Source organism: Alnus glutinosa, chromosome 8 (genome assembly GCF_958979055.1).
Source record: "Alnus glutinosa chromosome 8, dhAlnGlut1.1, whole genome shotgun sequence".
In the NCBI taxonomy this organism is placed as follows: domain Eukaryota; kingdom Viridiplantae; phylum Streptophyta; class Magnoliopsida; order Fagales; family Betulaceae; genus Alnus; species Alnus glutinosa.
This window is the reverse complement of record NC_084893.1, coordinates 3235991-3306266: the sequence shown is the minus strand read 5'-3', so window position 1 is coordinate 3306266 and position 70276 is coordinate 3235991. Positions and strand designations below refer to the sequence as shown.

Genomic DNA, 70276 nt, shown 5'->3' with positions numbered 1-70276 from the left:
CTGAAGGTCACTAGACGTTTTTGGCCGTTGTTGGAGGTCGTTGGCCGTTACCCGTCGTCCCTAATTTTTCGTATGATTCAAACGATGAAAAAAGTATTCGGATGAAATTGAAGATATTTTCCAAGAAAAAAAAAAAAAAGCATTTTATGTCAAAACAAACAAAACCAGTAAAATATGAGTAATGCTATTTGTACATGTGTTTTATGCATTCTTCCTTATGGTACTATCACATTAGCTAATAATAATAAAAAAAATTACAAAATCACAAAATCTATTAGTCAGTGCCACTTTCAACCACTGTGCAGAGGTGACACCGACCACCAAATTTGGCCCATGAGGGGTGATTGGCCACCCATATATAGGAGTGGCTAGGGTGACTGGCTAGCCGGCCACCCCTCAATAACTCATTTGTGCAATTTTTTTTGTTGGGTTGATCTAGCACGTTGGTGTGTAAGCTAGCCATTCATATATATATATATATATAGACACTGCAATTAATATGCCTAACAAGGATACGTACAAAATACTATATGAAGAAGGTAAATCATATGAAGGAAAGAGATAATAACTTAGGATGTAAAGATCGATCACTACATTACTGATTCGAGACTAGTAGTTAATTAATTAACGTTTTATGAGTTGGTAGATATATATTGACCTTTATAACTAATTAATTAGTAATTAATATATAACTCTCTCAGTTTGTTGGGAGGCTTGGAATTTGATCAAGATATGACTAGGATCTTGTGAGATTAAAATTAATGCTTTTGATCTATTGAAAACGTAAAGATCAGAGCAAAGTATATATAAGATCGATCGAGTCAAATCGATCTAGATTAATGAGAAAACTGTCAATATATATGGAGTTATGAAAGTAAGTAAGAATTAAGAGATACGAGTCAAAATAAATATTTCTGCTGGCAAATATCTGTTACATTTTTGGGTATGTAATTTGTATAAATTAATTAATTAAGTAGGAAGGGAGAGAGGGAAGAATACGAGAAGGGAAGATTATAATGGGATCCTATAAATAATAATATAGAAAAATACAAATAAAAAAAACCAGAAACAGATTTTTGGAGATGATCGAGAAAAAGAGAAAACAAAAAATTTGAGGTGGTTCGACGACCTTTAAAGGCCGGCCTACGTTTAACGTTTAATACCCATTAATTAATGCTACATCTTGATCTTATTAATTAACTTGAATAATATTTTAAAAGACGTCCTATTTATAGAGATTATATGGTAGGTGAAGTAATTAGAAGTAATTCTAATAATACATTAAGTGTCCATAAAAAAATGAAGTAGCTTTTAAAATCACCATTTGATCAAAAACATTATTTGATCAATTACATGCTCAATGACGATTTTAAAAGTCACCTAATTTTCTTTTATGAATACTTGATAAATACTTAATATACATGTAGAATTACTCAGTAATTAGTCATACAAGATAAATATTGTAAATATGGTGATCAGATCGAGAAGCCTTATGAATCCAACTAGCTAATTAAATACATTAGTATTATAATTCTAGGCAAATATACAATGAAATTCATAGGATTCTAATAATTAAAAACTAATTTATATTGTTTCTCTTTCCTTATCCCTCCATTCTTGAGGGGCCCCAAGGGAAGACAATCCCTCCCCTCCCTTAACATCCAACCAAACAGGGCAGAACCATGTTATTGATTTAGGGCAGTAGCCTCAAAATGTTCAAAACTCTTTTAAATTTTATGTTTTTTTTTTTAAATGAAATAAACTCTTTAAAATTAATCTTTTACCACCAAAAAGATTTTTTTTCCCTCCCAAACATGAAATTTTAATTCCGCCTTTGCAACCAAACAATATAATTTCTTCATAAAATATCATGAAAATTGTCTTCATAAAATATCATGATGAGTCTTCTCTTAATAATTTCTATGTTTAGGTTTCCCCCAACCCCAAAGAATTGTATTCATTAGATGAATTTCTAATATCCAATTTAGTTTGGAAAAACAAAATAAAATAGAAAATCTAGAATATTTTGTAAGCTCTCACATCTCGTAAATAGCTGGACATTGAGGAATATCCAAAAAGGCATTTAGAGAATCAGTCTGATTCTATCTCTGTTCGTAATTTGCATGTTTTGGACAATTCTTCCTTGTAATAGGAATAACTTCTTTCTACATCTCCACAAGACAATCTCTAGGTTTTTTGATGCGTTTGGAATTGCGATTTTGTAGACAATAAGTGCAATTTTAAACCAAATTACAAAACATAAATCGTTTAGAAATTACATTTTTAAAAATTATGATTTCAAAACGCAGAAAATATGATTTTTCAAATCGCAGATAAGAATGTGCTTTTTTGAAAATGCAAAATTTTAAAAGTTAATTTGCGATTTTTTAAGCTAAATTACAATTTGGCCAAACGCTTAACTGTATTTTTAAAAATCACTTTTTTTTTTTTTTTTTTTTTTTCTAAATCATATATTTTAAAATGCACTTTTTAAAATCGAAAATCGAAACCAATTTTAACCCTAATTACGGTACGATTTTTGTTGATGAAGTAAGTTCGTGAGTCAAAATGACATAAGCTCTGACTTGTTCAAAGTAGTGGCAAAAACCCACTTTGAGAGGATGACAATAATGTTGCTAACGACAAACTATGAGCTGGTGGAGCCCAAACTTAACATAAATTTGCTTCTCTCTTTTCACATTAACGAGGGTAAATTAGAATGGGACTAGCGATGTAAATAAACAAAGCTGCTTGTGAATAGGTTTGGGTTCAGTTAATTTATTAAATAAACAGAATTTAAACAAAAATTTAAGCTTGTTTATTAATATAAGTTCTTATATAATTTTATTTTTATTATTTTTATAATATTACTTTTAACTGTGTAATGAGAATATGTTAAGTTTTTGGAAATTGATAAAAATGAATTCTTTTCGTAATATAATAGATATACCTTGAATTATTATAATTGTTAGTCTTGATATAAATATATGTCTATTTGTGTTTATATGAGTAATGAGACATAAGATTATATATATATATATATATATATATATATGTCAACTCGAGATTAAATTGTTTACCATTGAAGTTAATTTATCTAGCTAATTACTCAAACTATAAACCCTAATAATAATTAGTATGAATTTCAAAAAAAAAAAAAAAAAAAAATCAGGACATTTACTTTATATATGGAATAAATAAATTAATTGAGTAACTCGTGAACAAATTGGTACTCGTTCAAAGAATAAATGAATTGAGCTTAAACAAATTATATATACATATATAGCTCGGTGATAAGTTCGAGTTCGAAAAAAAATTAAACGATTCGAACTTGAACATTTAATATTTGGTTCGATTCAGCTCAATTTAGATAAGACCGGTGTACGTGATTAAGTGTATTGTTTGCTAATATTAGTTAAATTAGTTGATTATATCATAAGTTTTGCTGCATGTTGAAGTTTGGACACATTCGGTGAGAGGAAATGCATGTGATCAGTTTAATCGTCCAATAAGAAAAAGAAGAAATACAAGGTAGGTAGGAGCAAAGAAAATGAAGTTTCATGGATATGATGCCCTACATTCATATATAGATTTACTGTAGGTTACCGTTGAGGACCACTTGGTAAAAGATGAGCAAAGATCAGAGGCTGGCTTGAAGCATCTCCAAATTTTACTTGTCAATCATAAAATATACAATCATGACATTACGTACAGATAGTAGGGAATTGGTGATTGTGCAAACCCTGCAGTCTCAATCATGGTGATTAATCAGTTAATTAGGTCTCCTTTAAGGTTTATTTGCTTAATTATGACATTATTAATTCTTTACTTAAATTATTCTTCATTTGAAGATCCAAGTAGTAAAACATGTACGTAAGTGAATAGGTAATTAGTTAATTGGTGTTGCAGTGTGTGAGTGTCTGTGTGTCCTGTAGACGACGCCATTGGACGTATGTGGAGCTGCTGTTGCCGATAAACTTGGACCACAAAATTAGCCCAAATGCTGCCTTTTATGAGACCACAAACGCCTTGCCACTTATGTAAGCCATTGACATTGACACCTTACCATATATATTATTAATTTAGCCACACCACCTACCTTTGCTGCTCGTGCTGGGATCTCTCATCTCTCTACCAAGTTAAACTCCTGTCAGGACAGTGTTTAAATATAGCTCTAATTTTTGGGATTAAGATCTGATATTATAATTAACAATTAAGCCAACCAGCTATATATATATATATATATATATGTGTGTGTGTGTGTGTGTGTGTGTGTTAGAAATAAAGGTATGTGGTAAGGTGGTTGTGCTGGATATATATTATATAGCAAGAACAAGTACTGCAGGGAGTCTCTTTCCAAAATGAATGTTATCCAAGTTTTGTTGGCCGTTAGGAAATAAATCATATTTCCCGGATCTAGGGAGAAGAGAAAAATAAAAAAGGGAAAACAGACAATCATAAATACATAGATTTACGTGGTGTGCGCACCACAAAAATCTACGTCTAACAAGTAAAAAAAGATGTTTCACTATTTATTGAGAAACAATATAATGAGATGCTTACACAACACAACCTTAAAAAAAAAAAAACAGAAATGCGTATAAATACAACCCTTAAGTGGGTCAAAAACATTTCCCAATAGGGAAGAAGACGACCGAGGAATGATCGAAGGACAATACGAGAGCTTGATTTCTGCGCATAATTAAGATGATCAAGGCTAATTTGATTTAGCTTTTTTAGCAAGGTGGATATATTGTCATAGTGGTTGAAATTCAGTGGTAGTAGTGCACCAAGCATTTTGTAAAGTAGAATAGGAATTCACATTTTCATGGGTTGGTTTGAGTTTGGGTGGAGAGCTGCCCTAAACCCAACAATCTAGTCAATATTGTTCATTCACCTTAATTATGCCGGCCGGTCTTTCTCTTGTCGAGGGAATATATATATATATATATAGCCGCAATAAATAGGCAGGCATATATAAGCTTTATTCAGATTCTAGGCATAAGTTGAACTTACTTTAGATACCATATGTTATATGTTTTGGCTGTTTTTGGCATAAGTTAAACTTACTTTAGATACCATATGTAATATGTTTTGGCTGTTTTTGTAACCCAAGCATTGTTTACATTGCTTCGGTTAAATGCCACGTAAGCCAAATAGTTGGAATCACACGGGGTCCATATCATCACTTCTCTTCCCATCTTCTTCGATCTTCATCCTCAAAAACAACGATCCAGAGTCCCAACAATTAGTTGCCAACAATTCTGGCAGCTAATTGTGAAAATACATTTTATGTGGCCTACCTGTTTGAGCATTGGTCTGTTTGCATAGGTAGCCCTATAGGGATCTCCTCACATTTGTTTGCCCGAATTGCTTACAATCTAGATGGACAAATGCACCGAATCTTAATCCCAGAAACAAAGCCCACTAGATCTCTACAGTGACACAACTATTAAATAATGTGGAAAATTCGTTCTCCATTGTTTGGACTTAGATGTGGTACGCTTGTTAGAATATTAATCTCTCTTTGGAAGTTGCGAGTTTGTATTGAATATAATTAATGACATTTTAAGATATTATATATAGCTTGACTCATATATATTGTTCCTTTTCACTTTTCGTTATAATTTATTCTGATATTTAGTGTTTGTGTAGTGAACCTTGATGATTACTAGTTAATGTGGGAGCACTACGAGTAACACTTCAAATTAATTATTTTAATTAATTAATTTTAGAGACGTAAAGGCATTCGGAAATGAGGGGACGACCTCTTACTTGAAGGTGGTAGACTCTAACACATAGGGTGGAAGGGGGAGCTTCTCTTTCTAAATGTTAAAAAGAGGTCGAGAATGTAGTCTCTCTGCCTTCTATATATATATATATATATATATATATATATATATATGGATATTTATGGGTCATCCAATACATTGTGATTTTGCCTTTGGACCTTGTGGTGGTTTTCCGGACATGAAGAATGAGCCTAGTGTTAGGAAATTTTAAGAATTGTGAAATGCAAAAAAAAAAAAGAAAAAAAAAAAAGAAAGCAAAAACAAGATATTACAAAAGACATCAAGATTTAAGTGATTCAATTCCCTTAATATGAGATACGTCCACTGGCGGAGGTCATTACGAAGAAATTCACTATGAAAATAGTAGAAAAAATCACTTAGAATCCAAAGCCCTAATACACTCAAATCCCACTATCACACAATAGAGATTATTCTCCAAAAGACAAAAATACAAACTCTTCCTTTTGCTGGAAACAAATGACAGCGGGTCTCTTTATTTTTCTCTATTGTACCACCCTTTTTCCCTTTCTCTCTTGTTTGATTCCCAAAACCAAGAAGAAAACACATGAGACTTGAGGTGCTCTTTTTTGATGCACTTTATTTTTGCACTACTAAACAAGAGGACCAAAACATGCTTATTATAAGCATGAACGAGAGTTGCCGTAGAAAAGAAATCCAAATCCAAGTTGGACTACAAAGTCCAATACATAGGAATACAAACCTAAGTACTAGTTGATTTCCAAAAAACCAGACCCAATAGGAATAGGAATATAAAAAGGATGTGGGCCCCTCTTTGAATTCAAGTCATACTCAAAATCTTCACCGTGACTTGAAATCCACCAAGTTTAGCACTTCTCAGTATGCCTCCGCCCATAACTCCAAAGGGCAATCATAATCTGCAAGTGCTACTGAAGTCCAAGAGTTTCTTGAACTTGGGCATAAAACCTAGTTTAGATAGAACATCATGTTTTTCTACTAGTCCTCTTGGCCAAAATTTTTTTTCTACTGGTTGTTTCTTCCTATAGACCCACCTGCACCCTTTAGCATTCTTTTCCTTGGGCAATTCTGCCTATTCCCAAGCTTTACTTCTCTGTAGTGACTCCACCTCTTCGGGCATACTATCCTGAATAGACTATAGATCTCTACTACTAGCTGTTAGAGCAAAGGAAATCATGTCCTCAAATCCATACCTCTCTGGTGCTTTTAGATCATGTTTCTCTCAGGCTTTTGCTAAAGAATAAAACTCCTATCGGTGAGGTGAGTCTCTTAAAGATTCTTTGTTATCACTTTCGTTCGTGAGTGAACATTGTTCATCAAGCTCCACCTCCACAACACGTTTCCCTTTCTGGCTATCAGTTGATGCTTCATCCTCACTATTTCTTAGCATATAAACCTCATCAAACACCATTCTCTGCTAACGTACAATATTTTTCTATGAGAGCCTATAGCTTATCACCATATTCCAAACCAAGACAAATACACTTTTTTTTCTTTTTTTTTTTTTTTTTTTTTTTAAAAAAATTTGAATCTAATTTTGACCACTATTCACTTTGCACATGAAGGTATGTAGGATAACCAAATATTCTCAACACAGAATAATTAACCGGTTTACCTGTTCATGCTTCATCTTGAACTTTGAAGTCAACTGTTGCGGATGGAGATTGGTTAGTGACGAAGCATGCATAATTAACAGCCTCAACCCAGAAATTCTCTGGCAATCTTGCATTAAACCTCATGCGTCTCGCCTTTTCTAGTAGTGTTCTAGCAGTTACAGGTCCTACTGTAACTGTATTCCCGAGCAACTTGTACAAATTGTCAATTTTCTTACCCTTCATTATCACCATAAAACCTTTAGCTATTTTCATAACTCCATCTTTGGTTGAATAACCACATCCCAAAGAATCCAATGTGGCTAAGGATATCAGATTTTTCTTAAGATCTGGAACATATCTAACAATAGTGAGTATCATGACAATCCCATCAAACATCCTAATCTTTACCGTACCTAGTCCAATGGCCTTACACATAATTAAGCATATAAACTAGAAATTAAAAAAAAAAAAAAAAAAATCTGATAGAATTTAGGGTATCTATCTTTCAATTTTTTTTCATTTCAACATTTTATTAGAATTTTACGTTAAATCCTATCAAAATTTTCAAAATACCCCATTTTTTTTTTTTAGGAAAAAAGAAAGAAAGAAAAAAATTGCTAAGATTTAGGTGTTGGTCAAAATTTAACCGAATTTACAAAAATACCTATACATGAATCTTTGAAAAAATTTATAATTTTTTTTTAAAAAAAAAAATAAAAAAACCATGAGTATTTTGAGAATTTTGATAAGATTTAATGAAAAATTCTAATTGAGGGTTGATATAGGAAAAAAATAAATAAAAGATGACTACCCTAAAGTGACACTTTTTAAAGTTTATGTATCTTTTTATAAAATTGATAAAAGATCAAAGGACTATAATTGAAGTTTTCCCAAAAAGTTAATAAGGCTAAGCTTTTTATTATCTGATTAAAACATCAAAGGATAGGCATCCATTAGTCTTGTGGTGCGAAGCTAAAACGTACCAACGTCCTTTTCATCTTTTGTCATAATCTCATTGAAATCAATTATAAAAGATAAGGATCTATACAAATCTTCACAGCAAAACCCCAAAAGGTATAACATTTTTGTTTTAAGCAAATTATTTTATATATATATATATATATATATATATATATATATTGTTAAGTTTATTGAGACGCTTGATAAGAGGCTCAAAGGAGCGACCATCAACATCAACTCTGCAAATTCTCATCCATGAACCCAAACTGTAAAACACTTAGATCCCTCCATCAACATTCAACAATGTGACGACAGTTTTTTTTAACTTTAGACATCAAATTGAAAGCATCCCTAAACATAATTATAATGAGTGATGACACTGATACAAATTAACTTTTTAAGATGACGAGCCCATCTGCTGTGGGATCGCACCAGAAATTATCATAATAATAATAATAATAAATGTTAATAAGTTTCCCAATTTCTGTGTATAATCTGCAAATAAAGAAACACCAGAAGAGCTTTACACCAAGTACTATAATTTTACTCCCCTCATTTAAGTTACGACAGAGTGCAATACATTAAACTAATACACCATTATCGTCTAGGAGACGGCATAGTAGGAAGGGAACCCACAAAAATAACCCAATAAAGTAGGAAAATTATGGCTTTTTAAAGCAGCAAAGAGAAACAACAAAGTCAGAAAACTAGAGACTGGCCATGTTGGCAGTCAACTGCCTACACAATAAAGAGCTCTCGTAGAATAGTTAAGATGGCATGGTGACGCTCCACTATCACAGGATACTTCAGCAACTACTAGAGACCACTCACTTTACACAAGCTGTTACCAAAGCAGTGAGAGCCATAAGTGAATGCCCCGTTGAAGCAAGTTTTACTTGCCATCTTCCTCACCACCATCATCATCATCGTCATCGTCATCTTCTTGGTCATCCTCATCTTCTTCAGAGTCATTACCAACCTTTACCTGCTCGTAGGCAAAATTCAAAAAAAAAAAAAAAAAATTAAGACAATGGTCTATAGGTTCCACGATACCTGCCACATATAATTTCACAGAAAAATTCATTGGCATTGAATCAACATCGAACAAAATAATCCAATTTTCACATTAGACAATACCATTAAAAGCACTGCAAAAAGTCCAACAAAGCATTTTACATCTACTGTGGCAATTCAACATTGAATCTGACTTCAGAAAATCTAAGAATTATATAACCGGTGCTATGCGCGGGATTCTTGATTATCACATATTGTTGTGAACTTCATTATCACATAGATTATATGCTAGATTACAAAAATTTGCAGTATTCACAGGGTGAACTATAGGAATTATATAACCTGCGCTATGCGCAGAATTCTACTAAACAGGTCTAAACTAGAAGAAGAACAGAAAAGAGTAGTCAACTGCAAGCACTGTATGACTATGCATTGTTGATATTTCAACAGTCAACAGTTACAAACAGGATAACCACTAACATACAATCAATAATATTCCTTAGCAATGTCAGAAACTAAAGAGTACCATCATGCAAATAACCGCATAACTGTATCCTGAAGTACACTTGGTCTTCAATTGGAGGACTACTCCCACACTTCATCGCAAACTTTTGAACAAACACCCACAGATGAGGAAGTTTCAGGTGCAATAGTGCCTTTAAGGAGAAACATATTACATAATTAAGAAGAATTATGCCAGAAGAGGTTAAATATTCCCACTACCCATTTCATACAAAAGTTAGGTTGTGCTCCAGATCTAAGCTTATATTATCTATTCACATCCAGAAACTACTCTTCCTTTTTCTTAAAAGAAAAAGAACATGGCCCTGAGGCAAGGCAATAAGCACTCTAGTGTAAACCACACTGACAACCTCTGCCAACCTACATCATCACCCAAGCATGTTGCTTGCCTTGATTCTGGCTCGACACTTGTTTAAAATCTAAATTTTCTATTAACCAACTAGAACCCAGAAAGTTATTTCAACTCTTTATAACATGTACCTCAAAACTACTACAATTATTTCTCTATGTCTACATATAAAAAACATATATATCATGAAAACATAAGCACAAAATTGCAGGAATTTATGATGAAATATGAGCACAGTGTATCCAGAATTGGTAGCAAAAATACCAACTTCAATGACAAACAAATAAAATCACCTAAGATTCGGGTATTTACGACTAGTCTTCATATTCAAACACTCAATTTATGGATGAGGACTTGGCCTTCAACCACATGAGTCAACCATGAATAAGCTTGGAAGAGTTAACTGAACTTCATGTGCAGTGATTACATTCCATTTAATTATATTCACCATCTCTTGGCCCATTTTCAAGGGAGCCAAATCTACTATGATCACTATGCCAACCATTATTACAAATTTTTTTGTCCAAGACAAAAAGTAATTATGCCCAAAAAATGCTTGCAATTCATTAATGAGCAAAGTATGCTATTGACATAAAATTTATACTTAAGATACTAATTCAAGCATACTTTGCTCATTTTTCCAAACTCATGAAGAGAGACTGAATTGAAAGTCTCTCTGAAAGCCTCTGATTGATTACTTCATGTTATTCACTTCGGTAACCCCAGAAATTGCCTCCATATCCATTCAACATAGCTTTAATGTTGACTTTACATCATCCACGACCAGTAAGTACTTTAATTTTGTATTCCCACGATCAGAAACACATCGTATTGAGGTCTTGAAGCCTATGCTTATTTCTGCTAGTTGACCTATTCAACACAATTGTTGGGAGACGATATTTATGTAACAGAGTATTGTGAAAAGACTAATCCCCAAATATGGTTAAACGTAGTAAAACTACTGTGATTTGTGCCAAAAAGAAAAGCTATTGTAAGAAATAGCAAGACCTGAGTGCATGTGACAACGAAGCTTTCATATTGACAAAAGAAACCTTACTTCTCCAATTCAATCATAGAAGAATAACAACCCTTTATAATAAATCCATCCTTTTCTTATTTGGCTGGGTAAGCCATTATATAAATATTTTTCCACATAATTTCTTAAAGAATAATGCTATATACCATACCACTATCCCACCACTATCTTATTATACTGACGTGGCATTGCCAATTCATCCTTAGATCAACCCTTATTAAAAGAAAAAGAAAAATTACAACTGTGGATTGGCAATGCCACGTCAACATTGTGGGATAGTGATTTGGTATATATCATTATTCTTTTTTAAATGAATGTAGTCGAGTCACCTTGACTTCCTCAGCGACATATGGCTTCAAAAGAAAGAAAAAAAAATACCCTTAATCCTACAAACATATAATGGAACCAAGAGATTGCAGACCCCTTTTACAAGGAAATATTGGACCAGCGCAAAACTAGGACTCTGTAAGCCTGGTTCAAGTGAACGCATAAATATCCTATCATAAGTGCAAAGGCCATTGAGGTACTGAGTAGCAAGTAATATCAACTGTCAACTATTTCAAAATAGACAAGTATTTAAAATATTCCGACTAATGAGGCTCTACTTGACATTTCATCCCCACACTATGTTAATCTCAGATTAAGAATAGCATTAAATACTTTTTCTGTAATTGGATGTATATAGTTTTTCTACAGTGGTTTTAGTCAATTCATCTATATCGAGGCCTCCTATGGACATCTTGATATATTTATGTAATTTAGGGATAATAATGAAGAAGAAAAAAGGATACAAGTATTTTAGGAAGTTCAAGGCACCTCAATGCTAAGTTTGTTCTAGATCTCCTAAATATATACATGAAACCCAAACATCAACTTTAAGTAAGTCATCAGACTCTAAATCTTCTTTTTCTGAAGCATTTCCTAAATGACAAGAGCATCCATGTGTTATCTCAACTATGTGCTATATTAGCAGAAAAGTATCAACTGAATCAGCAAGCAATGGCAAACTAGGACTAACAAATCAATGAAAGGACAAAAAAAAAGCTCTTTAAATAAATATGATTGTGAATGAAACCCTAAAATAGAAAACAGCAACAAAACTACAGATATTATGCACTTGAATTTTCTCCTCAAAAGAATGTCTTGATTTACCTCTTCAACAGCCTCATCCTCGTCAAAATCTTCTTCATCTGCGTCCTATGTCAAAGAGATCATAATGATTGTTAGAATATAACATTACAAAAGTAATATAAGCTTCAAAGCACATAATTAATTTTTTTTTTTTAAGGAAAAAAAAAAACTGACTAATGGGATTAAAGGGAAAGAAACCAGGGAAAAAGAAAATACATTATTGAAGTAAGTGAGTGGATTTGGCCATAAATCCTCCTTGATGATTTCTGCAATCTGAAATGTTTTGGAAGTGAAAGCTTAATATGGCAATGCTATAAGAATGCCGATAACAATAATAAAGACATCTGCCGTACCTCCAGCATTGAAAGAAAACTGGTAGAATTTATAGTAAAAAATGGAACTTACCTCATCATGAATGTCATCCAAGTGATCTTTCTCTTGAGTATCTGTAAACCAGCTAAAGAAGCTGCATTCAACATGGTAGAACACTGTCTGAGACACAGCCATAAACATGAAGGAAATGCAAAAGTGAGGGCGTTCAAATCATATAAAGAATGTTAAGGCTTATCCACAAAACGGAAGTTGGAGATGCAAGGAATAAGCTTGATAATTAATTAATGCAGACTCTGGCAACCACCAGTATTTTTTTTTTTTCAATTTGAAACTCAGACTGAAAAAATAAAATTAAAAATAAAAACAATGCTTTAAAATTATGATAAATCTGACTACCAACATGAAGCGTTTTTTTTTTTATAAGTCTGACTACCGACATGAAGCATAAAGAAATCAATTCATCTAAGTGACTACAAGGGAGACCATGCCTTTTCAACCTTCTTGAAATAGCAAATCAAGAGATTAGCAAGATTATCAATGCATTATTGTGTTGTATTTTACTGCAGAATCAAATAAATTCCAGTGACCAAATTGAAATTGTTGTTAGATTCCTTCATTGCATCATTTTTCTAATTTTGTTATCATCATCATCATTATTATTCTTCTTGTTATTATTATTAATTTCTTATTTTGCACAAAAATGGATGATTGTAGCAATGGAACTGGCTGAAAACCCAGTTCTGTCAGGCTGAGGAAAACCAACCTTTCATCGTTAGCAGCACGCTTGTTCCCTTTCTTCTCATGGTTAACTCCATTTGGTATGCCCTTCCCATATCAGCAATGCAATCAATCATCAAACCACAACAAAACAGACAGGTTTAATATAGCCAGTTGTAGTAAGTTAAGTAGGCCTTACCATGCCCTCTTTCCACTGTATTGTTGTAGCAGTAATTTTTGTTGTTCCATCATCATCGGCATAAGTGAAGGTCTTTGTAAGTTTCGTATCTTCAAAATAAGGGTTTGGGTTAAAGTGCTGCAAATTATAAAAACAAATCAGTTCAATCCAGTGATTTCATTAGTTGAAGCACAATGCAAAATTCACACCCCCATGCAAAATCAAAGAAATAAAAGAATTAATTTTCAATACTTGTTTACAAAGCTAAGCATTCAAAAAGAAACAAACTCACCAATGTGATAGAGTAACCTGATTTGACATCCTTGAAATCCTCCACTTCCAGGGAACTTAGATACTTGAAAATCTATCAACAAGATAGGCAATAATGAAACAAAATCACTATTTAGGCATATGATGAAATTGAGCAAACCAGCTATAAGTCATAAGATACTTAGGAAGAATCCTTGCTGCATGGCTCATAGATTCTTTCAAATTTTATTATCAATGTAGGCACAAGATACTTAGGAAGAGTCCGGACCTTTTGATCCTCTCCAGTCAAAAGTTCACCGAGAGCAGGATGACTCAAAAACTGCATAGAGTTGGAAACAAATTAATTAAATAAAAGATTTTGACATCATAACAGAAAAAATATCGTACATTCCCATGAGTACAGAGATGGAAACGGATTACTAACAGCAGTTAACCAGAAGTCAGGAATGGATTTAATAATGTCATTCCGCTTATCATAAACAGGCCTGCGTATCTCATTATACTTCTGCTCCACTTCCAGGACCTTATCACTGGCCTCCTCATTGATCTAGAACATTTAAAAAAAAAAAAATACAAAAAGACACAATAACCCATGTAAGTACAGCTTCACTGGCACAGATCATAAGTAAAACATATCATATGCTACAAGCCAATCAGCAATATTTAAGAGGTAAACAGGAGGCCTCCAATAGAAATAAAAGCTGGTGCATATCCAAATCCCATGCATTATTCCAATTTAAATATGAAGATAAAACTACAAACTATAAGATATGATACAAAATTCAGAGTCAATACCAGCATTGAACAAATAAGTAAAAACAACTCAAAGTTCAAAAATGAAACATACAGAAAATACAAACAATTAGATTTACAGGTGGGTCTTAAGAATTAAGACGTATCATCAAGCCCATAGGCACCCTTTGCTTACATATTCCAGTGCCATGCAAAATGATTGAAATGAATTTGGATTGCCGTGAATTGTGTGGCTCTAAGCTAAACTTAAACATTCATTGTCCACAACAGCTCAGAACACCCACATAAAGAATGTGTACAAATTTACGACATTGCACAATATCTAGACACTGACATTACTCATTTTTCTATGAATCCACCCAAAAAATAAATTCCAGATTTAGCTCAATTTCCTTTACCCAGAAAGAAAAATCAAAGCTTCACAATAGTGCACTTCATCAGCGGCTTTAAAGTATTAGTTTTGTGCACTTATCTGAACTAACTGAACGGTGGAATTAGGAATCTATTGTAATTAACTAAAATATTACCCAGAAAAAAGAAAAAGAACAAAACAGATAGACAATAGACAATCAACCTATCCTGCCTAGTTTCCGAGGAAAATATTTGCAAAATCTGAAATCATCATCGAAAGGAAAATTCGCAGGGAACAGAATAGTATGAGCAAGAGTGGTGAATGTGAATTATACCTTTTCGAGCTCGTCTTGAATTTCCTGGAGCTTTTCGATGGAGAGGACGAGCTTCTCGTCGATTGTCTCCGAGTTGTTCTCCTCCTCACCTTTGTCCGCTACCTTCAGCTTCTTGCCCTTGTCGGCCACCATTGTCGCTGACTTTGCACAAAAACCCTAGCCCTCTGTCTCTCTCTCTCGCTCTCGCTCGCTCTTGGTAGCTCTGGGTGGTGGATTGCCTAAAACCCTAGTGTTTCTCTCTCGCTCGCTTTTGTAGAGTGGAATGCGAGTGTGAGAGAGAGAGAACAAAAGGGTTAGGGTTTTGGGAGATTGTATCTCCTATAAGCGATGGATCTCGGGTTTAGTAGATGGACCAATGAGAGTTGGAGAAGTGTTCGAATGAGGGTATTTATGTCATTTCACTAAGACCTCAAGTGGGTAGTTCGGGGAGTCGGCAACAAGGCCTGGGCCTAGTCATTGTTACTTCAAAAGACAGGCATGATCTTGGCTGTTCATTTTGTAGGTTTTTCTTGTGGGATGTTTTAGGGGATCCACGCACCACCAGTTCCGATTAGTTTCATGTCTTTCATCGGTGAATTGTACCAAAATCTTTTTTCTTTTTTTTCTTTTTTTTTTTATAAAGAATAATTAATTAAATTGGATAAATGCAAACATCAGTCCATAAGGTTGACCTAAATTACAAATCGTTCAGAATTTTGAAATCCTTCGGGGTTTGCTGTTGGTCCTTTTACTATTATATATTTATAATTTTTTTTTATTAAGACTGACATGTTTTATTGGTGTTGACGTGGCACATAATAGAATCCATCATATGTTTTAATAGAATTTGACTCCAGGGACTAAATTGTTTTGTTGGCATATCTTAGGGACTTCTGAATTCACTTTGATACGTCAGGGAGCGATTTGTAATTTAGGTTAACCATAAAGACTAATTTTGTATTTATCTCAAATTTATAATGTTAAAGAGAATTTGATCTTTATTTTATTAACACAAAATTACATAATTTTTTTGAAGGATAATTATTTAACAAATTTTAAATGGATTTTGATGTTGTTTTTAAATTTAGCCCTAAAATTTCAAGAGTTTAGCTTGCCTCTAGTTATTCAATAATATGAATGTGGACGCGCTAAAAAAGTGAATTTTTAATCTTGATCATTTATCAATAAAAATGTGTTTGGTGTCATTCTTTTACACATCTCATTTTCAAATTTACTATTGTATATGTAAAACTCACATGTGGTCTTATAAATTCAATAATAAATCTGCACATCTCTTGTTCATCTCCATACAAGAGATGAACAAGAAATGTGCAAGAAAATGAAATTAGATATTTACATATTCAATAACAAAAAAAAAAAAAAAAAAAAAAAAAAAACCTATCATTGAATAATTAGATGCAAACCAAACTCAAATTTCAATTGCATCTATTAACATCTATTTTATAATTTTCAAATTGTGACAATTTGAACCTTCTTTGGTCTCTCTTAACATAAACTCAATCAAATTGCACATAGATACCATCATACCAACACTTGAGGACCAAATCATATTTTAATACTAAAAAACCTATAAAATGATGGCATCTTCATTAAGTTATTTTTATGTATGAATAATTGTGTTTGCAATTTTTTAATATAAAAAAATACCATTTATAATTGCAAATATTTGGAAACTATATATGCTATTGATGCATGGTTTAATTCAAAAATAAGGTTAAATTATTAGATATTATTATATAATTTACCCTCTGTTATGATCTTCTTTGCCAAGATGGGCTGGGCCGAACTAATTAGAGCAAAGACAAGGCCGTGACAATGACACATGAACAGTAACGGTACCACTAGAGATGGCCCCAGGCAAACCCCTTGCTTAAAGAAGTTGCCCATATGCCATTAGGCCCATTACCCAAATTGAAGGCTCTATCAAACAAGTCTATCCTAAATCCAGCCAAGGTTATGAACTCGGATGGAATAAAGGGGTGGCCGTATGTGTTCGCGTGACAAATTTAATTTGACTTATTTAATTAAATTGGTAAATTTTTTTAATCTTAATCTTATAATTTTGTATTAGGTTCATGTCGAATTCATGAGTCATGTCAAAAATTGCATGTTATTATATCGTATGTCGGGTTCGAATCGTGTCGAACCATAGGTATAAGAATATAGAGATCAACCTTAACGAGACCAATTTAATTAAACGAGTCATGGTCTTCAACCCTAACCCTTTAATTTTGTATTGAGTTTACAGGCCGTGTCAAAAGTTGTCGGCCATAATGGAATCATAATAATGAGTAAGGCTAAAAACAAATTTTTTATCTCACTATTATTTTACTCTATTGACTATTGACGTGACAGTGTCAATTAGTCATTGGATTAGTCTTGCTAAAAAGAATAATTAACACTATCATATTAGCAAGATAAGATAATGGTGAAATAAGCGCATGATTTATAGCATTATTCAATAATTTTTTTACTTTGTACATTCCATGCGCCATCATTCTAAATTTTAATTTCACATTCTCATGGTAAAGTTAATTGATTAAGATATCAAAGAATCTTTCGATGGCATTTTATTAAATTGGACACACGATACCTAGAAAAAGATTATCCTTAATGTCTTCAGTGTCTCTTTTGGTTTATCAGTTTCAAAACGTGCAATTTTTAAAAAATAGTGTTTTCATTAATTACATTATGAAAACACGATTTTTTAAAATGCAGTAAAATATTTGATAAAATTTGTAAAACATTAAAAATTTATATACAATTTAGTCTTTAAAATCATATATTTTTTTAAAAACGTATCCCATTACCTGACATGCAAAAACACAAATTTTTTCACGTTTTTAAAACTATTATTTGTTTTTTTTTTTTTTGTTTTTTCCAAATGCAGTATAAAACTTAACACTTTCTACAATTCTATTTAAAAATGCATGTTTGGCCTACAAAATCATAAAGCCAAACACACCCTTAAAATAAATTGCTCTATTTTCTCTGTTTTTTACGCTAAGCCCATTATGGATGAGTTAGAATTTAGAATCAAGATAAACAAAACAACAATAAAATATTTTATGAGCAATTTGACAAGTATAAATAGAACTAGAATCGGAGGGCTCGTCTCAAATTATGCACAAATTTCAAAATTGAGGGTCATAATTAACTTTCGGCCCCCTTGGAATTCCGTCTCGGCTAACAATAATTACCTTTCTACATAGTGATATATAATCTAACAACCTTAATTATCATAATCATACACATGAACATGCTCATTGCTCACATTATATTTTCAAACCCAAACACACCATGAAAGCACTTCAAATAACTTAAACCAAATCCATGCAAAAATAGTGCCAAAAAAAAAAATCTGTAAAGAAAATCTCCTGTTCATTTCCTAGAATATTTCATTGGTACCAAATAAAAATAAAAATAAATAAATGCTCACATCAAGATTAAGGAATGGTTTGGTGATTTTGTATCACATTTTCAACAACAAACCTCTTATTTGTAAGCCAGTTGTCACTTGATTAATTTGTACCTCACATTTTTTTCATGATTTTTAATCTCCTTGTGTGACGTTCCACATCGTCTACGAATGGGGATGTGCTTATATGTATAAATGCATTATTTATGATACAATGCGTTTTAAAGTCGTGATGGTTATAAACCTATCAAAACTTCGCAGTTAAGCATGTTTTTGCGATAATAGTACCAGAATTGGTGACTTCCTGAGAAGTCTGGTTCAGAAAAATCAAAAGCATACAATATTGTGTCATTTGAAGTGGGTCTTTACACCTTACATAAAGAGTTCCATATATAAATATCTTGATTCTTGGGTATGTTTCCTTTTAGCTTTATGGTGGGTCATTCTTAATGTTCTCCATGTCTATGATGTGCTGCTGAAAAGTAAAAACATTCCTCACATTTAATTGCACTGAAACTATGTTGGTTTCAATGACAAACATACTTTTTCTCTAGTATTTTGCTCTTAATTTGGGGCCATGTAGATCCGGAAAGTTGGTAAAAACTTTTCCACTCAGATTATTCTCAAATATTATACTGAATTAAGCATCATAGTATTCAGATCCTTAGAAGACTGGTGAATTTCCGGTAATCCTATTATCTATTCTGTAGGTGACATGTCGCCGGTCCGACCATCGAAAAAATTACTTCAACAAATCCCATCTTTCAGCTTTCTTGTTGAGCTTCTTCTTCACCCCCCACCCACATCATGCATTCATGCTCTTCTCCTAGCAGACTCAATAGTATAAATGCTCATTTACTATGAACTTCTTCCTAATGTGGTCCAAAGGCAACTATTAATATTATCATCAACAGTTAATATAAATCCAAAATCCAACCCCATTGGTCCCTTCACAACATTCCATCACATTTAAATATCTTCTTAATTCCTCTCACATCAATTTTCAATGTCTATCTTTTAAGATTGGGTGTGATGGGCAACCCCTTCTCCTTTCTACCTTTCATGTGCATTTATGGCTTATACGCCTTCACTTTCTAGTATTCCTTCTTCATCACAATGTGCATATGGCCTCAAAAATCTAGGGGTTCCTTTCAAGAAGAATTTCTTGTTTATAATTAATTTGTGAATAGTTAATCAATGCAAAATCTTAATATTTCCCCACTTCCAATAGATACAAAAAATGCACTGAAGGCTCGTGACCCAGACTGATTAATTGAGAGAGGCCATTGTAGCCGAGCTCAATAAAAGCCCCAGAAGAGACCTACAGCGGGCCATTGGCCATAAGAGCCCAAAGAGACACCATAAAAGGCCTTTTATAAATCTCATCTCCCTTCACCAGGCAAGTCTTCTCATTCTTCACACATGTCTCCCTCTATGGGAGCTCTCTTGTCTCTTTCTCTCCATATCTTCTCCCCTCATGTTTAGGCACACTGACTTGGGCGTTAGAGTGCCTTCGGTCACCATGACCGGAGACCTGCTGACAACCCTTTTCTTGTTTTGCAGAGAAGCACCAGCCCAATCCGTACGTGACGAATTATGGATCTAACAACTTCATAAAAGAGATTTTTTTTTGTTGAACTGACAAATAATATGTGAGATCGATAATTTAAATGTATTTTATCTACATTTACATAAACCCTTGATCAACAAGTAATCAGCATGGCACTTCTTGCATCACAATTTTATTTAAGCAATTTTGAAGCTATCTTTTTTGTAATTTCTCAAAAGCCAGAGCCTTTTGGTCTGAATCCAATGAACAGAAAATGTAGTTCGGCATTATTGCCTCTCTTATCTTGTCAAGCCAGCAAAGGATCAATCCAACCATGGTAACATCAGATCAAGAATCTTGTGGGAGTCCACCGTATAGATGTTGCATTCAACATATACAGTAGCCCGAACCGTCGGCTTTCATACCAATATTGAGAAGATAAACAATTTAGGATATCCTTGTTAGAGTATTAATCAAATTATTAAGTCTACAATTTCTTATTAGCTTAAACTTTTGGTATAACCGGTGATTTATCAGTCATTTCAATGAGACCGTAATATAATATGTTGAAATCCCACTCAACCCTAAAGCTTAAGCTAAAAGATTTGTGTCTGATTGTGTTAAATTAACTACTCCTTTTCGCTCACATATGCATACTTAAACAAAGGTCGACTTGTACAGAGACTTCCACTAGTGGTGGATAGGATTTGCCAAAACTTTGTTTAAGAAATGTTTACTTGATTCCCAACCTAGTTTCTGTGGGATGAAAGGGAGAGAAGAGGCAATGGGATCCACCTTGGCTGTAAGATGGTTGCAGAATTGAATGTAGCTACCCAGCGGTCCCAACTTGCTCGTACCTATAATGGCCTGACAGTCATTAGTTGAACGTGTCACTGTGGTCGACATTCCTTAACAGGTTCCATCACTATAATCATATATTCGTTAAGTGCTCGTACCCTTCATTCAATCCCATAGAAAGGAGATATCTTAACCTCTTGATTGTTGAAAATGTGGTTCCTTCTCATAGTACTGTTTCGTGTGGTCACAAATTGCTGCTTTGTGTGCGTAAGGAAAGCCATAGGGTGTTAGGAACTTTTTCTTCTGTGACTCGTAAATTTTGTATACAAGGACAGAACTACATATAGGCCTTTGACCCGTCCAGATGAAAATTTTTGGTTTCGTCCCTATTTGTAACAGTAATGCAAGGACGGAACTACGTATAGGCTAAAGGGGAGTCATTCATACTTCGACCCGTTCAGATGAAAAATTCTAGTTCCGTCCCTATTTGTAGCAGTAATGTGCCCCAGTCCAGTTGTTAAAAGACTTGTAACACCACTAAAAGGCAACAAAGAGGGATCGGATTTCCCAATGTCAGACCTTGTCTTAGTCAAGTTGTTAAAAGATCTGGTAACACCACCAAAAGGCAACAATACTTGATACTTTCTGAAGCTTGCATTTCAATTTGTCGGACGTTGTCTTGGTCAAGATAGGTACATGCCAACACAAAGTAGTAGATTTGTAGGCTGATAACTGAGGCAATCGTGGTTCGCCAAAAGCAGACTTGGTTAACGAATTAGAGAGAAGGTCCAAAACATGAGTGACCCTTTAGGTTGAAAATCAAGAGAACAAGCATAAAAGTTTAACTATTGAAGAAAAGGGTGGTCGAAAATTTGTGGTCTGCTAATGTATATTCGATCCAAGTGCCTCGACAAACCCAGATCTCTCTTTTTAATTTTTTTGGGGGTCTCCTGCCTTTAAATGACAATAAAGCAATTGTCAAAAAGCTTTGTTTCATTGCTGAAAGAAGTTGGTACTTTAGTGGAATAAATGGAATGGATAAATTAGTAGATAAAAGTATATGTAAGAATTAGAGGAAGATTGCATGATAGCAGTAAAATCATATTGCGTCATAGCCTACAACATTTGCAGATTCGGTAAAACATGAACTGAGATGAAAAGGGATATCTCTTGCACTCATGGGGACTCATAATCTTTCACCTTAAACTAAGGCTGTAACTTTCCAACTGACATAGATGAATCCAACATTTGACGCTGTAGTATTGAGTCAGACTTTGCCTTTTCATTAGTTTTGTGGGCAGTTTCAGCAACATTCACTGCTTTGTGACTCTTACAACTGATCAGTGATCCTCTTGGACGGCTTTTTGGCACCTCCTTGTCCACTATTTTCTTATTATTTCCTTCCAGTTTCTTTTCATCGTACGCTGTTGTATTGAGTGAGAAATTATCAGCAGCACTGGCTGTGACAACACTCCACTCAATGCTCGCCTCACTTGGCTCATACTTAGTGGACATGCCATCAGATGCTTGCCTGTTGAACAGCGGCTTTTCACTGCTCGATAAGTTCTGTATCTCAAACAGATCAGAACTAGCATCACTCCCCATATCTTCTTCATGCTCTCCACAACCAGTTCCAGATTTAGTTGAAAGGTTTTGGGATTTTGGAATGGCATCCCAAGTTAGCACAGAGAGTTTCCTCTCTAAGTTCATTGCAATGTCACCCTTGTTGATCATCGCATCATGAGAGCCAAACACCTCCAGAGATTTTCGTGGCTCTTCTTCTTTGGTGGTCTTCTCCTCTTCCATCTTTGACTTAGCTGTCAAATTTTGCACCCGAGAACTTGAAATAGGGACTTGAAAACTCTTTTCTGATCTGTTTGACCTTTCAAAACTTGGGGCATGATCGATTGCTTTTCTCCTCACCTCTTTTCCATGAATCCTTCCATGCTCAATATTGTTACGAATATTAATCCCCTTCTTATCTGAACAAGACCTACTGCAGATAAAACCAGAAAAGTGTATCTTTCCATTTACCTTCTTTTGCATATTCTGGGATGGTTTCCTTTGGAAACATGGTAAGAAAGTAGCTTGGCTATTCCAGCTCCCTTCAGAGATTACGCTAGGAGTTCCTGGCCTGCTCTTTGGTTTGCTATTCTGCAGACGATCAACGCAGTGATCTTTGTTAAGACCATGGTGACTTGCATGACTATCAATACTTCTTGGACTGCCATGATCATCCAGCTTCATGTTGAAGTATCTTTCGGCACCAAAGACACTGATTTCACCCTGTTCGGCCTTGGCTCTCTCTAAGCTTATCGAAGAGGGAGTGGTTTGGCTGGTAGTGATGGCAGAAGGAGGATGCTGAACTAACCTGGCAACCTTAAGTCCACTCTCTCCTGCTGTGCTGAGGTAAGAAGAAAACGCATCATTGGTGGGATTGGTTCTGTTGTCATGCTTGTCCATGGTAATGGAGAGGCTGCTTAAGAAGCCTATGGGGATGACAGCACAAAAATGGAAGAAAAGACTTTCAATGACAGGGAGGTTTGGAGGATTTTACAGTTGAGACAAACTCAGAAAGGGCTAAAGGCAGAAGATGGTGGTGTAATTTACATAACAGAGATAGGCTTGGAGATCACTTGCCTTGATAACATGTGTCTATAAGTAGCCTTGTGGGGGGTGCACTAAAGAAGGGTCTGGGACCTACTTGTTTGGAGCTTGAACCGAGTTACCGAAATATACTGCCTATTTCTTTCACTAGATGAAATGCTTTAATGTTTTCATTAACTCAGTATTAGCTTATGAGGTGTGTAAGCTTTGATTCGAACACTATTATGGACATCATTAAGACATGTGGCTCACAGTCACAGACGAAGCTCATGCTTGGCCATTAGTTTAGGGGGGGTTTGCCTATGGAATGGCAGGAGTTCATATCAGTATGAGCATAGTTTAAGGCCGTTTGGTAAAGTTTTGAAAAGTGTTTTTGAGTTTTGAAAAAGGTAAAAATTGAAAATTAATTTGATGGAGGCCACATTTGAAAAGAAATGTTGCGTGTAGAGGTCAACAAATGAAAATTGGTTTGACAAAATTTTGTAAAGTGTTTTTGAAAAACCAAAACTTGACAAATATTTTTACAAAATAAAAGAAAAATAAAAAAAATATTAATAAAAAAAAAAAGTGTTACTCCACGGTGGTAGCCCTGCAGCCGCTAAATGTGTCTGGCGGCCCCGCACAACCGCCTATGACTGGCTGCCACCACGGGTCATCAAATCTATTGGTGGTTGCTGCCATTAGGCGGCGGCAACACCACCCCAATATTTTTTTATTATTGTTTATTTTTTTCATTCATAATATTCATCGATCCCTACAATTGAAAAAAAGTTGTACATGACAATCTACACCCTTAAAAGAAATACAATATTAAGTTGTTTTTTTGAAGAAAAAAAATTGTATTTTATGTTATGAGAAATGTTTGTAGCAATGTATTGAAAAGTGTTTTAGTGGTGAGTCACATGAAAATCCATTTGTTTAACTAATATTTGAGAAGAGTTTTCAGCATTTGAAAGACAAAATAGTTTTCTAAAAATTTACCAAACAAAATTGTCGCTCACGTGAAATTTTGTTAGCAAATCAACAATGTGAAAAGTCCCCGATTTGAATGGCTATTGATCATTTCATTGAATTTATTTACGACCAAGAGTTGATATTATGTTATTTGATTATAAGAATAAAGCTTGCATCCTGTGTCCTGTGCGCACAAGTGCCACATCAATAATTAGGGACGCATAATACCCCCAGCTTGAATCTTGTGTACACAAACACATGACACAAACCTTACTCTTATAATCAAGTACACAATATCAACTCCTGGTCGTAACCAAATTCAATTAAATGATCAACAACCATTCAAATCGCGGATTTTTCGTTTTAGTAAACCTTTGCCACTAGCAATTTTTCATTTTCATTATAGCAAACCTTCTAAGAACACACATTCGAAAGTCTTATTACCTCTTAACATCCTTTATCTAAACTTGTCCATTGTTTATTATTGTGCTCATTGTTGCTAGAGCAATCAAGGAAGAAACTTCCAAGTCCGGCAGGCAGACTAGGCAAAACTAAAAGTAGCTTTGGCCAAATTTAAGAACTCCTGTTCTCTTTTGCCAAGTTGAGAATTTCTATTTTGATAAGAGTTCTAACTTCTAAAAGAGCTACTTTTCTTTTTTAAATGATGGGAAAACCCTTCTAGGCAGGGCCACTTTGTGACCCGCCCCTGTTGGTAAACCCCAAATACACAATCTCACCTGCAAAGACTTGAACTGCCGATCTCGTGGTATTAATCAAACGAGTCGACCATTTGAGTTGACCTTCGACTTTGCGTCCATCTTTGAAATGAGTTAATAAATTCATTGAGTATTCAAACTAAATAAATAAAATAAACACAATAATACATTATATATGAGGTAAAACCTCAAAATCTGTTTATACACCATGGCAGGACATGCTAAAGCCAAAATTAGGCTCCACTGTGGTATGAGCCTGAAGGTTAACATCAGCACTAAGCTCATCAAAGAGAGATGACGATAACTAAATAACTAAAATTTTAAGGACAAGATTCAATCGAGCTTAAAAAATTTTAAACACCTATCGATGTGCTATATCTACCTGAAATCAGGACAATCAACAATATTGCTACTTGCCTGGACCGCCCATGGGTTGGTATATTTGACTCACAGTTTCCTGCTATAACTGCGCTGAAACTTTCCTCTTCTTTCATTTCACTGTGGAGATGTGGAGTCGTTTTCACCAGCAACCCAATACTGTTTGACAGCAAACAATATCTTCTCTGAGACAAGAGGGCCATCCTCGTGATCCACCATTTTTGTATTCCATCTCATTCCTTTCACAATTCTTTTCACCTTGATTAGCACGTCCACTTGGTCGCGGAATATAACCGCTCCTTCAGGCCGTAGGATGCGATCCATCTCCAAAAGAATATCTTCCGCATTGCACCTGCATTAGTTTGGATTTCAGCAAAAGCAATCCACAAACAAAAAGATGAATCCCATCTGGGGATATTAACATGAACTAATGGCAAGGCCACTCTCGTCCCCAAGGTGCATCCTGACCTTTCAATTATTATTTTTTTTTTTTTTGAAGAACATCCTGACCTTTCATGATTCTGCCAATTCGTGCGAATAATTGGGAAGATTGAACTTTATAGTATTCCATGGGTGAACTATTTCATCTTCTTTTATATTTATGCAAAATGGAGGTGGACTTCACCACTCACCAAATACTCAAATTAAACAAATATCTAATTCCCATCTATTAGTATTCTTCTTATTTGCTGTTACACGAAATTCTTTTTTCTATAAGTAATCGAAATATCATTAGAAAGTGAAAAGCGCAGCCTAGGTATACAAGAAGTATACAAAAGGAAACACTTAGCTAGAAGAAAAAAAAAATGAATAAGAAAATCATGAAAACTAAGTGAATTAGAATAGACAAATGCAGTTGTTCAAAGGTAAAGAGTATTAAAGAAGAAAGACTTCTCTACCACTGTGTTAGACACTAAATAAGGCAACTAGCATAATAGGACTATTTATCAATTAGGGTTTCTGTTAGACACTAAATAAGGCAAGTAGCGTATTAGGGTTATCTATCAATTGGGGTTTCTTCACCTAAGGCAAGCAAAGCTACTTTCCTTCTTAGCCCTATCCCTATATAGCAAGTCAATAAGCCATGTTTCTTTTCCTTGTTTGCTGAATAATCTAGCTTATAAATGTAACCCTAGCCTATGAGCTAATTATCAAATGAATTATCAATGAAAAGTTCCCTCTTTTAGTTTCAGTAATTTAGGTTCCTATCACACCGTCCTCTTGCAGTCTTCAAACTTTTATCATTTCTTTCCTTCAAAAGACATCACAAAAGGCATGAAGGTACCATCTTCCACAGAACTGCACTCTGAGTGCTACCATATAACCCCCTCCCAACAAGCAAACAAGTCTACTATCTGTTTAGGCATAACCCAAGACAGCCTAACACTACTGAAAATAGCACTCCATAAAACACAAGAAACCTCACAATGGATAAGAAAATGATCAACAAATTCCTTGCTCCTCTTACACATACAACACCAATCAATCATAATGACGTGCCACTTCCTCGAGTTATCCATCGTAAAGATCTTACCAAGAGCAACCGACAAAGCAAAGAAAGTTGCTCTCAAAGGAACTTTAATCTGCCAAATACTCTTTCTAAGGGAAGGGAGTGTCAATATGAGGGACAAGGACGCTTAGAAAGATCTAACATCAAACAAATCTCTTTTGGAGGGGGCCCAACAAAGCTTTCACCTCCCCATCTCAATCTAACGGAGTACAATAAATTGAAAAATGAAGCAAAGACATTCACCATCCAATAATGAGTCACACTAATAAAGCTTACATTCCACTGATGGGAGCTATTAGTAAGCTCCAAATGAACCGCTACACAGGCATCCTTAACGCATGCAATACTATATAAATTTGGAAAAGCTTCTGTAAGGGTCTGATCCCCACACTACAGGTCATGCCATAATACTTGGAGCCATCTCCCACCTCAAATATGGTATTACTAGAAAACACCCCCAACCCCTCTTTATGTTCTTCCATAACCCCACCCGATACAACTCAAGAACCTCATTAGAACACTAACCACACCACAAGTTACCATATTTGAAATCCACCACAACTCTCCACTAAGCCTATCTCTCAAGCATAAAGAGCCACGACCATTTTTCCAAAAAAAAAAACGATTAATCAATAGCAAGTTTCGGACCCCAACCTTCCCTCAGAGATCGGAGAACAAACCTTGGACCGGCTTACCAAATGAAATTTGAACTTTTCACCTAACCACCCTATAAGAAATCTCGTTGTATCCCTATGTTGTTTGCAACACCAGCAAGGAAAGATAAAAGAGACATGAAATATGTAGGCAAATTGGAAAAGGTACTCTTGATTAAGGTAATCTTATCACCCTTAAACCTTAAACAAGTATATCATTTTCCAACTAGCCAAACAACGCTATATCTTCTCAATAACACCGTCCCAAATAGGCTTGGCCTTATAAGAGCTAATGGAAGACCAAGATACTTCAAAGGCAAAGAAGAAACCCCGCAACCCAAAATAGCATCCAAACCATCCACATTATTGATATTGCCTATGCGAACTAATTCTAAGCTAGATTAATTTTCAAACTGGATACAACTTCAAAGCATAAAAATACGGCACACAGATAGCAAAGGTGCTCAGGATTGGCACCGCAAAAAACCAAAGTGCCATCCCCAAACAAAAGATGATATATCTTAACCACACCAAAGTGCCTAGACCCCACAGAAAAGCCTGAAAGGAAACCCCTATTAACAGTTGGGGATGGCATGGCATTTTACTTAAGGCCTCCATAACGATAACAAATAGAAAAGGTAACAAACAATTTCCCTGCCTTAAACCACGAGACCTACTAAAGAATCCGAACGGTTTTCTATTCGCCGAAACGAAAAAGAGCACCGAAGAAATACAATGTGCTATCCAAGAGAGCCATTTCTCCTCGAGTCCGCACCTCCTCAACAAGTATAATAACGACTCCCAATAGTCATAGGCCTTCTCAACATCCAATTTGCAAAACACCTCTGGCTCACCATATTTGATCCTACTAACTAGACATTCACATGCCATGAGCACAGAATCATGGATTTGCCTACCTCTAACAAAAGCATTCTGATGCTACGAAATAATCTTCTCCACAACCCTTCTCAACCTATTGGCTAGGACTATGGCAATAATCTTGTAAAATCGACTCACACGACTACTAAGACTTTTCAAACTTACTACTAGCATGAAAATATGACCAAATACTACAGATGGGGAAGTCTTTATTCCATCATAACAAATTAAGACGTAATGTCAAAAAAGACTTACTTATCCTTGTATAAGCTGAAAACACCATTTGCATGAATAAGGTCGTATGTCCTAGGATATGAGGAGAAGGCTTCACACCTGGTTAAAAAACAGAGAGGTTATGAACAAAATAAAGGCATTTGAGAAGTAACAAAAGAACATACGAAGCAAGTAAGCATCCAATTTCAGCTTCAACAGCCCACAAAAGAAAAGAAAAGAAAGAGCTTGCTCTACACTTTACTTTTCCATCTACCAATTCTTTTAATGCATAAAAACAAAGTATGCAGAGTAAGATACGTGATTTAGCATCAAATACATTCAATTGTCAATTCTAAGCAGAAATAAAGTCTTGTGGTGAGCAGGAAGGAAATAATGGCAACTTAAATGCAATAGGTTATCAAAACACAATTGAATGTTGACCAGCTAAGATTTCCTGATAAGGCTACTTTCCAGATCCTGACATCCTTTACTAGATAATCAACTGCAGCAAGGAATTGCTCGCGTCTTCTGATTGGCAAAGCCCCAGATCATAAAGTGTGTTTAAACCCCAGAAAAACATAAAATGGGGATATTTTATTCCGAAACTAATCCAAGTTCTACGGTGTATTAACTTTTTCAAAGTGGCTTGCATTCCTTACTTGTTTAGTTTTACTCCCTAACAATGTCAAAAGCTCATTCTCAGTTTCAATTATAACAACTAGCTCTTGAACACATAGATAGATGCTTTCCCCTGGTTCTTGTTTCCCCTCTCTAACCCCGTGAAGTAGCCCATCATGACTATGGGCTTCAACCAAAGGTCCTTGGCTTTCTTGAGCACCCTAGGGGACTCTATGTGTTGAACTTTAGAGGTGAGGTATTGTCAAACAGCCTGATACCAGGGTCAGGCCATAGTACACAGTAGAACTTAATCACCAAAAATTACCGAGCCTATATTTCTGCACTACTACATTCAGATAATATTCTCTAATAATGCAGACATTTTTATTTTTTTTTATATAAGTAAAGTATATTCGAAAGGCGCAAAGGGGCGCAACCCATAGTACACAGGACGTATAGATGAAGCCCCTAATTTAAAGAAAAAAGAGAGCACCTATCTATAAAATCAAAATAAGAACACTGATGCATAAACTGAAATTTCTCTCTCCACATAAACAACGTTTGTAACATCATTCTTTTCAAATGCATCAAATCAGTCTCACAATTTTCAAAACAACATGCATTCCGTTCCCTCCATACACACCACATCAAACACAATGGAGTCATGCGCCAAATCGATATCAATGTCCGATTACCCTTTTGCCCCCTCCAATCCCCAACATTTCTTTCACTGACTGCCTATAATATGGAATGTGAATGTACAAGGCATCGATCTTCCTAGCAAATTTATTGACAACAATCCCAATTACAGAACCAGTTCAAAATGTGGAAGGCAAAAGACACTTCCTGAAGTAAAGAACATTACAAAACCAAATGATGCATTATCTATAAAAATAATAAATAAATAAAAATTGGTCAAATACATACAGAGTACAGCATTGGATATTTTGATTACAATCAACAGATGCATGTACTTAGCTTAAAAATACACATCAACTTCCAAAATTCTATCAGAGTCTAGATTGTTGACAATATCAGGTCAACCACTCACTATATCTCCAAGGTAAGTGGTGAAAACTCTAGTTAATGAAACTAGAGTAGGGTTGAATTCTCAGCTCGAGTAGCTGAGAGAAATTTTAGCATGGTGCATAATAGGTAGGTTTTAGAATAAGTACGTGAAATTTGATTTAATTTATTAATAGTAACGAAAGAAGTAAGAAAGACTGGTTCTGAGTCTTGTGACAATGCGATACTCAAGGGAAGTGATCATTCATAATTTGTTATCTGGGTGCAATCACGCAAAAAAGGATAAAAAGAGGATATTTTACCCCAATAAATTGAATTAAGAAGAATGACATTAAAGAGTAGAACTGAAGGAGAAGAATCAAAATGAAGCTAATTGTCCAGGTCAGCTTTATATGATATAGTATCGGGCAGTCAACATCAAACTGTTCAGGCAGCACCACTAGAAAAAACAATGAGAGGCAAGTGTGTGACTAATAACAGCTACTGCAACTGTAACAAGGAGTGCCATGATTCAGGTTCATTGTGCAGCAAGGATGAAAACTAGATGAGTCATAGGTCAAGGTAGTAAGGAAGGACATTTTTTTGCTTGTGATTTAAGATAAAAATGTGGTCCTAGGATCAAGCACAAGATTGTCGTAACCAGCCCAAAATAGTAGGGAAAGGGGCTTCATTGCGTAGATATCACGTTGGACACATGATAGGAAAAGGATCATCAAAATTGCTATAAAGGCTAAGCTTAAATAGATCTGGGTTCTTTGGCAAATCAATATTCTACTCAACAGGTATACTTGTAAAGCAATGACATAACAGAAAAGACGTCCCAGAAGTTACCAATCATGATATATGCCAATCAATCCACGCTCATATATAACACCCAGGGTGTCCTTCTCAGCTATTGTAGGCATAACATTCATAACCCACAACTTGGGAGATTCAAGAGCAGTAGCAAAACTTCCAAGACCAGCATTCATATCCATAATATTGCGATATCTCCCTGAATCAATGATCTTGTTAATCCTCTTGTAAGCATTCACATGCTTCTTCCATGATCGCATGTCCTCCTGGTATGCCTCAACAGATATTCCAGGAATGGATCCACTAGATATTCTGAAAGGAATGGCATTGAGTCTCTCTGGAAATGGCTTCCATGCTCCACCAGCAACTTCATCTGGACTAGTAGTCTCAGGATAAGAAGTTACACATCCTTCCATCTTCTTGTACCTGGACACCAGCAGAAAATAGATTTTTCAGAGCAAATTTACAAGATTCACCCATAAAAAATAATGCTATATTTCAAACTCAATTAATGTCATTGAAGAAGTTAAGGGGACAAATAAAAAGCTTAATTTGAAAAACTATAAAAGAAGAAATCCTCAGATCTTCTCAAACACATGATATACAAATATACAACCTCTTTGCACCCCAAAAGTTTTGTTTGGACAAAATCTCTCCGATATCTTTAGAACCAAACAATGTAAATACTAGGTCATCCAACAATACTCTTGTTTGCTTTCTACATTCACAATGCTTATAGAACCAAAAAGCACCATAGAGGGAACATATAGTGTAAGAAGTACATCACTGAAAAACTGTCTTATTATTATCAGAACCAGCAATGGCTTAACGCAAAGTACATCAAACCTCCTTATGTTTTTTATTTATTTTTATTGAGGCAATGATTGGTTGCATCTAACTGTTCCAGACTCATTTATTCGCTTGTCCAATAAAGATTCAAAAAGTTTGTTAAAAAAGAGAAATTCCAAGAGAATGATATACCAAACATCATCAGCATTTTTAGATTCACATATCGTAGGTTGAGAATCTTGATCACGGCAATTGTCATAATTTATTCTTTTCCTCCAAATGGCGATTTCACCCTTCTCATGCTTCTTTTCCCAGCAAAGAAGCTTGGCAATCTCCTCAATCTTCCTTTGTTCCTCCTGAAGCTCTTCTTCAGAACGCTGCCATGCTTGGTAATTATTCCTCCAATTGATGGGTGGACCAGAAAGCACCCAGTAACCACCAGGTCTAAGAACTCGATCAACTTCCATCATGTACATTCCATCTGCAGGAGTCCAAAAATGATGTTATAAATTTGTTGCAGAACCTAAAATGGAAAGAAAAGAAGCAAAATCAATCATAAAGATCCAGACATTCATCAGAAAATAAAAGGTTACGTGTCAATTGATATCAATCTGCCTGCCACAAGTAATTTTAGCTTTGTGTTGAGTACTTTGGATTATATTCTGCGTCAAGGAATTATAAGGCTCATCTAAAACCAGCCGAAATCAAACACATGAACCTAATGATGGATGATCACAAAATTATCTTGTATTGCACTTGGCCAGCTCATGGTTTCCAAACATGTTACATATAAAACTATATCATCGTAATCCTCACCATTTGCACCCCATGGAATCAAGCAACGGGAACAGTGTGCCATGTCAAAGGCTCTAGAAGGATATGGCAGCTTTATGGTTCCGAGAACACCGATAACCGCTGGAACACCTCTTTCCAAAGCAAATTGAACTTGTGCTTCGTGAGAGTCCCTTGGTGCAAATGACATGGCTATAACATTTTTCTTGAACAAGTAAGCACCCCAACTTGCAACCTAATCACCATCCACTAGCAATAAATCAACTATAATAAAAATAATGGAAACCATATATACATATAGAAGCTCAATAGACTACATAAAAAGGTGGTGGAAAATTAATCACATAAAATAAACCAAAGATAAGTTCTACCCATTAGAAGAAGAAGTGCATTTGTAAGTATGTAGCACTGTAAAACAAAGAATCCACAAATGCAATGAATTACATTAAGATGACCAGAAAAAGGGGGAGGTGTGATGCAAATAAGAGTATGGGTATATAAGAGCACTATGCGAATGAAAAAAAAAACAGTGCAGATAAATCCAAGTGAGGATGTTTTATAAATTTAACTTACCCCACAGCCCGTATCCAAAGCAGTTCTAACCATCCCATTGTCCAGTGGAATCACAGATGCAAGTTGATTAATATATGAATCTGCTCCGTGAGGAAACTGTGTGCCTCCACCAGGGAACCTAAAAACATTGCCCTCATATTGAATCCAGTTTTGAACAGCCTTCTCAACTGTCAAGTTCTTATAAGGTGCATTTGCATAGGGCACATAGTCACGACTCTTGGGCCATGGGAATGGGGTCACATATCCTTTTGGTGCAGGAATAAGGCACTGAAGCTTCTCTTCTTCAGGAGGGCAATGTCGTTCCCTATAATTCATATTTTCTCGAGGGAATGTCATTGCCCGCATTTGATCTTGACAGGGTGTGTAATCAATGTAGAGATCATCACATGCCTTGAACTCCTTAACTTCTGCATCAGATTCATCGATTGTACCAGCATCACCACCATGATGGGTCTCATAATTTAGATTGTTGAGGATACTACAGTCTGACTGTTTGGTTATCTCCAAAGCTATGCTGTCTCCCTTTCCAAAACCGCTTCGCTGCCATGCACCCAGTATATAGAAGAAACCACACAAACCAACTACAATGAAAATTGATATTGAACTCCTACTTCTATTGTCTCCTGAGTTCCCTTTTGTCGCCATTATCTGGATTTTTTATAAAGTATTTGGAATTTCTACATCAATGAAAGGGCATAAATGCATCATACATATAGAATGAACCGTTAAATATAACTAACAGAAAAACAGGTGAATTTCAAATCCAACCTTATCCAAAATGAGTGAACTTCTATTGGAGCAAATACATAAATACATATATATGTGTATATAGAAATATGTAATACATTTTTTTTGATAAGTAAAATATATTGAAAAGGCGCAAAGGGGCGCAACCCAAAGTACACAGGATGTATACAAGGAACCCCTAATGTAAAGAACATAGAGAACATCTATCTAAGAAATCAAAATAGGAACATTCATGCATTAACTTAATTCTATCTCTCCACATAAACAACAATATGTAATACATATTAATATATAGATACACTTTCGCTTAATTCAAGTGGTTCGTGGTCAACCTGCACTCCTACATTATTGTTTGATCACCTGTCTGTGCTCAAAAGTTAATTTTTGGGTTTCAGAAATGATCAAATCTTACAATAAAGAAAGGAAGAAAAAAAAAATCTAAAAAAAAAAAAGAGAACCAAATAAGATTTACAACAGATGGCAATGAAAGAAAACAATGTGTTTTACATTATGTCACATTTAACTCAAAAAAAAAAATCAAATCAATAATATAATCTCAGCCCTAATAATATTCTTACTAAAACCTTAAGAGCTTAAACAATAATTTTTTTTTTTTTTGTAAAAATGACAAGCACAAGCATCGTCTACCAAGGGTAACCAGTCGTGTATGCAAATATACAAATCCCAGGATAGTATCAAGGAAACAGAACAAAAATTAATATTGGGACTTTAAATTTTATTTCTTTGATAAGTAACATTGGGCTGTTGACATTTAATCAATTGGGAACTTGAAAACCCGAAGTTTCCCTCTCAGCTGAGCCAAAAACTAACTATTTAGCTTGAAATGCTTAACTATAACTGGATTTCCTATTAATTGGAAAACAAAGAGACGCATTCAGTAACGTTCAATCCTTTTTCTTTATTACTCATTTTTTCTCCGTCACCAAACAGGGGAGCAGCAATTACGAATTCGAGGGAAAAAAAAAAACCTTTTAAACAGAGCACTCCGATATTCTATCAATTAACACAGGAAAAGTGACACATTTAAAACAAAAGGAAACAGAGGACCATGAAGTTGCAGGCATAAGATCATTAACATGAAAAACAACAATGAATTGCTGCAAATACGGATCTGAATCAGAGACCCAGAACGCTTACAGATCTCAATTGTCAAAAAGGCGCAATCTTTTTGTTTCCAGTCAAATCAGATTCACATCTTCATCTTTCAGAATCCACAAGCGAGCGCGCGAGCGAGCGAGAGAGAGAGAGAGCGAGAGAGAGAGAGAGAGAGAGAGGAGTAATCTATCAGCGTGAGGGGATGACAAGGGCGAATGGGATGAGATTGCAGAGGCAGGTATGACCCTGTTTCGCTCGCTGACTTTCTCAATTGCGCATGGAACAAACAGAGTTCCGTTTGTTATTGTGAACGTGATTGATTCTGTGTGTATTTTCCTTCTCTACTTCCTCTTTCTGTGATTCTGATTCAGTCCAAGTTGATTGGTTACTTAAGATCCGATGCTTCCAAAGTAAACTTGGAAGTTTGTTATTTGGCCAATTAGATCCCGCCATTTCAGTCACCAACAAGTTGGTATTTTTTTGGCTAAGCTTTTATTTATTTCTTCTTTTGTTTGCTAATTATTGCGAGTGATTTTTTTTTTTTTTTTTTGGGCCAATGAATGTTAATTGTGATCCTAATAAGAGAAACCAAAATCCCTGTCGACTTAGGGCCGTAAACGAATAGAACTACTACAAATAAGCTCGAACTAAACTCAAATATATTCAACACGGTCTCGATTCATTTAATAGATGAGTCGACTATAGACACAAAACTAGATTCTTATTATTAAACGAAACATATTCATATAAACTCAGTTTAAGCTCGTGTACGTAACTTGTATAATGTTTATTCAACTCGTTAGGCTCGTTCACACACACTCGTAATAATTATTAACTAGGTAGTTAATATTTGGTACGAAAAAAAGTTATTCAATATAATAACATATTAAATAGTTAGTATACTATTATTAACTAGTATGTTAATATACTATTACTAACATAACTAGTTAGTAAATGTCGGGTTTCTCTTAACCTTCTTTTTGAAGAGAAAACTAACCGTTAGGTTTCTCTTCAGATCTTGGTTGAGGGGGAAGGAGTGTTGCCCCCAATCCCATACTCTTTGATTTTTCCATCTTGTTTACTTGTTTTCTATGGTTTTGTTTTCGGCCCATGACTAAGTCGTGGGCTGTTGAATTTCTTTCCTTTAAGTGGCTCTCTGCAAACCCAAGAGGTGAAGGTGTTTTCCTCTAATTCTTTTGAAGATTTGGAGTTGATGAATTTTGCTCTACAGTTGGGATGTTCAAAGTTATAAGCAAAGATTGATTTTCTGTTTTTGGCGAGGCTTGGATTGGTGCAGGAAGCATGGAGGATTTATATGGGTTTTTTTCTCTTGGATTTGCACTTTCTGTACTGTTTCAAGGGTTGTCGGCAACGTTTTGATGAAAAAGAAGACTGATGTTTGGGTGCACAATTGTGTTACTTCTATTCCAGCACGGGAATAGGCTTATTCTTGAGTAGGTTTTGTTGGGGTTTTATTCCAGTACGCAGATAAGCTTATTTCAGAGCAAGTTTTTTTTCATTTAGAACAAGCCTTATACAGATCTATTGGCGACTCCCTACGCTCTATGCCGGCCAATGTTATTGAGTTTATATTTTTGGCTTCTTTAGATTATGTTTTGTTGTTTAAATCTCTGCAGCCTGCCATGGTAGACTTTAGATCTAGTTTTTAGATCAGGTCTTGCTCTCTTATCTTCTTATAGTGGAACTTATTGTAAAAGATAGGTATTTTTTTGTGTCATTCTGCTAAGGTAGCTGCCCTCTAAGCCAGGAACTAATCATGTGCTTTGTTTTTAAGAGTCTTTGTACCTCTAATTACAGCTTTTGGCCATTTTGGCCTCATATTATGATGAAGGTTATTACTTATTTCCTTGTTAAAAAAAAAAAATAACTTTTTTTTTTTTAATTTTATTTTATAGATGCGCAACATAACTAGTTAGTTAATATGCTAATATGTTTAGTGTATATTAACAACAGTTTACTATATGCATCTTGCAATATACTAACATATTAACTAGTTTCTCGCATCATACATATAGTTTATAGTTTTTGTTTTTTTTGACATGATTGCAAGGGGAAGGAGAGGGAAAAGGGGGACTATTGACCTCCACTTCATAAAGATTGATGCGTAGTTCTCAACGGATTAAGTTATTGCTTGAGAACTTCTATAGTTTATAGCTATATATAAGAAATTTATGGTTACCTATAGAGTATATTAGATATTATGGAGAACTTCACTTATAAACTCTGATCTTTCATCATATTTGCAATTATGGTATTTATCTTTAAAAATTATAAATTTAGGGTATCCATTTTTCCATTTTTTACAATTTCAACGATTCGTTAGAATTTTTCGTTAAATTTTATCAAAATTCCCAAAATACTCGTGTTTTTTTTTTTAAAAAAAAATAAATAATAATAATTTTTTTTTTCATAGATTCAAACATGGGTATTTTTGCAAATTCCGTTAAATTCTAACCTACACCTAAATCCTTACAATTTTGTTTTTCTTAAAAAAAAAAATGAGGGGCATTTTGAAAATTTTGACAGGATTTAACAGAAAATTCTAACGGATGGTTGACATTGAAAAAAATTGAAAGATGGATAGCCTAAATTGACACTTTTCAAAGATGGATATCCTAATTGCAAAAGTGATTAAAGATCAAGGGTTATAAGTGAAGTTTTTCCTATATATTATATTATATTTATATAAGAAAAATTGCATCATTGGTTCTGTGGTTAGCATCAATTACAAATTAATCCATATTGTATCAAAATTAATTCAGATATCCATATGGTAGGCATAATTTACAAATTATTCCTTGAAGTCAAATTTTCTTAAAAATTTTGACAGATTCTATTAGGCATCACATTAGCGCCAATAAGATGGTAATACGTGTCACTTTTAATAAAAAAAATATAAGCATATTAAAAAAAATATATAATTATTATTTAGAAAAAAAATTGTTTTATTTTTTTTTAAAAAAAATTAAGTTATATATATATATAGTGACACATGTCTACAAATAATCATAAGGATTTATCTCACATGCATGAATTCCACACAGAAGATGAGCGCGTGTAGGATGTCTTTATGAAAACCTTAATCCTTTATGATCATTTGTTTTGTTTAGGGGTCGACAGGTCGCGGTCCTCATGCTGTACATGAAATAGAAGGGGCTCCAGGCTTTTAGCTCTTTTATCACTCCAAAGGGTTTTCAAGAAGAATGAGGAGAATGTAAACATTTGTCATAATTGGAACATTGATTTGTTTTTACTGGTTTGATACCAGTTTGTTGTTTGTTTTCTGATCTTGTGGTGTTGTTTATCTGTTTGGTGGAACGTTGTTTGTACTTTTGATGTTTGTTAGTAATAATATTGCTCACTTATTCATATATAAAATAAAATTTTTTTTTAAAAAAAAATTATTCCAAAGGGTTTCAGGCTTCGATAGTTTTTGGCTTTGAACACGTCATCCTTCTGTTTTTTTTTTTTTTTTGACATGTCCACATAAGAGGGAGAAAGGAGATTCGAAATAGAGACCTCCGCTTCATGAAGTGTGATCCCTAACCGATTGAGCTATCCCTTAGAGACGCCATCCCCCTGTTTTTATGGGGTCATATTGATTGGGAAATTCCAATAAGAAGTTTGTCTCCATAGCCCAATTGCTTATCACGATTCACCAAAATCAAAGACTTACTGAATACGTATGTGTCTAAAACGATTGGCACAGTTCCCACCTATTCCTAAAAAAATTGTTTAACCGTGAGTATAATATGCATAGTAAGAAACATGTGTATAAGAATTCATTTTTGAAAATGATCTTTCATACCAATTTTAAGAGTAATGCTAAAAACCATACAACAATTCCACCCCATTCTACTGAGATGACGTGACAATGTCTATTAGCCTTTGAATCAGTCATTGTTTAAAAAAAAAAACTCTAAGCTGATAGGCACTGTCTCATCACCGCTTGTTGGTAGAGAAATGCTAAAAACCACGCCTCATCTCATTAGCAAGAGCTGATAGGCATTGCCACTTTAGACCAATGAAATGAGGGTAGGATGGAGGTATGATTTTTTACATTACTCATATTGGAATGATGCATAATAATTTCAATATATAGATGCTGACATAAAAAATGTCCATGTTGACTATATTTGTAGTCTAGAGTGATATTTGCTCTATGGAATTTTTTGCTTTGTAACATCTAATGGTGGAAAAATTACTTCTATCCTTTTGTAGCACTCACCCCCGTTTTCCCCTTCGATGCCCTTCGCTCCATCTCCATGCATCTTAGCCAGATCAGGCTGAACCGGGAATGACACAGATCAAAGTATATTCACTTCTCCTTTTTTTCTTTTTTTTGGGGGGGGTGTGGGGGGGCAGTCGTTTCTATCCCCCTTTCCCTCGTGGGTGGAACATGGGAGTAGATTTTATGCAATGGACAGAGGGTAGATTTTATGTACTTTCATTGATCTATTTCCAAAAAGCAATAGTTGGCATGCTCAATAACCCATTCAGAAAACTGTGCTTGCCAATGTATTGAAACATAGAAAGAAGAGAGCACAAACCTCCTAGTAATCCGGCCATATACCTCAGTAATAATCTAGAGAACATTCACTGATGGCCGTTCCCAAACTTTCCCATTTTAAGTTGTTTCCACTTGCTTGTCTTTCATAAGATATTTCAATTCATTGCTATCATGCTGCACCCTCCCTGTTATCTCCAAGCATAAACCGCCGGTTAGGCTCTTGTTTGGTTGCTTTCCTCTACCAGACTTCTTACTGGGGCCTGGGTCCACGAAGACTGGCTGTACTTTAAGCATGGGGTTTGGTTTGATACGGTTCACTTCTCTTTCATCCGGTGGCCGTAATATTCTGTTTTCTGATTCTAATTCTGAAACATCATCTTCATTCAAAAGAACCTGCAAAACATATGTATATAAGAAAAAAAAAATTAAATACACCTACAGACTGAGCAGATCTGAGTCAAAGAGCAGTAAGAAAGAAAGAGGCATAAATTTGTTATGGATAATGCACATGACTATATGAGAGGGCTTTATAAGCATCTGTGATAGGACAAGGAACAGTAAAATGAAAGAGGCAGAAATTTGTTATGGACAATGCACATGAGAGAGCTTTATGAACATCTCTTCTGACAAGACATGAGAAGAGAAAAAAAAAAAAAAAAAAACCTGTGTATGCGCATTAACAAAGGCTGGTATGAGAGATAGAGAGAGTGAGGAGTTCAATAAAAATTCTCAAAAAAATACAGTACTTAAATGAAAAAGGTCATACTAATGCCAAATCCAACTGGCTGAATAGAAATTCATGCAGCAACGAATCCAAATGACAACCAAATAAAAACAGTGCATTTGGGGAAGCATTAAAAACCTTGCGGCCGACCAAATCAAAAGTCACAACCACTTTATTTCGTTTAGCCTGTTCAGCTTCTTCAATATCCTCTCGTTTTTTCCTAAGAAGCTCCTTTTCCTGTAGGAAAAATATCATTTGCAAGTGAACTCGAAGTACACACATAAAAGTAAAGTATTACTAAAAGTACTACCATATGCTTCAACTATACAGGTTGAAGAGAAACTGGATACCTCCATTGACAGCCAACTGTTCCCCTCGATTTCATAGTAGTCACTCTGGTCATCAATAACTGTTGTACGTGCGGCAGAATCCCGGTCATATTCAACGAGCCTTTTTGCATATGCTTCAGCAGCTTCTTCGGCATCTGATTGGAGAGGCAAACTTTCATCTAGACCAGCATATGTGCTCCCTTCCCTCAGCACAAGGGCACCACAAAAACTGCAAGGCCCCTCTCCCTCTTGTTCACAAACTATCTTGCCACAAGATAAACAATTGCTCACCAGTCTGTGTCGACGGGCTTGGCATGAGCATGGTTTCCCCTGCTGAAATACAATTGACCCTTTGGCAGCCTCTGCAAGTGAAACAACTTTCCCAGCTTTCTTCTTTTTAGAACTAACTTGGTTACCTTTATGGATGGTTCTTGACTCACTTGTCTCAGATGGGACCTGGTTTTCCTGATAACTGGACACTATATGTTTTTTTGGTACTGCCTGAGAACTGGGGACTGAAACCACTTTTGGTGTTCTAAATGGTTTCTTGGTTCCACTGCCAGAACCTTCATCTGAGCGGGGTTTGACATAGGCTTGTAATTTTGAAGTTGGAACATCTTGGGTACTGCTGCTGACATTTGAGTGACCTCTCCTCTGTAAATATTCCTCAATGACAGTTTTGCCCGCTTCCTGGCCAATAATATTCTGTATAGGAAAATAGAAACCAGAATTTTCAGCTTTCAACAGCTGATGCAGCAAAAGAATCGGCTTGTGTAGCATCTGAAGAAAAATAAGGATAAATATTGACTGCATTCTCTGCAGCATACAAGGACTTGGAATTCTGCCAGACTGCAAACTTAGCAACATTTTCCCTCATTATGTTCAATTCTTTTTTTGCTATTGCATTCATATTCAGCCATAGAGTCATTTCCCTTTCATGTTTCTATTCTAGCTATCTCCAGCAAGAATCATGTGATACGTTTAATACACCCCAGGAGGAGAAGGAAGAATAAAATACATCAGTTATCTGCCTGACATTCAAATTTCAAAGCCAGTCTAAACTTTTTCTATTGTAAAAGATACTATATTTATGCACAATACTATTCAATATGCCATAGAGAGAAGACATTATAGCCATCAGCTCGAAGTTATCCCTTTGGTCTCATTTAAACCTATTACTGGAACAAAAAAATGTCAATCAACAAGCATGGACATATTTAGATTGAATGATGAAGATAAGTACATATTTTTGCACAGTTTCCACTTTCCTTGCAGCACCATAATAAGAGTCAAGTAAAACAACTAATTCTAAACGCTTGTTTTTCATGGAAGATGCATAATACATAAACATATTCTATTTTTTTTTTTGTTCAAGAAGAATTTTCATGCATCAACTTCCAGGATTCCTAGTATTAACTTTTAGCCTAAGAAAATAAAAGTCTGATTTAAATCAGAATTTTCAGTCTTTGCTTCTTTTTTTTCTTGATAATTGTTTTTGAGCTGATATTCTAATCTTAAGCTTCTTTAGCTTCCATAAAGGTCCCCCAATCTTTGGTTTTATAAAACCATAACAAGCTATAGACATGAAACACATATCTAACATCTTCAAAGAGTGCATAAGAAAGCCAAAATATACTTGACAGAACAGCCTATAAAGAGTCTATGAATGCCCTTTCTGATACATGAAAATTCAAAGCAGACCCCTACATGACTTGTCAAAATCTTACAAGAAAAAAAATATATAAGAAGTTAAATTGTGTAAAAAAACGAACCGAAGGAACTTAAAAAGAAGAAAAAAAAAAGGCTCATCTTATGATAAATCAATATGAAACACATCGTAACCTTATAAAGTTTAGAATAAATGTCCAACAAGCTTCAGGAAAAGCAACTAAATGTTCCTGAAGAAGCTATGTCAAACACTGTGTCTTATAGTGTAATGAGAAAGTTTGCTTCTTGAGGTATGACCACATTAGAGACTATGAAGTTGCTACCAAGTTTTACTGGTGATGACGCTGAATTCAAGAATGATATAGTGTATCAGAATCTGACTAATCTAGGAAATTATTTGCCCCATTGGCCATCAAAATCTGTAGCAGCACAATCTGGGTAGCATTGAGCTAAAGTACCTTTCTTTAGAGGGTTTTCTCCAATTAACATAAGACACCAATGTCTAAGATAACCGTGAAACTCTTTCTAATCATAACAATGAATACAAGGATCTCAGTTTAGCGGTATGAAATCAAATATTATCCAAACATAAACCAGGTCTGAAGAAAAAACTTAACTACAAAATCCATCATAATCTCAATGAAAGCGAAGATTTTGAGGAAGACCCAGAAATTGTAATACAGATTAAAGCCCACTAACCAAGTAAACAATATCAAATAAATAGTGGGTGACAGAGAGAGAATTACGTCAAGGTACTCTTTGGCGTCTTGGGGATGAGCAAGCTCGCAGTAGGAAACCAAGCCCGATATCATATCGGTATCCATACCCAAACCCAGACCCGTCTCCACCCTTTGGCATAGATCCACCAGCGCCTCCTCCAACCACTGTCCCGGCGTCTCCATTCTCTCTGCCTGTTAACTTTTTCTGTATCGAATGCCTAGAGGCAAGTCTGAGTTTGCCAAACGACGTGGGAGTCTCTTTCTCTTTTGGGTCCTTGTAATAAGCGAAAATACTCTTCCATGCCTTGCATTCTCTGAAATTACACTTTAATTTACATTAGATAATTTTGTCAACGAAAAATGCAAAAACCATCTTTGGAGTATTATCCCTTTCGGCTATTCTATATAATTTAACATTTTCTTTCCTCTTAATAAAGAATAAAAAGATATTTGTTAAATAATATTTAAATGAAATAGTGGAAGAGGATAAATAATTTTTTTTTTTTTGACTAAAATGAAAATAAAATTTGTTGAGTTTAATGTGAATGCTTAGCTTAACTTTTTTTTTTTTTTTGCTTTTTTTTTTTTTTTTTTTTACATTGTGTTGTCGTGATCTAGGTGGTTTAGTCACTCTTAATAGTTAGGTTTAGAGTGATCGAACGACATTTGTGGTAAAATGAGTAGTTAAGTTATTTCCAATGAATAATTTGAGATGGTGAAATCATCTTTGTAGTTAAAGGATGGTTCGACAATAACCACTATGGAGGCTTTCACACTCCTTAACTTGTAAGTCATTTTTTTTTTGTTAATGTGCTCGTGTGACTTGAATCGTTCATTTTAAATGAACGGTCCAAATCATGGCTATAGCACTCGGTGCACCGAATCAAAATCCTACGCATGAGATTATTGTATGGTGACTTATAAGATAAAATAAAAGAGTCGTGGAGAAAACTGGTCTCTCTTGTTCTCCAACGAGATTGTATTTCTTCTCCTACACTCTCTTGACTTCCTCTCGTGAGTATCGACCGAGGAGGAAGCCTCCCCCCCCCCCCCCCCCCCCCCCCTTTTTTGTCTACAACTTATAATCCAAATCTATCGCGTCTTCATTACCTTCGCCGCTCATACACCACCTCTTCAGATTCACCACACTCTGTTGCTTTCGGTTACCACCCATACTCTTGCACGTGCTCACCATGCGTCGCACTTGGCGTGTGCATGATCCATCCGCCACCACTTCATTTTTTCTCATGCAGCGGATCATCGGCTTCCCCTATACTTTTTCTACTGACTCCCTTTAGATAGTACCATTCTTTTTGCCTACGGAGAGCCCTAAATCCAATTACAAATCTAGATGTGATGTCCATTAAGCCTATTTCGACAAGTACCTCTCTCACCGAACACTATAGTGATACTCATTTTTGGCGGTTTTGGTTCAACCACCATTAGTGTTCATTTTTCAATTATGGTTTTCAAAGCTGTTTGTTGCTGCATTAAGTGCTGTTTCAAGCAAATCCACCTTTGGACTGCCACATCTGATATGCGGATAACATATAATAACCCATCTCTTGGCCTGTGAGCCAAAAACCCAAAGGTTTGGGCCAATCATTTATTAGCTCATTGTCAAGAGATTTATTCCAGCTCCGTAATGGTTGTACTTGGGCTTTAACTCAGCTCCCTCACTCATATTTTGTATTTTTTTTTTTAATTTGGCGGCCATTTTACTTGTATATAGGGTTGTACACGTGGATGTGGCTATTGGTCATACATTCACATATCAGGTAATGAGCCTTTTGAGTATATTTTAATCTTTGAAGTATTTTTTGGATATTTATTATGACATATTTTAAATGATTTTGAAATTAGTTTTGGCCAGTTTTTAGTGTTTTGGGTATGTTTTAGTTTGTTTTTAAGCCCTAGTCTTTTAGATGAAACCCATATCTTGATTTCACATTTCAACTTAAAAATATCAAAGAAAATACAAACATGAAACACCCCATGATAGGTTTAATCCAAACAAAATTCAAACATATAAATTACAAAGTGTGGTTGTTCAAATGTAAATCCAATAACATTACAAATCCAACAAATACATATATATAAAAAAAAACATAAATTACAAATCCAGCAAACATAAAAAAGATAATTACAAATTCAAAACGATGACATTTTGGTATTAAACACCAAAACGACATCGTTCTGATCAATTTATTAATTACATATAATATATATTATATATAGAGGGTATAAAAATACAATTATTAACTACATCTGCATATGTTAAAACACTATCTACATACGCATATACAAATAGCGGATAACGGATAGCTAAGGTTAATTTTCAATTGCATGTTGTATTGTAGTACACCCTACTTGTATTTGCTTGTTTTTTATCTAAAAAACAAAGGATGGAGAATGGTGATAACATACTGCGCGACTCTATGTATCTCGTTATAGCCGCGACCTATATAATGACATGGGCCACATGGCTAGATCTTAGTAGTTTAGAGTCGGTGCTGGACTAAAACTCACTGCAGAAAACCATTCCTCTACACCCTTCCCCTTCTCTGCAGTCCCTCCATTCAAAACCCTCCATACGCTCAATGCATTCTTTCTTTTCTTTTCCTTCCCTGAGAACTTGTGATTGAAGATGAGAGACTTTCAAGTTTCAGCTTTGCTTTTACTTTTCCCACAATTTCCCACCAACCAAACAAAACATGTAAGAGTTTTTCTTTCACTCATTTACGGCATAATGTTGAGTTTTATGTTCGTTCGAACCACATTCGGATCATAATGTTTTGTGGGTTTTTCTTTATGTTTAGTTTTGGATAGTTGAAACCTGAAGCAAGTGAAAACAAGCTTAGAAAAGCTTCAAAATTTAATGGGTTTTGGTATTTTAATGTGATTATCTATTATTAGCTGTGTTTTTGGAATGAGTCCTGCTTTACTTCCTAAACATGTCGCCGCGGTCATCAAATGCCAAAAAGATCCCTTTAAAGCGCTCGCAATGTTCAACTCAGTGAAAAAGGAGAATGGGTTCGAGCACACATTGTTAACTTATAAATTCATGATTGAGAAGCTTGGGTTTCACGGGAAGTTTGAGGCAATGGAGAGTGTGATCTCGGAGACGAGGATGAATATCGATAATAGTTTGCTAGAAGGTGTGTATATTGGAGCCATGAGGAATTATGGAAGGAAAGGGAAGGTTCAAGAGGCTGTGGATGTGTTTGAGAGGATGGATTTTTACGATTGTGAGCCGTTGGTTCAATCTTATAACGCGATCATGAATATACTGGTAGAACATGGGTATTTTAATCAAGCCCACAAAGTGTATCTGAGGATGAGAGATATAGGGATTGTTCCGGATGTTTATTCTTTCACCATTAGGATAAAGTCCTTTTGTAGAACAAGTAGGCCTTATGCTGCACTGAGGCTTCTTAATAATATGGATTACCAGGGCTTTGAGTTAAACGCGGTTGCATATTGTACGGTGATTGGTGGGTTTTATGAAGAGAATTGTCAAGTTGAGGCATATGAATTGTTTGAAGGGATGCTCGGGCATGGTATTTGTCCTGATGTTACCACATTTAATAAGCTTATACATACGCTTTGTAAGAAGGGGGATGTCCAAGAAAGTGAAAAACTTCTCAACAAGGTACTAAAGAGGGGGGTTATGCCGAATTTGTTTACATTCAATATCTTCATTCAGGGGCTTTGCAAAAGAGGTGCTTTTAATGATGCTGTTAGAGCATTGAATGGTGTGAAGAGTGGTGGTCTGACTCCTGATGTTGTCACATATAACACGTTGATTTGCGGCTTGTGTAAAAACCTTAAGGTTGTGGAAGCTGAGCACTATTTGCGTAAAATGGTGAATGAAGGGCTGCAGCCTGATGGCTTTACCTACAACAGTATTGTTGATGGATATTGCAAACTGGGTATGATCCAAAATGCAGATAAGGTTCTTAATGATGCAATTTTCAAGGGGTTTGTGCCCGATGAATTTACTTATTGCTCATTAATCAATGGATTATGCCATGATGGTGACATAGACCGTGCCATGGCTGTATTTAACGAGGCATTGGGGAAAGGGTTAAAACCTAGTATTGTTCTCTACAATACTTTAGTCAAAGGGTTATCTAAGCTGGGATTAATTTTGCAGGCCTTGCAGCTGATCAATGAGATGTCAGCAAATGGTTGCAGCCCCAATATATGGACTTACAACTTAGTTATAAATGGGTTGTGCAAGATGGGGTGTGTCTCAGACGCGAATAATCTCATGAAGGATGCTATTTCCAAAGGCTACCTTCCTGACATATTTACCTTTAATACTTTGATTGATGGTTACTGTAAACAATTGAAGTTGGATAACGCACTTGAGATAGTAGATATGATGTGGAGTCAGGGTGTCACTCCTGATGTGATCACATATAATACTTTGTTGAATGGGCTTTGCAAGGCTGCAAAGTCTGAAGATGTTATGGACACTTACAATGAGATGATGGAGAAAGGGTGTGTCCCTAACATTATTACATATAACATTGTTGTAGAAAGCCTGTGCAAAGCTCGAAAAGTAAATGAAGCTTTGAACTTACTTGAGGAAATAAAAAACAAGGGTTTGACTCCAGATGTTGTTAGTTTTGCCACATTGATTAATGGATTTTGTTCCAATGGTGATTTGGATGGAGCTTACCAGCTATTTAGAAGAATGGAACAACAATATGAGGTTTCCCACACAACAGCGACATACAATATCATGATCTATGCTTTTGCTGAAAAGCTAAATGTTAATATGGCAGGAAAGCTTTTTTGTGAAATGGTTGACAAAGGCTTTGCTCCAGACAGTTACACGTACCGTGTCATTATTGATGGTTTCTGCAAAACAGGGAACATAGATTCCGGGTACAGTTTTCTAATGGAAAATATTGAGAAGGGGTTCATTCCATCGCTGGTGACATTTGGACGGGTACTGAATTGTCTCTGTGTGGAGCACAGAGTTCACGAGGCAGTTGGTATCATCCACCTCATGGTGCGCAAAGGCATTGTCCCTGATGCTGTGGATGCAATTTTTGAGGCTGATAAAAAGGAGGTAGCAGCGCCAAAGATTGTTGTAGAAGATTTATTGAAGAAAAGCCATATAACTTATTATGCTTATGAAGTTCTATACGATGGCATTAGGGATAGAAAATTACTTAAGAAAAAGCTTCCAAGTAAGTCTTCTCAAGATTGGAAACTGAGGTTTTTAGAAGTTGATGGACCAGTATCCTGATTTCGAAAGTGGAAATTGTAGCTCTTGAGTCATGATCTGTCGTTAATTCCACAATCTCAGAAGCCTCAAGTGGAGCGCTTTTAGACAGTGCGCTCTAGTCACATCTGAAGAGAAGTACTGCAGCACACTTGGTATTCCTTCTCTTTTTTTGTTCCTTACCTCTTAACTTAGCTTATGCATGGCATGTGTTTGGAAAAATAGTTATTTTCTGAGCAGAATTCTCAGACAATGTAGTTTTCCTTTCCTTTAGTGTTGCAGGGTTATTACAGAGGCTTTAACTAAATCCCTGGTTGTTAGTAAGTGGCTTGCATTTAGTATTCTTTACAGCCACATCTTTGTCAGAAAACTGGACATCAGTTTGTATTTTAGTACCTGGGAGTCATGTGGGTGGACTTCTCTAATATCTATTTACCACCTACATTTATCACAACAGCTTTAAATGGGTTGCATTCCTTGTCCAAGGCACTCTATAGCTTGGTTTTTTAACAAAGGTTCCCTTGTGCCTAAGGATATATAGGCCACTTAGGTGCTTGACTAATACGCATCTGGCCAAAAATGATAGAAGCCTTCTGCTGTCAAGTGTTTGATTGTTGAGAGCAGACTTCGTGCATAAATGCTAGAGAATAGGACCATATCCAAATTGCCCCTCCTAGGGCCTTATTGGAAACACTGAGTAATGGCCTTCTTCTTTTGACTAATTCCCACCATTTTGCTCTTAACTACCCCCTTATCTAGAATGTACATTTTGATAATTTTGGTGTTGATAATTGGTTGTCATTTGTAATTAAGGGATAAAACATCTGTGAACACGCCACACTTACTATACATTGACCTTACCTTACCTTACATTTTTAGTGTGTTGTTTTCTTTCTTAAATTGAAATCTGAATATGAGTGCACTGCTTTAGCTCTCTTATACAGCTCACTGCTCCTTGTTAGCTTATGCAGGTCTACTTCTCTTTCCTTGGTCTTATATTTTGTTATTAATACCTGTTTATTATCTGTTAAACTTAGAAAAAGGATAGAGGTGGTATAACTAGCTAAAAAGCGGAAATCAAATAGTAAATTGAGTTCTGAAGCAACTGTCTGCGTTGGAAAAAAATTTAATGAAAATTGCTGGTGCTCTTCTGCGTCAAATTGGACTTCTTATTTTCTTTTTTATAAGTAATCGAAATATTATTAAAGCCATAAGGCGCCTTAGTTAAACAAGAAGTATAGATGAAAAAACAACTAATAGAAGGAGAAACTTCTTACTTTCTTGAGTGGGGTTATTCATATGGATAAACTTTGTAATATAATTGGGTTGCCACTCGTTGTTGCAGGTCTTAAATCCAGAATATGTTGGAATCATGCCTCAGACCAGTGGACCACTGTATCCTTCTAATGGACATTGAGCATGGAAATGTTACTATCTCTGAATCGCAATGATTGTTAAAGCTAAAGCAGCAAAGACAATAATACAAACTTGGAGTGTGTTTTTCCTTGAGGGTGATTCATTTTTGGTCACTTACCCTCCATAGGACTTGACTGGCTCCAAATGCAGTACCTTATATTCTCACCGGTGGGATTTTTTCCTCCCTTTCTAACTTGTGCAGACATAGGGGGATTCCTCCAGTTGTACCTCCCTTTTGTCTTAATTTTTTGAAGATTGGATTGGCTTAGCAAAAATAAAAAGATGCCAGAAAACAAGTCTTGTAAATTAATTACTTGGCACTGGTAGAACTGTAGAAGAAAGAGGTTCTGTAGTATGCTTGTAAATATTACAATACCCTCAAAAACTGTTTCTCTGCATAACAGAATGATAAATCTTGATTCACCAATTATATGGCCGTATTAATGTATTATTTAATTACTACTATTTCTACTTTCTTCTTTTTAAAATTACATCATATAAAACAGGTGACCTCCTGGATTTAGGGAATATGTTAAACACCGACATACTACCGCAGGAACCATTCGATGGATTTGAATAAACCAACTGGAGAGGATCCGTCTCCCCATTTGATGACTGTATAGAATGGATAGAATGGTTTGCCCTCGAATTATTGTAATTCCGTTCAGTGTGACTATGACATTCAAGCTCAGTCCATTTGGTGGTGTTCTGGTTGATTGCTTTATTTTACATATATGCCTTACGTGAAACGAAGATGTTTGGCAAATTCTTGTATATTTGATGTATTTTTATCTCTTGAATGGAAGAAATGAACTTGTGGGCTGCTACATATAGACGGGGACATATTAGGGTTTCTTGTTTGAAGAGTGGAACTTGGTCTTCTTATGTCTCCATAGGATTGATTGGTCAATAAAATTGTTTCGGGGCAGGTTAGTGAATGATAAAGCGGCTAAAGCTTATGTTTTTGTTTTTTTTTGAACGAAAGTTTTGAATTTTTCATTAATCAAATATCACGAGCATAAAACTCTTACATCACAAAGCATAAAGATCTGCAAAATCATACTACATACTATGAAGTTACACAGTCATAGATACAAACAAGATTGTTTCATAGATTATCTGTTAAGAACCTCTCATTGTATATTTTTCAAGATCTCAATAGTTGCCAGAGATTTTGAAGGAGAATGCTGTTTCTTTTTCAACTCTTAACTCTCTATTCCTTGAAAATCCATTCCTAAGACGCAAGAGCAACCCGTGACTGCTGGACCTCCTCTTGCCCTGATGCCGGTTTCCAGCATTGTGAGTGCCTTCGGCACATGAAGGCATGTTCAGGCGATATTAAAGTATATCTGGATTTTTAAACAATTTTAAAATATTATTTTACTAAAATAAAGCTGAAGGATGTAGGTCTTGAATAGTGATTAGTTAAACTAGATAAAATGAATTTTGGTTAGCCATTTTGAATAAATCATTGGGAGTGCTCTTAAATGGGTTCCATCGAAAATGTAATTCAAAAACAGTAACAAAAAAACATAAAAAAATATACATCTGCACCCTTTTGACAAATGATATATGCAAACGTAAACTGTGTTTATTTGACACTTTGCGGCTGTATCCTGAACACTGGTCGGTGCTTGGTGTTCAACTCCTTTCTTCTCTGATCCAAAAGCAAGAACGGAACCACATGCTGCAAAGAGCATATCAAACCCTGGCGACTGGCGAACATCCTTGCATAACTTATTACCTTTCAATCTTTTTATTCTTTCATCCATGGAACATGATAATTTTTGTTTTGATGAATAACACGAGTGGCAGCTGCTTTTTCTCTTCTCTTTTTTCGAGAATTCCCATTCAGACTACAAAAAAGTTAAAAAAAATAAAAATAAAGAGAGTAATATTAGGCATTTAAAAAGAGGAGGAAGCTGGAGTAAAGGAAGTAGAATGGAACTACAGTGGTAATGATCGTAATGCTCATGCACAAGAAAAAGGAGACACATGCATGTTATGTACTTACCCACCAGCGCATGGAACAGCAACAAAAACATATATTCATGTGAGAAAATACGTAGATCTTTATGACAGAACTCCTTCCTCAGTCACCCCTCCCCCCCACCCTGCCCTCACAACCCCAAAAAACACAAGTAGTAAACAAAAGAAGGAAAAAAGACCAGCTTGTCAAGCAAATCCCTGATAGCCTGAAATTACACAGTAAAATCACAAGAAGAAATGTATTGAAATAAAATTGTGCCGTATATACGAGCATAAACGTATTTTAAATCTATATGGATTTGGAATGAAGATATGGAAATCAGGAAGTTCTGGAAAAGTCCAAGTGGAATAAGATAATAATTGTAGAATCAACAATATTTCTTGTTGACACAATCTGTTTCTCTTTGCATACACTATTTACTAGAACAATCATAATTAGCTGATATTGGAATGAGACTGCCAAAACTGTTATAGAATTGCAGTTGAATGTTTTATTAGGATTGCAGTATCATGTAGATGAAGAATCATAAAAAAAATATTATAAATACCAAACAAGGTAGATTGAGGAAGAGTAGAGTCAAGTAATCTTATGCACGCACCAACTTACATATCTTTACGTGAAGATAAGAGTCAAGGGATGTAATTACAATGGATTTTGAGGACTTGCAGACGTACAGAGTTTGACAGGTTTTATTGGCCTGAGTGGTTCTCCGAGATGCCCTCTTTTGCTGGACTATAATTGGACATATTTTCTTTACCCTGTATTTATATTTAGTGTCCAATCCGTTGGATATCAGAGCAGATCACCATCAGATATGCATAGTTTACAGTGAAACTTCATACCATTCTTGGTGAGATATAGACCAGTTATTCTGCAAGGAAGTGCTAGACATCAGCAAATTTATGTTCATTGAGAGAATACCTCTACTTTGGATTGAGAAATTTGGATTTCACAAAAGAATATATATTATGGTATTCTTTGGATAGAGAAATTTGGATTTCACAGAAGAATATATATTATTGTGGTATTCTTACTTTGCAGTCTTCAATTTTTTTTGGTAAGTAATTGGTCCCCTGGGGAGGGGGAACTTTACAGTCTTCATGAATTTTGAAATTATAATAAAATATAGATGTCTGTAGCGTCTAAACTGAAAAGATTAAAAACAAAGGAAGAAAGGAGAACATAAGAGGTCAAACCCCATCTACCACCGTGAAGTTGCAATCTGAAAATGCCAAACAAAGAGAAAATTGAAAAACAATATGGAGGACCATTAAGGTATGTCTAACCAGTATGCACCATTGGGCAGAGCACTGTCTTCTCATTTATTAAAGTCCATCCTTTTTGGTTTGCTTACTCTTCAGAATCTATGAACTCTCCTTGTTCTACAAATTGTAAAGGGTAATTCCATGAGAACCTCACATAGACAAAAAACCAAAAGATCTAAATCACATGTCATGGAAACTCAATATTCATGGCATAATTGCGTTTCACACAAAGCTCCAACCAGGTTCCTTCTTCACCCCAGTTCCCTTCATCTGGCTTCTAATCTTCAGGACTTCTTCCCATAGGCCTATATCTGCACAGATGTTTGACAAGGAAACATAAGCTCCAGAATCACATGGCTCCAATTCCATAACCTTTTTGGCTGCTAGGTTTCCAAGCTCAATATCTCCATGTACTTTGCAAGCAGCCAGCAGGGTTCCCCACAGCAAAGCATCAGGTTTCATAGGCATATTATTAATGAAACTTTCAGCCTCTTTCAGTCTCCCTGACCGGCCAAGAAGATCGACAATACAGGCATAATGGCGATAACCAGGCTCAATTCCATAATCTTTGGCCATTGAATTAAAATGGATATAGGCTTCTTCAACCAATCCATTATGGCTGCAAGCGGACAAAACTCCAACAAAAGTCACCGAATCTGGTTTAATTCCTTCTTCCCTCATAAGCTCATAAAAACGTAAAGCCTCAATACCTTTCCCATGTTGAGCATAGCTGACAATCATAGCTGTCCAACCTATCAAATCAGGCTTCTCTATCTGATCAAATGCTTTATGACAGTCTTTTATGCTTCCACATTTTGAGTACATTGTAACCAGTGAACTTCCAACAGAAACATCTGATTCCAGACCCATCTTTGTAATGCAGGCATGCAGTTGAGTCCCAATGCTTAATCTATTCAAAAGTGCAATGGCCCCAACCACGGATGAGACTGTGAAAGAGTCAATGGACAAATCAGCCATCAGCATATCACGGAACAGTATAAGGGCATTTTCAATGTACCCATTTTGGGCATACCCAGAAACCAAAGAGGAGCACGCAATCTGATCCTTTTGAGGGAGCATGTCAAACACTCTGCTTGCTGATTCTAGGGTGCCACATTTTGAGTACATAGTCACAAGTGCACCACCAACAACTACATCTTTCTCAACACCAAAACGAAGAGCATAACCATGAATTTCTTTTCCTTTCTGTAAAGAACGAAGAACAGAACATGCAGTAAGTGTTGCAGTTAAGGTCATCTGATCAGGTATAATTTCTTCAAACAGCATTTCCCTAAATAACTGAATGGCTCGATCTGAACAGCCATGTTCTGTACAACCGGCAATCATTGAGGCCCATGAAACATTGTCTTTGTCAAGGGTTTTCTCAAAAACTTTATAGGATTCCTCTAAAGTACCACACTTCGAGTACATGGTGAAGAGCGAACTACCAACAGAAACATCAAAGACTAACCCAGTCTTAAGAGTGTAGCAGTGGATCTGTCTCCCTAAATTTAAACAGCCTATAATGCTCAAAAGACTAGATGTACAAAACTTATCTGGTCTCACATTTTCTTCTAACATCCTCAGAAAAATTTCAATGGCCCCTTCGGGGTTCTGATTCTGAGCAAAAGCAGATATCAATGCAACCGATGCACCCAGATTCTTTACATTTCCAACCTCTCTAAAGACCAATTCACATAGATCAAGAGCTCCTATTTTTGAATACATATTGATCAAAGCAGCCCCCACCGCTGCATCGAAATAGAACCCAGTTTTTAATATCCAGGAATGGATTTGGATTGCTTCTTCAAGCATGGCTGGTTTAGCACATGCAGTAAGTACACTGGTAACAGTGTAATTATTTATTTCCTCCCCCACTTCTCTCATATCTTTGAAGAAATTGAGGGCAGAAACAGAATCATTCTTCTGCACAAAACCAGAGATAACCGTAGTCCAAGAAACTACATTACGGATTGGCATCTGCAAGAACTCCCTAACAGCTTCTTCCATATCTCCACACTTGGCATACAAGTCAATGATAGCAGTTCCCACAAAGACATCTCCCGCACCACATTTAATCATCCACCCTTGAACTTTTTTTCCAATATTGAGTTCTTCAAGTGCAGCACAAGCAGTTAAAATGCTTGAAAATGTAAAACTATTTGGCATAAAAGATCCACAACTCATTTGGCCAAAAAGATCCAAAGCAACCCAGTACTCTTTATTTCTAACAGCTCCAGAGATAATAGCATTCCAACAGACCACATTCTCACATGAAACATCATGAAACACCCTCAAGGCATCCTCAAAGCTGCAATTTTTTGCTAACAAATCTATCATTCCAGACTGAACATAACCATTTGAAAAGAACCCGTTTTTCATCGCAACTGAATAAACCTGCTTACCAAATATTGGAGCCTGCATAGCAGTACAAGCTGAAAGAACACTCCCATAGGTTATCTCATTGGGCTCAAAACCCAAAGAATGCATCCTACAGAAAATCTTCCACGAATCCTCCAATAAAGCGTTCTGATTGTAACCTGAAATAATGATATTCCAAGAAAAAATATTCGGTTGACCTATTGTATCAAACAGCTTGAGTGCATAAACCATGGCAGCAGATCTACAATACCAATCAAGTAAAGAATTAGCGACAAAGATTTTAGATTGCAGTGCAGCTGATTTGAGCAAGTGGGCATGTATAACTTTGGTATTTCCGACTGTGCAGTGCCTAGATTTTCTATGCTCACTGAAGAACTGAAACGGGTCGAAAGGAGTGACATTCTGTTCACGTTCGACGAGAAAAACTGATGGGTTTTTGATAACGGCAAGCGAAGATTTGAATTTGCAAGTGAAAAGTGGGGATTTTTTACGGAAGCTCTGATTGATGAGAGAATTCATTCAGATTCATCTATATATATATGTGTGTGTGTGTAGAGAGAGAGAGAAGTAGATAGGTTTTGAAGAGCGCGGGAAGCCGTGTTGGATTTGAGGTACAGATGTCCGGAACCTGCTTATTAGCTATATTAATAATTTTTCTTAGTTAGTAAAACAAGAAGTCAAGATGGCCGAGTTGGTCTAAGGCGCCAGTTTCAGGTACTGGTCCGAAAGGGCATGGGTTCGAATCCCATTCTTGACACAACTATTTTGACAATTAACTTTTACTTTTTTTTTTTTCCTTTTTTTTCCTTTTTTTTTTTTTTTTTTTTTTTTTTTTTTTTTTTTACTTTTTTGGTATGCTATATATTATCTCACTATATATGTTGTTATTGTAAGTTAACTACTAATTTATGTTTTTGGCGGATCGATAATGCTACGTCCGCATAATAAGAATGTGGCGGGGTAATAATTTAATATAAAGCATTACTCAATGTAAAAATTGTATAGTGTTTCAAAATTCAGAAGCAATGCTATTTAACCTTGTTTTTATTTATTTATTTATTATTTATTTTTTATAGCATGTATTAATTTAATAGTTAATTTTTATTATCATATCATCAAATTATATGACAGCAATATATATACTAATATACGAAATAACATTACTCTTTCAAATTCAAACAACCCAGATCCCTCCCATGTTAAATGAGTCATTCAACTTTCACAAGAATACCATGTTAGACTTTCAATGAATACTTGTGCAAAAGGATATAGATATGATCGATTGGCATAAGCATTTTTGGGAAAACAAGATTCATTATTTTGTAAAAAAGATATGCTTTAAAAATAATGCAAATTAACATTTCTCTTTTGGTAAATGGAAATGGGTAGTGGTGGAGCTAGGAATCTGTCTTAATATGGGCAGAATTAACACAATAAAATATAATAGTAAATAACTTTTTTGTTCTTTTTATATACTATATTTTTATTATTTATGGTGTCTAATTTTGGTTTTGGGTTGAATTTTTTTAATTCAATATCAGCCCAAATTTAAGAATAATTTTCATTTTTTAGGGATGCTACTAGGGCGGGACTAAGCTTTTTTTTTTTTTTTTTTTTTTTTTTTTTTTTTTTTCTTTATAAGCAAATACAAAAGAACGAATATTTTGATTTAATTTATAAAGGTTCGTAACCTTCTAGAGGTGTAATAGAATTTGAATTAAAAAATTACATTTTTCTTTATTTTTTAAACATTTAGGGGGCAGCCGCCCCCTTTATCTCCGCCACCGGGAATGGGACATTAAAAAAGTTGCATGACTTCCTGCGGTAGTTGAATAGTGGATGGCTGATGTAACGGATGACGAATATTTGTTTTATTTTTCTATTCTTTTTTCTTTTTCTGCAAGAAAGTTGGCAAGAACGTACCTTGAGGAAGGGGTCAGGCAAGTATGTATATGATATATAAATATATTCTTGTCAACTTTCTTGCAGAAAAAGAAAAAAGAATGAGTAATGCTAAAAATAAAACAAATATTCGTCATCCTATATATATATATATATATATATATATAGTAGGCCTGCAATTCCTTGGGATCTAATGGTGCGTTTGGGTATCGAATATTTCGAATATGAATAATATTCTGAATCTGATCACGGATTTCAAGGTAATGAAAATGTGTTTGGATGTTGAATATAATTTTAGATTCTTTTGAATATGTGTTTGGGTGTTGAATTTGAAAGATTGGAAAAAAGTGTTTTATAATAGTATAAAGTAATTGGAAATGATTGGATTGTATGAAAAGTTGTGTATAATGATTGGTATGGTAAAAAAAAAAAAAAAAAAATATATGATGGGTTTTAAAAAAGTGTTTTATAATAGTATAAAATGATTGGAAATGATTGGATTGTATGAAAAATTGTGTATAATGATTGGTATGGTAAAGAATAATAATAAAAAATATATGATGGGTTTATTCAAACTATTCAAACTTTATTCAAGTGACCCATGGGTTTTATTCAACTTAGATCCGGGTATGGGTTTTTGAATAAAAACCCGATTCGAATATTGAACAATGCTACGAACCAAACGCACCATAAATCAGAGAGAGAGATGGCCGAGGAAAACAAAGTGACGCTGCACGGATTTTGGGCTAGTCCTTACTCTAAGAGGGTGGAACTGGCCCTCAAAGTTAAAGGCATACCCTACGAGTACGTGGAAGAAGATCTGAAGAACAAAAGCCCCCTGCTGCTCCACTACAATCCGGTTCACAAGAAGGTTCCTGTCCTGGTTCACAATGGAAAACCCATTGCTGAGTCACTTGTCATCCTCGAATATATTGATGAAACCTGGAAGAATATTGGTCCTCCACTTCTGCCCCAAGATCCCTATAAGAGATCCCAAGTTCGCTTCTGGGCTACCTTTCTTCAGCAACAGGTCACTACTTTCATACCTCTTCATTTTGCATATATTTGATTGCTTCATTCATGCCGTTACTGCATCTCTCGCCCAAATTAAGTCAATTAATTAGCTTTGCGATTGATCATTCTTTGATTTATTGTATCGACCTCAATTGTATTTTGATGGTCTTCACTATTAATGTATTGATTAATGATTAATTTACCTGTTCTTATCGATTTAAGCTTTTGAAACAAGGGATGATTTATTTTAATCGTTTTATGTTTTTGTTCTGTGGAGTTTTCTGGGACTGGAGAGGGACGTCCCTCTCCAGTCCTTCTTTGTCTTCTGCTTCTTTTTAGTTTCAATGTAATTTTTAAAAGGAATGATTGAGCTGTACGTTAGGCTAATATATACATGCAGGAACTAATGCTTGTTATAACCCTCTGGCCTCTGCCATTCAGTGTTTTGAAGCCATGATCTTGGTAATCAAATCCGATGGAGAAGCACAAGAGAAAGCCATCAAGGAAGTGTCTGAGAAATTCAAGTTGCTTGAAGAGGGAATAAAGAGCATTTTTCCAGAGGGCATTCCACCCATTCACCAGGAGAATGTGGGGCTCCTGGACATAGTAATTTTATCCATATTTGGCTCCTATAAGGTCCAGGAACAAGTCGTTGGCCTGACGTTCATAGACCCAGAGAAGACTCCACTGGTATTTTCTTGGCTGAAAGCTCTACTTGAGCTGCCTGCGCTGAAAGAGGCACTCCCCCCTCATGAAAAGCTGTTGGGGCTTCTCAAATATATAAGACAGAATGCGCTCAACTCTACTGCAGTTTGACCTTCTATTAACAATTATGTGTATTAATTAATAATTGGGTAGGTTGTTAATTGGGTTTTCTTGGCTATTATATATGAGAAATGCTAGAATTTCTTCTAGTATTTTTCTGGTGTTCATTTGGAAGAACATAAATGTAATAAAAAAATGACATCATGTCTTTTTAGATGGCATGAATGCAATTTTTTATTACATTTATATCCTTCTAGATGGACACCAAAAAAATATTAGGAGTTCTGGCATTCCTCATTATCTATTAATCTTCCAAATATCTCGCTGTAATAAGGCCTATATAGGCATTACTTGTGCTTAATAAATTTTGCTTCGCTATCAATTACATTAATTTGCTAGTAGATTTACATCCTTAATTTCCTATGATTGTTAGGTTATTTGTTTTTGTAAATTCAAGTATCAAAACATGAGGTTTTTGGGTTGTATTTTGCAGTAATTCATGAGTTAGGCTCCCCACACCTCTCAAAATAACATAGAGTTGAATAATTAACTTCTCCTATATTTAATTTATTAGAAATCCTTCAATCCGGACCATCTGTAAAACACCATTTTTACAGCCTTCAATAAGAATTTGACACATTATTTAAAAAACACTAAATACACTAGAACCTAAAACACCGGATTATCACTTTACTTATTTCCTTCTAACCCTAGTGAAGCAACCCGCAAACCCCCGCACCTCTCCAAGCCGAACGCCGCCATTGGAATCCACAGAGTCACCGCCGGAATACTCCCAGTTTCAAGTAGATGAGAACAGAGAGAGAGAGAGAGAGAGAGGTCCGTGATGATTGATGGCTGCTTGCACCATCCTATGGTAGTTCTGACCACCGTTCGACGGAGGAGAGAGTGACACCGGCTGTGAGTGAGATTGAAAGTGTATAAAGCAGAAAACTCAAGCAAAGTAAGGATTTCCCCTTTGATTGTTCCGATTGGGTTTTTTATGAGTTTTGTTGATTGGGTTTTCCTTGTGTTGTTGATTGTTGTTGTTGAGATGGTGGTAGCCAACTAAACGGCTATGTGGATTTTAAATTTATAAGTTTTACCACTTTGCAATAGTACGAATCAATTGTACTATAGTAAGGGTTATCGAACCACAGAGATTGGGGGTTGTTTTGCGTAATGGGATATTCAAGGAGTGTATTTAACTTCACTTAAGAGTAAAAATAAAATCAAAAGTTGTAGAATTGAAGCTACAACAAGTAAAGTAAAGAAAAACGAAAATTGAAAACAAACTTAAAGGAAACTTAGGGTATTAATCTCATCTAATCCTCAACCAATGAAATGTTTAAAGTTTATATGGATCTTCCTAACATGCATGATATGAGCGCGTAAAGGGCGTCAACCATTACGACGACCTCGACATGAAAATACTTTAGTTAAGATGTAATCATAAAGCACCTAGTTTTACATTAAACAACTCCACGTAAAGATTTAAACTACAATTGAAAAACGTTTATTCTACCAAAAGTGTGGAGTGATTAATGCTCCCTAGCTTACTACTCTATAACACATCCTAATAAGCATACACAATATATGAAAACCCTAATTAGGCCACAATGATAAGGTATCTTAGTTTCACACCGATCTATTTCACGTAAAAGTTACACTACAATTGAAAAACATTTTAGACTACCAAAGGTGTGAAATGACCGGTGTTCCCTAGCATACCCTATAAGGTGATTCTAATAGGTAAACACACATCATGTCAAATAGAACCATTGCAAAAGACATCGTTCTTATTTCCAAGAACGTTGGTTTTCTAAGAAAACTCATAGACAAGTTTAACTTTTTTTCATGAATAATTTGATTGAAATATTGACAACAAAACCTTTTAGCATGAGTTTTGATATCCTCTAGCCCTTAACAATCATCAAACATCTCAAGAAAATCCTAAGAACCTCAAGAACACTTCATGGTTTTTGGATAGTATTTTGATCAAACCCTAAGAACTAATTTAGCTAGACATAATTGAATCTAATCTAAGCATGAAATCTATGAAAAACAGTAAAGAAACAAGAAGAAAATGAACTAAAACAGTAGATTAAAACTTCTAAAATTCGGATTACAAGAAAAGAAAGGAAAAGAAAAACAATCTACACTAAGAACATGAAATTTAACAAAGAACACAAATGAATTAAGCTCTCTGGATTTTGGTCCAGAGAGTAGCATCAAAGTAAACTAGAAATACAAGAAATAAAGTTGATACACCTGAGAAAATCCGAAACCCCCAAAAGATGCATGTCTAAACCTAAATCCCTAATCTCATATATATAGAGAATTGGATTTACAAAAGACCATCAAGAGTTAATTCTAGCCGCACAAACAGAGCTAGTCGACGTCCACTTCTGTCCACAAAATCCAACTTATGATTTGAATTACATAAAGAATTCAAAAGATCTGAAAATATCTGATTTTCTGGAAGACGGAGAAATTGATCGATCGATTATAAAGTCGATCGATCGCATTTCGCTCGATTGCAGTCGGGCTTGTCCTGGTTCGATCGATCGAGTTTAGCTCGATCGACTTTTCTTCGACTGATGAACTTCGATCGATCGATTGATTATAAAGTCGATCGATCGAATTGCCTTGGTCAATTCTTCAACTAACAGGAACAATCTCGAACTCTGGAAATGACTAAAATACCCTTGATGTATTTTCAGGTCTAATTCAAATATTTTGAATTAGATTTCAACTAAGACTTGAAAATAAGACAACACACAAAATTACAACAAAAAGTTATATATACAATACGAACTAGGTATAACAAATGTAAATTAAGGGGTCTTGAATCGAATAATTCAAGACTTATCAAATGGGGTTCGTTGTTGATTGTTGCTGTTGATATGGGGTTTATCGTTGATTGTAGGGTGGCTGATTTGGGGGAGTTTGATGTTTCACCTGTTACTTAGAGATGATCGAATGGGGTGAGAAATCTTAGATTGGTTTTCTTGTTTGGTTGGATTATTCTTCTATGAGGTTCACAACAATGAAAATGGGTTTCACCATTGTTGTCTGCAAGTTGAGAGAGAGAGAGAGATATAGAGAATAATCGGACTTGCAACAAGCAACAAGGGGTAGTGGCCCTTGCCCAAATCTGGCCAAACTAGTTGTGGTCGGGGGTCAAGGAAAAAAAAGAAAGAGCCGATTGTGGCGAGGGTGGAGTCGGTTGTTGCAGTCGCCGGTGGTTGAGAACGGGCCGTGGGTGTTCATATCCGGCTAAACCATTAAGGAAAAAGATGAAAATGTCCCAATTCGTTGATGGATTGGCTGCTTTCATCCTTATTCTATCTAGTGTTTTCAGTTGATGCAACAAAGTTTGATTGAAGGCTATAAAATGAGGTTTTACCGATGGTCCGGATAGATGGGACTCGCTTAATTTATTAATTAACTCACCTACTTATATAGATGATTACATGGAAGTAGTAGAAATGAAATGAAATACATGAATACAAGATAGCTAATGGAATAGAGCTACTAAAGTCTTAATGAGATAATACATATATTTTTAGTGCAAGACTCCTTGATTCATACATTTCACCATTATTCGCATCTGCCAGTACATTGAAAACAACTAGTAAGTATTCTTTCTACCTTTGCTATCACATTTTTCCACATGGATTTCAACTTTATTTGCATCTGCCGCATTAAAAAACGCTGATACGAAACTTCTGTGTATGTGTATCAACCTTGATCTGGTCATATTGCATGCAAGTTTATATTAATAATAATGAAAAAAAAAAAGGATAAAGAGATTAATAAATTTAATAACAAGGCTTGATAAAGTAGAGAGAGAGAGAGAGAGAGAGAAAGAGAAGGGTTGGGGATTTTAATTACCACATCCAATTATGGTCATGGCTATTTATATCCAAGGCACTTTCTGATACATAGTTTATAGAGAATCTTGAAAAGGTGAACATAAAGTCGTCCTAATTTTTTTGCAATCATCCAAACATTTTCTTTGTTCTTTTGTTATTTCTAAACGAAGAATTGTTATTTCCTTGGGAGTATTTTTTCTCCGTGAATGAATGATCCTTCGAGGTTTAGCATCCATCTCACATGGAGAGAGGGAGATAATTGGCCAGGAATGCGGAAAAGGAGTGAGAGAGGGGGGATGATTGTGAGAGACATAGGAAAAAGAAGGGTTGTCTGCTTTCACCAAAACTTGAACAAGGATCACCAACACCACAACCATCATTATCATCACAACAAGTCCTTTCATAATCTTTTTAGTCATAACACCTTTCTCTCTTTTGGGTTCTTCTTCTTGTTTGGAAGTCTCGTATTAAACCACAATTTATAACATGTGAAACCTTAATCATGCAACTGCCATTAGAAAATTGATATATAGAGATATTCTAGTTTACAATTTAAGGTAATTTTTGAGACCTTTGAAAAGAGGTTATGTGGGGCGATGGAGAAATTTCACCTTATGTATTCTTTTTTTAGTGTCGTTTAGTTTTGGTTATAGTCATGCAACTTATATTTCAAGTGGTTTATGACCACCAATAGGTGAAAATTAAGTTTAATTTCTCCCTAGCATTTTTGCTGTTTTAATTTCTTGGAGTAGACATAGGAAGTGCATATGGTGTCCTTTCAAAAAGAATAATGTAAAAGAGTATATCAAGGTAACGTGAGTTGCAAACCATCCCTTGGAAATATGAAAGGGGACGATATAACGGTTAAAGTCATATCTCCTAGTTAGGGTTATATACAAGTTTTTACAACTATTTGGTACTTTATTGTTAGTGCTGTTTAGGAAAAAAAAAAAATTAAGGAAAAAGTAAACATACCTCCCTCAAATTACCATCTCATTATCAATGTCTCTCCAAACTACTAATTGTGTCATTCCAAGTGGTTAGGCCATTGCAATTACGCAATTCCTAAAACCAGACTAAAGCCTTCCATTCCATGTGAAAGCCAAAGATAGTAAACCTATGTTGATCCAAAATAACGTAGTAATCAAAGAACTGAGAGGCACGATAACACCAACCTTCATGATCGTCCTTGTCAAACCGAGGGAAATTAAGGCGCAAAGGCCTAGTTTGGAATGCCTTTGTAGAAGCATTAGTTAGAAAGGTGTGATCCGCATTTCCACTGGATTCACCATTGCCGTCCCCATTCTCCGAATCTTTGAACTTGAACAGTGCACGAATTTGACGGAATTGATCTTTTTGCTGTTGGAACATATCCTCCTACGTCCGCAACATCTCGACCTGATTCTTTCGTAAAGTACTTTCCTGAACTCTAGCAACCTCTAGCTATAGTGATGAAAAACCATCTTGTAATTTTCGAACTTCGTCCGATGCTGATCGAGTCTTTGTCATTGTAACCGAACAAAGTCAGTGGATCTTAGGGCTCTGATACCCCTTGTAACAGTCCACTTAATTTGTTACTGAATTCTAAGAGATAATTGAGAGTCAAAAGAGAGAAATGAGAATTGAAAGAGAAAACCGAATGGAAGAACAAGGATTTTACTGAGAAAATGACAATTTGAGGAGCCAACCACCCTCCAGATCCAATTTGATCGATTTACAATCAACTAAATACCCTTTCTCAAGCCTTTCTCCCCTTTTATACAAGATTCTCTAGAGTTCTTGCCTAACAGAAATTAAATTCTACTAACAGAATTACAAATGAAATGACAGCGTGTTTTAACTACTTATAACCCAAAACACAAAATTTTATTACGCTCGAGCGACACACAACCACGCTCGAGCTCATGACACCCATCCACGCTCGAGCTCACGAGCTTTAGTGTTAAGCTCGTTACAGAAATCATGCATCCAAAATTTGCGAATAAAATATTTCTTTGCTTAATTTGAGATTACAAACTGTAAAATACCAGTTTTGCGACTCTTTGTCCAAAAATTAACTAGGATTACAGTCTATATAATATACATATAGAGCTTGTTTAAGATTATGTTGATAAATAATGCTTTTATCTATATAAAAAAAAAAGCATGAAAGAATTTTTTTAAAAAAGCCTCATTTTTAATCTTTGATCCCCCAAAATACAGTTTTGGGCTTTTTTTTTTTTTTTTTTTAAAAAAAAAAAGTACTTTTCAAGTTTTTTTACCAAATGGACCCATATTTACTTTGCACAACTTTTATGTACTAAAAGTAATTTTTAAGTTCCTTAACATAATCCTAAACAGACTCTTAATATTAGGGATTTGTGCTTAATTAAAGCAAAGCAAGAAAAGCTTCTTCTAAAGACATGTGAGTCCTACATGTGGGTCTTACAGATCCAATAGTTAATTTAGAAAAAAAGATGTACAATAATCATTTCTCTTCGACATGAGGCGTTTGCGTAGTGATATTAAGAAGATTCATTTATGTTCAAGGAATATAAGCTAATTAACAGATAAAGAATTTCACTTAATGTCACTCAAATTCAGGGTTCAAAATTTTTGAATGCCAATCTAAATAAGTCGGATTTCATAGTGATCTAGACATCCAGTTCCACATGTTGAAGCAGATGATTGGACAACATGAAAAATTTGGTCTAAGGTGGATTAGATCATTGAGATTCATGTATCAAATTCCTTATTAAATTTGGCTTTAATTTCTATTTTGTGGGGGATATTTTGCAATGAAAAGTACTTGTTTTTATATATGATTGATATTTTTTTGCGGTACGTAAATGCTTGTTTTTGTTTCACATAATTGATCTTGTTAGCACTTTATTATTTCTGGTCAAAATAAAATAAAGTTAGAAATTAAAATTAAAATGATAAAGTAGAGAGAGAGAGAGAGAGAGAGAGAGAGAAGGCTTGGGGATTTTAATTACCACATCCTTTTTTTTTTTTTTTTTTTTTTTTTTTTTTTTTTTAACGAAAGATCTGAGTAGTTCATTGATCAAAGATCATAAGAATAAAGCTCTTACATCACAAAGCATAAAGCTGTGCAAAATTATAGCCACATGTTATAAGGTTACATAGTCATAGATACAAACAAAATTCTTACAATAAAGTGTTATCTATGACTTTCATCTTCCGCTAACCCATGTACAAAAATAGTTAAAGAGCAGATCTGCTCCGAGTAGACTAGATCTAAGATAAGGGTAGCCAAATATCCTGAAAATTTATTAAAATCAGCCGTGAGAGATAACCCCTCATACCGAACTGTCTAGACTATGAGAGATAACCCATCACACCTGACTAACCTTCATCCCATAGATCACCTATGAGAGCAGATTTAAGAGAAGAAAACTCTTATTCAAAGCAAAAATACAACCAACAAACAACAACAGCGACCGGGGAGGATATGAACGACACAACACGAAGGTAGATGGACGAATGCATAGCGGAGATGCCAAAATTGCTGATCTGGTCAGAGAACACCTACAAACAAAAGAAAAAAATCAGAATGGGAGGGGGAGGGTAAGAGTGTGGAGTAGAAAGGGAAAGGGAGAGGAAGAGGGAGCAGATCTGATATGGTCAAGGCTATGTATATCCAAGGCACTTTCTGATACACAGTTTATAGAGAATCTTGATAAGGCTAACATAAAGTCGTCCTACTTTTATTATTTTTGCGCAATAATCCAAACATTTTCTTTCTTCTTTTGTTATTTCTGAACCAGGAATTTTTGTTTCCTTGTGAGTATTTTTTCTTCGTGAATGATTGATCTTTTGAGGTTTAGCATCCATCTCATATGGAGAGAGGGAGATAATTGGCAGGGAATGTGGAGAAGGAGTGAGAAAGGGGGGATGATTTGGAGAGACATAGGAAAATGAAGAGTTGTCTGCTTTCACCCAAACTTGAACAAGGATCGCCAACACCACCACCACCACCACCATCATCATCATCACAACAAGTCATTTCATAAATTTTTTAGTCATAACACCTTTCTCTTTTGGGTTCTTCTTGTTGTTTGGAAGTCTCGTACTAAACCACAATTTATAGCATGTGAAACCTTAATCATGCAGCCGCCATTAGAAAATTGATATAAAGAGATATTCTAGTTTGCAATTTAAGGTAATTTTTGAGACCTTTGAAAAGAGGTTATGTGGGGTGATAGAGAAATTTCACTTTATGTATTTTTTTTTAATGTCTTTTAGTTTTGGTTAAAGTCATGCCACTTATATTTCAAGTGGTTTATGACCACTGATAGGTGACAAAGTAATTAAGTTTAATTTCTTCCTAGCCTTTTTGCTATTTTAATTTCTTGGAGTAGACATAGGAAGTGCATACAGTGTCCTTTCAAAAAGAATAGTGTAAAAGAGTATATCAAGGCAACGTGAGTTGCAAACCATCCTTTGGAAATATGAAAGGGGATGATATAACGGTTAAAGTCATATCTCCTGGTTAGGGTTATAAGTTTTTACAACTATTTAGTACTTTATTGTTAGTGTTGTTTAGGAAAAAAAAATTGATAGAAATTTCTTACAAATCGGTTTGTAGGAAATTTCATACAACCCACATATAAGATTGACATGTGTTTCTTAGCATGTGAGAATCACATGTTGTTTTAATAGCATGTGCTTTTCACATGCTTTTTTATTAGTATTAATAAAAAAATATGTCATTTTTGCATGTTTAAAATACACATGTCACTCTAATATGTGTACTTTAAACATGCGAATGGTGAAGACAACATGCAACCATCCGAACACGATCACTGAAGACTTTTGAAGAAAGCATGTATTTTGAAGTCGGTTGCTGCTTGACGTTCGGACACCCACTGTCCAAGTCCAGACGCCACCTAGGGAAATCAGTGTCAATGTCGATTTAGGATTTCAGAAGCCTATATAATGAGGCCTCTAGGCAGTGTTTTTATAAGGAGTATTATATAAATTCTAGTGCGCTAAGAGAGGGTGTTTAGGCAAAAATTGTTAGATTTGCTAGTTCTCTTAGAGTTGTTTCGTGTGCGTGATTTGATCAACTGAAGTTTAGCTTAGGGAGGAGCCCTAAGTTAAAGGAGTTCATTGAAGAACCCTTCAGACAGGTGGTCTGGTTGGAAGGCGCTCACGTATAGTTACGTGTTAGAGTTCAAGGAACAATTACTGTATAAGGGGAATGTAAGTACAACTACTTTGTAACTAGGTATTTCTTTTGTTAGTGGATTTCATGGGTCTGGCTGCCTCAGAGTGGTTTTTCTCTTTGTTGCAAAGAGTTTCCACTTCATCACCAAAATATCTGTCTTCTTTACATTTTACATTTATATTTTGGTGCATTGTTGATCACACACACACACACACACACACACACACACACACACACACACACACATACACACACACACACACACGTAGGAGTCATTTTAAATTTTTTATTTGGTATCAGAGCAGGTACACTCTTTTTGGATTAAATTCCTGAGTGTGATCCGTGACTCTTATTATTTTTTTATCATGTCTCAAACTCTTAATTCCGTTCCTGCCTCTGATGGGACGAATTGTGGCTATTGGAAAGCGATGATGCACTTCTTTTTAAAATCTATAGACGTTTGATAAATTGTTGAGACTGGGTGGACCCCACCAAGTACAGCAACTGCCGAATGGGCTATTGTTCAAACTGATGCTTGTCTTTCCAATGACAAAGCCTTACATGCTCTTTGTCAAGCTCTTTCACCGTCGGAATTCTCACGAATTTCACACTGTCAATCTGCTCAAGAAGCATGGACAATTCTAGAAACAACATATGAAGGCACAAAAATTGTTAAATCTGCCAAACTTCAAATGTTGATTTCTAGATTTGAGGAAATTAAGATGCTTGAAGAAGAAACTTTTAATGAGTTTTACACTAAAATCAACGACCTAAGAAATTTCATGGTGAGTCTTGGGAAGAAGGTTTCGGATGCAAAACTCATTAAAAAGATTCTAAGATCTTAGCCTGAGCGTTTCAAAATTAAAGTGACTACCATTGAAGAAAGTAAGGATCTAGATTCTATGAAGATTGAAGAGCTCGTGAGATCTCTTCAAACTTATGAGTTTTCCCTGCCCCTAGTCAAGAAGGAAAGACGATTGCACTCAAGGCTGCCAAAAAGAAAATCAGAGTTTCTTTGATGAAGACCCTGATGAAGAAGATGATGCAGTTGCCATGTTGCAAAGAACTTCAGTAAATTGATGAAGAACGATAAATTTAAGAAGAAGTTTACTGAAAAATTGAAGAAAGACCAAAGGTAGCTGAACTAGAAGAAGCTGAGAAGAAGGATCTAAGAGGTCCAAGACTGAAGAAAGACCCAAATTTAGACAGGACATGGCAAACAATGTAATCAGCCGGATGGCCAAGGCAAACGTGCCAATCCACGAAGGTGGTGCGAGAGCTGGAGAAAATACTAGGTGGCGCAACCGTAGGAGAGAACTGATGATATAATCCATGTCTACTCTGGCCGTGGTGTAGAATTTTGTCAGAGATACGATCCTTAAAAAAAAAAAAAAAAGATGGGTGAAATTCCACATAAACATTATTATCAGAACTGAACTTTTGAATAGAAAGTAAATTCTTGGTAATTTGAGGAACATGTAGAATAGAACGTAAAATAAAATTAGGAAAGAGTTTAGAGATGCTCGTATTTTTAATGGCAAGGCGGGTACCATTGCCCACTTGGATTTCATCAAGTCCATCATAGACTTTGAAGTGAATATTCAAATTGATGAGATTGAAGGTGATGTGATGAGTGGCACCGGTGTCGGGATACCAATTGAGGTCTTGGAGTTAGGGCGGGGCAGCAGTGTAGGATGTGAGATTGGGCCCTGTAGCTTGAAAAGCATGGTCAAACCTGTGGTAGCAAGTCAAGGCAGTGTGGCTCGTTTTGGCACAGACTTGGCATGTGGGCCATGATTCTTGATTTGGGCCGGAATGGGTAG

General features: G+C 35.4%; 7 protein-coding genes, 1 long non-coding RNA gene and 1 other non-coding gene across 11 annotated transcripts; 3 read left to right on the top strand and 6 right to left on the bottom strand.

Annotated features, from left to right (window-relative positions):
* Nucleotides 1-8866: 8866 nt before the first annotated feature.
* Nucleotides 8867-15610, bottom strand: LOC133875639 (NAP1-related protein 2). Its single transcript, XM_062313834.1, has 10 exons — nt 15334-15610; nt 14319-14441; nt 14163-14213; nt 13917-13988; nt 13646-13762; nt 13493-13554; nt 12802-12862; nt 12613-12669; nt 12418-12462; nt 8867-9329 (listed from the first exon to the last, which is right to left on the bottom strand). Exons 1-10 carry the CDS (start codon nt 15463-15465, stop codon nt 9237-9239), a joined length of 813 nt encoding a protein of 270 aa, XP_062169818.1. The 5' UTR covers nt 15466-15610; the 3' UTR covers nt 8867-9236.
* Nucleotides 15611-22196: 6586 nt separating this feature from the next.
* Nucleotides 22197-23839, bottom strand: LOC133876433 (protein PHYTOCHROME KINASE SUBSTRATE 3-like). The gene has a single exon (XM_062314713.1). The coding sequence runs from the start codon at nt 23559-23561 to the stop codon at nt 22305-22307; it is 1257 nt and encodes a 418-aa protein (XP_062170697.1). The 5' UTR covers nt 23562-23839; the 3' UTR covers nt 22197-22304.
* Nucleotides 23840-25519: 1680 nt separating this feature from the next.
* On the bottom strand, nt 25520-35834 carry LOC133874832 (probable methyltransferase PMT2). Of its 3 annotated transcripts, none has more exons than XM_062312704.1 (7): nt 35507-35834; nt 33602-34278; nt 33053-33263; nt 32429-32717; nt 31484-31873; nt 29051-29128; nt 25520-26105 (listed from the first exon to the last, which is right to left on the bottom strand). In XM_062312704.1, exons 2-7 carry the CDS (start codon nt 34244-34246, stop codon nt 25871-25873), a joined length of 1848 nt encoding a protein of 615 aa, XP_062168688.1. In that variant the 5' UTR covers nt 34247-34278; nt 35507-35834; the 3' UTR covers nt 25520-25870. The 3 variants fall into 3 exon arrangements, with proteins under 3 accessions (XP_062168688.1, XP_062168687.1, XP_062168689.1); XM_062312703.1 differs by having other exon boundaries at nt 33602-34249; XM_062312705.1 differs by having other exon boundaries at nt 33602-34141; nt 35507-35831.
* A 4077-nt stretch (nt 35835-39911) lies between these two features.
* Nucleotides 39912-43709, bottom strand: LOC133874584 (uncharacterized). The gene is made up of 4 exons (XM_062312442.1): nt 43463-43709; nt 41070-41753; nt 40858-40956; nt 39912-40388 (listed from the first exon to the last, which is right to left on the bottom strand). The coding sequence occupies exons 1-4, from the start codon at nt 43616-43618 to the stop codon at nt 40113-40115; spliced, it is 1215 nt and encodes a 404-aa protein (XP_062168426.1). The 5' UTR covers nt 43619-43709; the 3' UTR covers nt 39912-40112.
* Nucleotides 43710-46163: 2454 nt separating this feature from the next.
* Nucleotides 46164-50517, top strand: LOC133874692 (putative pentatricopeptide repeat-containing protein At1g74580). Its single transcript, XM_062312571.1, has 2 exons — nt 46164-48829; nt 50020-50517. Exon 1 carries the CDS (start codon nt 46365-46367, stop codon nt 48696-48698), a length of 2334 nt encoding a protein of 777 aa, XP_062168555.1. The 5' UTR covers nt 46164-46364; the 3' UTR covers nt 48699-48829; nt 50020-50517.
* Nucleotides 50518-51347: 830 nt separating this feature from the next.
* LOC133874706 (pentatricopeptide repeat-containing protein At1g74600, chloroplastic) lies at nt 51348-56323 on the bottom strand. The gene is made up of 4 exons (XM_062312585.1): nt 53367-56323; nt 52727-52951; nt 52105-52204; nt 51348-51946 (listed from the first exon to the last, which is right to left on the bottom strand). The coding sequence occupies exon 1, from the start codon at nt 56244-56246 to the stop codon at nt 53568-53570; it is 2679 nt and encodes an 892-aa protein (XP_062168569.1). The 5' UTR covers nt 56247-56323; the 3' UTR covers nt 51348-51946; nt 52105-52204; nt 52727-52951; nt 53367-53567.
* An 80-nt stretch (nt 56324-56403) lies between these two features.
* TRNAL-CAG (transfer RNA leucine (anticodon CAG)) lies at nt 56404-56484 on the top strand. Its single transcript has one exon. It is a non-coding gene; the product is annotated as a tRNA-Leu (tRNA).
* Nucleotides 56485-58300: 1816 nt separating this feature from the next.
* Nucleotides 58301-59790, top strand: LOC133876416 (glutathione S-transferase U9). Its single transcript, XM_062314697.1, has 2 exons — nt 58301-58659; nt 59085-59790. The coding sequence occupies exons 1-2, from the start codon at nt 58336-58338 to the stop codon at nt 59457-59459; spliced, it is 699 nt and encodes a 232-aa protein (XP_062170681.1). The 5' UTR covers nt 58301-58335; the 3' UTR covers nt 59460-59790.
* A 6601-nt stretch (nt 59791-66391) lies between these two features.
* Nucleotides 66392-67368, bottom strand: LOC133876007 (uncharacterized). Its single transcript, XR_009901517.1, has 2 exons — nt 66989-67368; nt 66392-66811 (listed from the first exon to the last, which is right to left on the bottom strand). It is a non-coding gene; the product is annotated as an uncharacterized LOC133876007 (long non-coding RNA).
* Between the last annotated feature and the right edge of the window lie 2908 nt (nt 67369-70276).

Coding starts and splice junctions, on each gene's coding strand:
- LOC133875639 (XM_062313834.1), bottom strand. CDS start 15,465: ATGGTGGCCGACAAGGGCAAGAAGCTGAAGGTAGCGGACAAAGGTGAG. Junction 13,989..14,162: donor TGACTGGAGAGGATCAAAAG/GTCCGGACTCTT, acceptor TCTTGTTGATAG/ATTTTCAAGTATCTAAGTTC. Junction 13,763..13,916: donor CAGGTTACTCTATCACATTG/GTGAGTTTGTTT, acceptor TATAATTTGCAG/CACTTTAACCCAAACCCTTA.
- LOC133876433 (XM_062314713.1), bottom strand. CDS start 23,561: ATGGACAAGCATGACAACAGAACCAATCCCACCAATGATGCGTTTTCT.
- LOC133874832 (XM_062312704.1), bottom strand. CDS start 34,246: ATGGCGACAAAAGGGAACTCAGGAGACAATAGAAGTAGGAGTTCAATA. Junction 31,874..32,428: donor AAAAATGCTGATGATGTTTG/GTATATCATTCT, acceptor GCTGGTGTCCAG/GTACAAGAAGATGGAAGGAT. Junction 29,129..31,483: donor ATTGGCATATATCATGATTG/GTAACTTCTGGG, acceptor TTTTTTAACCAG/GTGTGAAGCCTTCTCCTCAT.
- LOC133874584 (XM_062312442.1), bottom strand. CDS start 43,618: ATGGAGACGCCGGGACAGTGGTTGGAGGAGGCGCTGGTGGATCTATGC. Junction 41,754..43,462: donor ACGCCAAAGAGTACCTTGAC/GTAATTCTCTCT, acceptor TTTCCTATACAG/AATATTATTGGCCAGGAAGC. Junction 40,389..40,857: donor TTGATTTGGTCGGCCGCAAG/GTTTTTAATGCT, acceptor TATGTTTTGCAG/GTTCTTTTGAATGAAGATGA.
- LOC133874692 (XM_062312571.1), top strand. CDS start 46,365: ATGAGTCCTGCTTTACTTCCTAAACATGTCGCCGCGGTCATCAAATGC.
- LOC133874706 (XM_062312585.1), bottom strand. CDS start 56,246: ATGAATTCTCTCATCAATCAGAGCTTCCGTAAAAAATCCCCACTTTTC.
- LOC133876416 (XM_062314697.1), top strand. CDS start 58,336: ATGGCCGAGGAAAACAAAGTGACGCTGCACGGATTTTGGGCTAGTCCT. Junction 58,660..59,084: donor CTACCTTTCTTCAGCAACAG/GTCACTACTTTC, acceptor TCTGCCATTCAG/TGTTTTGAAGCCATGATCTT.